We start from the raw sequence: 72,089 nt of genomic DNA, 5'->3' as shown, positions 1-72,089 counted from the left end.
ATGTTACTGCTCCTGGACGCGTGAGCATAGGCATTGCGAACTGACTTTGACTTCATATCAAATCGTAAATGGCGGCTATACAATCATGATACTTAGCAGGCGCTTTCTCACCAGAGCTGTCCTGCACGTCGCAAATAAACAACCCCCCCCCCCCCCCACCTTCTCTCCGATCTACAAAGGACGCCACGGCACCTGCTGCGGTGAGGAAGATGGCTGACTTCCAGCTCGGCATATGGGGTCTCATTGTGGGCCTAATGAAGACAACCTGACATAAATATCATCTGGAACGAGCGCTCCGGAGGTCTGTGCTGTCCTACGCTGCAGAGGAGATGTAAACATGTGTTCCAACTGGCTCCAACCACAAGGGAATGACAAAAGGACAGATAGTTTTCAAGGCTATGTGTGCAGGCATTATGGGCTTCTTTGCTGGTAATGCTTATCATGGTGTGTTCGCCCACTGCTACTGGCTAGTGAAGGACAGTATAAGCATTACTAAGGAGGGAAACACACTACTCATGGCTAATTTCAATACCAAGATGCATAAACCAAACTAAAAATAGTGCTCGCTCTGTGTCCTGAGCTAAGCCTTCTTCACAATGTTTAATATTGATTTGCACTTTGTCATGCTATTTCCGCAAAAACTATTGATTAAAGCCATGTCTAATCCAAACAAGTAAGCAATATATCTATAAACTTGCAGGTAGTTTGGTCATTTCAAACACATGTTGATCTTACAACCTTTTGGTTAGATAATAATAAATCAATCTAAGACCAGCATAGCTTTTGCTGTAGATTACTGTCATAAATATGAGGCGGAAAAAAAGTGTTATGTCATTTTATGTTTTCATTTAAAATAAGGCATTTTGTGCATAACCAAAATTGACTATAATTTCAGTGACAAAATCTACATAATGGATCGAGCCAGGCTTAAATTTATGGTTCAGACTTTCATAATATTCCCAAGTACAAGACTGGAAAGTTTGGAGTCTGTCGGAGCTTCGAAAGTGGAGATGTTGTTGCAAGAGTGTTAAGAAACCAGGTCCTAATATTTTGCGACATCTCACAAAAAGGAAATGACCGTATTTGGATTAGGGCGTCATCTCTGTCGCCTTTCGTGCAACATGTAGATACCAAACAAGTCAAAATTTGTAAATGAATGCCAAAGCAGCAGGTACAGTTTACTCCCGCAGCTCCTGAGAAAATCCTTGCAAACGTTCTTTAATTTTGACCTTTATTGAACTCAGCTAGTTCCGCTGGGATTCATAATCTCCTGTTGGCAAGGGCATGTTTCAGTGGTAGAAGAAACCAGAATCACTGCACACAGGAAACATCCACAGACAGGAAGGATTTGTAACTCGACAGAGCCCTCCTTGATGTGGGAAAAGAGCCAGGGACCTTTTTGCTGTGAGTACACAAAATGGTCGAATGGTCGATCATTGTTGAGTCCAGCTTGATCTAAAAAGCGTACGATGGGCTGACAATGTGATTGTCCTGTGGTTTGCCACAAGGGACTGTCTTGGGTCCTATTCTGTTTTTACTGCACCTCTTGCCCCTTGGTCAAATTACTAGTTGTCAGATCTTTCACGTCATTTGTATGTAAATGATGACCAGCTGTATTTGTCTTTTAAAGATCCACTGATACACTGATCTTCGCTTCGGACCATAAGATCAAACAGCACCTTGGCTCTCTACGCTCCTCTGTCAAATCCAGCCTCAGAATCCTGTGGGTTGCGCTTGACCGAGCCATGGCTCTGGAGACACATAAAGCTTGTCCGAAATTGCTTTTATCGCCTCAGGAACATCTCTAAAATTTGCCAAATGTTGTCAAAGATCCCGAAATGATTAGTCAAGCTTTCAACAGGACTATTGCAACTCTGTCTCAAACTGCATATTGCTCGAAATTCGGCTGCTGGCTGGTCTGTGTCTGATATCTCTTTTGATTACAGTTACACTCTGTTGTTGGCCTGAATGGCAACGGCAACAACACCTGCACATCTCGGAAATTGTTTTAATTTGACACATCAAACTTTATGCCATAAATCTGTTTCCATTTTCCAAAAGGCACATTAACGCTTAATCGCTACATAAAAAACAGAAAGCACAAGTGTATAAACCTTTTATGCAAATGAAGTGCTTTAATTGCTCATTAATTTTAGTGTTTTCGTCTCTTGTCACTTATGTACAATTTCAAAAGGCGCATTCAAATCGAGTGTGATTGTTTCCCTTAACCCTGGCATGGCAATATGACCACAAACAACCATCAGAAACTTGTTTTCAATTGCTTATGTCTTAAGGTCGAAGATCCATCCTGCTATATATTCCCTCCCTTCGCCCATCAGCATTAGTATGGGAAGCCTATCTTTATATACTGTTGTGTTATGTGCTACAATGCGTTTCCCTCAAGGCATCTCCGATATCCCAGGAGCTTTTGAACCCGTGGATACACATACACACCATGAATAGTGGCAGGAAAAGATGGCAACGTGGTAAACAAATGCTCAAGCTTGCACTTATCCAACCAACTATATCGTTTAATACTTTTGTCCCATGAGGTAGACAGGAAAATATATCTCTTTTGAGCTGAGAAATGGGTTTGTACTTGTTATTTCGGCTGTAACCGTCGTCCGTTGTCTCTCGATTGGCACAACAAACAAAGCAAAAGGGCAGGAAAGCCGGTATTTCACTGCCGCAACCTTTCATATTGTTTTCTGGACTCTTGACAACTCTAGGACAGTCAGTGAGGCTAACAGCTAACGGCGGTAAGCTTCTGCTGTAATAAAAATCGTTTTTCCGTGCTCACATGCTTTTAGTGGTTGGTGGAAGCGAGCCAACACTGAAACCTGATGTCCACCGGCAGAGGTGTGACATAGTAATCTGTGAAAAGCATACACAGCTTTGGCAGCGTCTTCCTCTGCAGGGGCTTCCAAGTTTGAGTCGGTGAATTATGCTCATAAATGGATAAATGAATTAAGAAGAATAAATCAGTCTATAGATACATTTTAAGTACATGGCATCTGTGCTTTGAGGCTGGTTGTTCTCTGAGTGAGTGATCATTTCAAGAGTGAATCTTTGATGTCTTCTGGCAGCGCAGAGTGGACTTCATTTTCCGCAACAGCTCCATCATCTGAGTAAATAAACATGGTGTCTGGATAATTCACTTTATTCCGCCCCGCCCACTTTTGCCTCTTTATGTCATGAATCGGGACTTCTGTTGTCTTGACACTTCCAGCAGAGCGCTAAGTCCGTTCACTAAGTGGAGAACACATGGTCGCTCTCCGCTAAAATATGATGCACAGTACTTTAGACTGATTTGTGTAAAATGTCCGATGTTGATTTGCACCATTTGCACTCATTTTAGTCTTTTGATGAAAATGTAATGTAGGTTTAGTCAAGGTTTAATCAAGATTTAGTCAGACGATGGGCGTATAATTAGCCTGGCCTTAGCCATCCGTAAACTCCGGTAAATTATAATTACCCTACATGTACGTCTGGGTCTGATCTCAGTGGGCGTGTCCCATCGGTTGAATTTCAACCTACCGTTCAGTGAGCGGGGGAGGCGGGTGTTGTTGGTGAGCATTTGCGCCAGATTTTCTGGTTGTAGTTTGGCAATGGCGGCGGATACGAAAGTAATGGAAGCTCTTCAATCCGTTCTGGCTCGGCTCCCAAATATCCAGAAATTGAAACTGAAGCCTTGGAATGCATAAGGAAAGTCCCCAAGAGTTATAATGGCTGCCTCACTCACTCGAGCGCATTACATACGTCACGACCAAATGCTAGCGGAAATCAGGTCCAATCGTTTCAAAGGAGTTCCCCCCTCCCACCTGATAACGGAGCTCAGTTGTGACGATCGAGACCCTTGTACGAAATGAGTATGAGGGTCTGGTATGGACCAGGCTAGCGTATAATATGAGTCTCTTTCAAACTGTGTCATTGGACATTTTTACGTTTTTACTGTATTAGCTGATGAAAATATGTGGACATTTCATTCATCGTTTAAGCCACCTTGAACCGCTTTGGAGATAGTTTTAGTCTTCGTCTGCAAAAATAGTACTTTGACTAAAATGTAAATGTCCCCCTCTGCTTATGTTTGTTATAGTTTTTTTGTTGCACCAAGAGTTTGAAAGTAACACATTTCCTGTTTGTGTTTTACATACCCAATCAAACTAACTGAACTGAACTAATCCCATATTATTACTTCCATATCGCACACCTATAGAAATCCGCACCTCTTTAATGTCTCCAGTACATTAGAGCGAAGTCTATCACCACTTGACCTAGCACTATAACGACGACCACTTTTCCTACTTAACTCCGTCCCCCGCGTCCACTTCTTCAAGGTGCATCAATTACACGCTATTAATTATCGTCTGCCGTAAACAGACCTGGGGGAACGCCGTGAGCATCCCTCTCTCCGCTCTGAGAGACCATTATCTCGTATGTGGTGGAGACTATTATCTGGCTCTGAGCGGCTGAGCCTGTCTGTCGGTGCCATTAGCGGTCAGCCTCGCCGACTGCCAGCACAGCTCCTGCAGAACAATGTCAGAGGTTGGGACAGTAAGTGGAATTACTGCTTCTCCACTCTTCCCCTTTGTTTGTCGAGCCAATAGTCGGGGAATTGTGAGGTCTTTTGGGGCCAAAGAACAAGACACTTAAATGGAAGGAAAAAGGCTGTTTTCTAGAAGGTAATAGGCTCTCAAATGTTTTGCATTGTGCGGTTTAAGAAGCACAATAAATACCGTAAAGATTGAATTTTTAGATTTGCATACTTTATCGTTCTCATTGGGAAATTTGATGTATTGCGGCCAGAAAGAATCGTGATTAATGATATTATTGAATACCATTTTATGATGCAGAAATGCATTTAAGGAAAAAATAGATAAAAAGCACAAACCTCCCTAACCCAACCCACAACAAAGGCCATTTTAATTACTGAAACTGTCTTTAGCATCAAGAGCGAGAAGAACCCTCTAAAGATAGATACCTGTACGGCAAGACTCCAGACTTTTTTGTTATGAAGACTTTTCTACACAGAAGAAGCCAAATCTTCTCATGTTTCCTATCACGGAACGCTGTGAGCCCCAGTTTGTGTTCCAAGCCCCTGAATGTATGCAGCGTCACACCTCTACTGCCCCCTGCTGGGACCGATAACCGCCATGAAATCTATCTCCCAGTCCCCGCAGTGCAGCCGAGACAAATGCGCAGAGCAGTGTTTGGTGTTTTCTTTGAAACGACCAACCTCCGCTAACCCCGGGAGGATTAGCTTTGTGCGTGCGCCACAAGTGAATCAAACGTGTTCGGATTCGAGGCACGTCGCGTCTACATTTGCTGTCATTAATTTCCCTCATCTCTCTGTTGTCGCGCTGTGACCTAAAAAGCAAACACCTCAATTAGGCAAAAAAAAACACTGAAAGTTGCGCGGCGCTCTACGGTTTGGAGCCACTTGCTTTCTCCCCTGCATTATATCCGTGAACTCGGATGGAACACTTGACGCAGGAGTAGCAATAAAGTGTGTTTTAGTTTAGTTGGTGCAGCCAAATGTTTATTCAAGCGATAGTTTGAGAACTTTTACTAAAGTAGTACTTGCACGGTGGCGGTTTGATTACAATGGTATTGGTATCAGTCATAGGAGAAAATAATGTCATTACAAGGGAATTGAAATAAAGTTTAGTTATTGTATTTTCTGTACTGATGGTCTTGTTGATGAGTTTAATTTATTATTGATTCATATTACATATGAATGTTTGAATATTGTAGTTGCCTTGTGTAGAGAGAAATGTTTGCCTAAACCTCTACGTATATGGTTAAACTATGCAAAACAGAAGTCGAAAAAGTTATTTGTAATCGAGGCACATTTTTGAAAAAGGTGCCAGCTTTGTTGAAATGGTATTGATGTTGCAAATTGCTTTTTTCTGCTTTTGCAAACCCGTGTTTGTGCTCCATTAACATGGTCGTGAGCATTATAGAAATTAACAAAGAAAGAAAGAAAGAAATGAATAAATGAAGTTGTAGCCTTTTCTTTCTTTCTTTTTTTAAAACTCAGATTCAGTCATTTCATCCAAATCCATCATCATCCGCATTTATCATTTAGGCCATGTTTTTTATCAGTGCTCTGTGATATCGGTTTGGGTTTTTATAAGTGCTGTCGTCGAAACCAGAATACACGAGCAATACCGATGTCCAGGCTACTGAGACCAACACCGGTGCACCTTGTGACAAATAGGCTACAGCAGCTTTGTGCAGAACCATTCTCTCTCCTCCACTGAGACCTAAGTGTAGATCACTTTATGTTTGAGTTTAGTTCATGAGTCGGGTAATGGAGTGGTCCGGACTGGATGAGAGAGACAAACACGGACAGAATAGGTAGTAGCCTGTGTTTAAGCGGCGAGCACTCTGCCTGGTACAGTCCTGGTGTTACTTTGATGCCAAGTTCTCGGTCCTCGCTCTTTACACCTCTGAGGGAAAGTCCACGTGTCGACTGTAATGCATGGCTAATATCATCATATGAATGATTGCTGTTGTTGTTTACTCCCGTGATTTTGTATCCAGGCCTCTAACGCTGTTTTATAAAATGACACAGAACAATTATTATTCATTTCAAACTTTAAATTGCCTACCAGAGCGCCCGGACATGAAGACATTGCGGCCGCTCGGATAGTGAAGTCAACTTTCACTGCTCCACTCAGTGTCCTCTGGTCTTGCGTTCATGTCCTTTTGGAGCCAGCTCCATAAACACCACACATTACTATTATCATTTTAGCTCGCAATAGCTGTGCGGAGAGTACCTTCGGAGGGGCCGCAGTAATCCCCCAATTTTTTAAAATTATAATTATAGAAACAGACGGCATCTTTGGTCATGCTCAAAGCAGCCAGAGCGGGGAAAAAACAGAACGTTCTCCCAGTTCACCATTACTTTAACAATTGCTGAAGTAGGAAGAATATTTTGCGACTAAATAAAGACACAGAGAAGAGCAAAGTGGTTCAACAGCCCATACATACAGATGAAACGGAGAACGCTAACTGTGATCCTGACATTAGCTTCATGCTACATTATGCTACCGTTAGCTACAAGTGCTGTTTTTTGCTTCTACTGAACAATCTGCTGTGAAAAACATCCATATGGACCAGATTTTGACTAAACATCATTTATTCATAGTCTGTCAGAAAACTGTTAACAAGAGGGTTGTAGAAGTAGTAGAAATAGTGGGATTTTACTAAATTCACACAGCCTATTTCTACTGGTACTCTCGTGTTATCGCACCAACTGCAGTAGCAGCAGTAGATTCACACAAACTTTCTTGACTCACAGCGAAACTCATCACCACAGCTCAATATTAGGCTTCAAAAAGTTAGAAAGCCAAGTTACCGACAGAATAGCACTGACAATGAGCAAATAAAAGCTATTTCTAACAAAAACCCGGCTGTGTTTCCCATCATGAATATTTCCCATTTCTCCATTGACGTACGGTGACCCAAAAAGCGAGCACCTCACTTAGCCTTACACAGCAGTCAGAACCGGTGAGTCACACAGAGCTCCTAGATTTCTAGTCTCTTGTTTCACAATATCTCATCTGAATTGCGTCAAGTCTATCACATTGCTGTATTTACCCTTATTTTTTTGTCAAGGCGCAGCTCTTTGTTTGTTTTTCACTGATTGACACCGGGCTAAGATCATAAGAAAAGTATGCGCTGTAGTCGTAGTAGTAATACTGGTACATATGACAGTACAGCCAAGCAATGCCAGACTATGCTTTTCCTTTCCTATACATAGAAAATAGTCTGGGACCCGGTGTTATCTCTGCGATTTCTGATGGGATAAACCAATCAGAGAAATGCATTGGTCTGTCTGTAGCACAAAGACATGAAAAAGAACTCATAAACATCACACAGAAGACTGAAAAACAGCGCTGTCTTCTGCTAACTCTACTGGAACTGGAACAAACTCTTGACTCTGCCTGCCACAACCATCGCTGTCCCAATGAAAATGTTGTACAACTCTGTTAACCACATGCTAGTCTCTACTTTCATGTAAAAAAGGGTGTTTTATTATAGGTTTTTTGGTTACTTCTTAATTGGCAAATGAACAAGCGTAGTTTTCATCAAAAGCAGTCCTTAGGCAAAAAGAGAAGTTTTCATCAAAAGCAGTCCTTAGGTAGCCTGGCTAACACCAGACTAAAATCACAAGTGATATTTAGTCTGGGGACCACCAATTCATTTTCTCGTAGGAGAGGTGTGGTTTACGATCGTCCATACTCGTTTATTGGACGATACGAAAAAAAAAAAAAAAAGTCTCTTGCGTCTGCACGTAGCCATGGCCAATCGTATCATCGTATGAGATGACGTATGACGTACCCGCTGTAAACTTTTGAATATAAACTATTTAGAACAAGGTCTAAAGCTTGATAAAAAAATACCATCGTGTCTGCTGCTGTCACGTTGGATCCGTAAATAAACTTTTATTTTTATTTTCCGTAAATAAACTACAAGCTTCCATATATCGAATAGCGCGTCATCGTCTTGCCGTCCCTCCTCGCTCTGTGATTGGTTCCCAAATCCACCGGAGATGTCGGCCATGGTCCCCAGGCTGTTGTGCAGTTCGAAATAATTCGAGCGCACACAGCAGCCTGGCGTTAGCCAGGTTAGTCCTTAGGCAAAAAGAGAAGAAAATCACACTTTTGTAAAACAGTTCTTTAAAGCAACATCTCCCAACGCTTTGAAGTATTTAAAACATCCCAAAAACAAATTGCAACTTCCCACCTCATAACTGTGAAATATATTTGACAATTTAAAAACATGAGTAATTTCTCTGCTCAATTTTGCTGGCTTTTCATTGGCGTGATCCCATTGTCCCATGCGTAATGGGACACACATCAGAGTGTGTCTTGGCAGCCCCTGTTTGAAACATGCCCGGTGTCTCCTGCATTGTCGTCCGTGTCGCTCTCGTCTGCTTCCTCAAACTGATCTGACTCCGATCCTGCAAATGCTCCACCTCCCACAGGCAATTTCAAGGCTTGTTTGCATCTGGCTGTTTCGCGCGCTAGTGAACGGATATAGCAGACCCTGTGCTATTCTTTCATCTTAAGTAGTCTAAATGATGGATATATCCATCAGTGACATTCAAAGAGCAATTGAATGAATGTCAATAGTACTAGCATCTTCTACACTGTAAACATAAACCAGAAGTGGTCAGAAACACATTTACATAAGTACTGTACTTAAACTTCAAGTAGTAGCATTTTTATATTTTTGTTGAGACTTTTACTCCTCTACATTTGAAAGATATGCTACATTTCTATAGACCCCAAAGTAAAAAGTATAAAACTGGCAGTAATTGGCAGCCTTAGGACGCAGACTCCAGAACACTAGGTGGCGCTGTGCTGATCATCTGCAAAACCTTTTTTTTTAAACAACTTTCACTTTTCAACTACCTTCTAATTCTACAGCAAATACTTGAGTACGTTAACTTTACCTTCTTGGACTATTGCATGGCATGTATTATCTCATAGCTTTAGCAGAATAGCTGTACTGTAGTAAGCGATTGTTTTCTACCAAATATTATCAATATTTTGTTGCTAACATTTATAATATAATACCACAAACATCTTTTCAACAAAACTGACTAGTGGCAAGGTTAGTTATTAGAGTTAGGATGAGAAAAAGTGTCCGCACAACTATAGCAGAAGACTTTGATATCAGGCCCTTTCTATAATGTAAACGTTGGTACTCCAGTGCTGTGGTTTCTCTGTGTGACGGTACACCATCACTGCAGTGTTGTTATTTATTTTATGACAACTTCCTTTTTATTTACATGTCTTGTTATATTATGTTGGTCGCTCAAACACCACTTACACCAACTTAGATCAGCTTAGGACACCCCTTGCACACATACACAAATGCTTGCTACTCGGTATGACGGGTACCCTGAGATTGGTATAACCACAAAATATTAAAAAAGCAAATATGTATGTTGTACACACAACTTTAAGGTCTCCGTACTAAACAAGACATTGTACTCAAATCTTAAAATGTATACACTGTAAATAATATGTGTTTTCTTTTTCCCCTGTTCATCATGTGACTGTTCATGTGACGTCGCTAATCAAACGCCCTATAAGTACTGTGTGTACGTGTCCTAGTCCTTCATGTCTGAGGAAGGGCCAATGCCCGAAACGTATATAGTGGAAGTAATAAGTACTTTTTGGGAGCTATATAGTTGTGCGGACACTTTTTCTCATCCTTGAGTTCTACTTTGATCCTGCACACTAATTCAGACTGGATGTTTTTCTAATATTATTACAGTTCCTATCATTTGTCAATTTGACTTCCATTGTAAACATTGAACACTTATTTACATATATGAACATATATGAGCCATGAAATTTGATTTATTTGTTTTAACTTGGCGAGATTAGAAATCGGAAGTTGCCATCTAACCTGTGTTGGCGGCCATCTTGAAACTAACTCATAATTTGTAACACTCGGCTGTATAATGGCCTCATATGTGGACAACAGTTCCTTATAAAGAAAAAAATAGAATTGTAGTCAAGACAACCCAAAATGTGACAGTAAGAGAACGCCAGGTACTAGAAGGTAAAGAAAATAATGGCTGTGCAGCTTTTTATTGCATTGGAGTAATAGTTTATAAAAGGAAGTAGCTGCCTCGGTCACGGTTTGAAAACAACGTAACGGTTACAGGAGCTTTAATCTGTATCCAACAGTCTGAGCGGTGGTGGGTGATGATCAAAGGTGCTTCAATCCAACACGCCGCACAAGACAAAACCGTCTCTATAATTCAAAAGAGGGAGGCGTACTTAACGTCAACTTGCCGCTTAATCGCAGAGACAGGGCGCTGCTTAGTGTGACTGATATTTCTAGCCCCAAAATTTCAGCGTCAATCAGTTCCTCTGTTCATGAAACACTGGAGAGCGGAGGGAGAGAGAGAGCCCTCATCCCGGCGGAACCATCCCACTGACAGTATGTAAAGGAGGCAACATAGGATCAGCGGCTCGTAGGAGGAAGAGTTTTGTGATGGAAGAAATGCCTGAACAAAAACATAAACACTTTGAGTTCAGCGCATGAAAAATGACAGCAAAAATTAGAGATGAAAAACCATGTTGAGCATGTTTGGGATGCTCTGGATTAGGGATTGTGGACACTATTGAGATACATTTGAACAGCGAGGCATATCAGATTGTTATTGGCGACAGCGTGTTCCAGTTCCTGCCTATATCCAGCAACTTCGCACAGCCATTCAACAGGAGGCGACCAACATTCACTGGCCACAATCAACAACCGGATCAACTCTATGAAGAACAAATGGAGTTCACACCAGACACTGACCTCCCCAATGAAGCAAAACATGAACAGAGTTCCTCCTGACACCGCCACCTTAACGTGGTGGAGGGGTTTGAGCACTTACATGATCCTGTGGGCTCTGTTGTCGGGGCTTCGTGCCCCTGGTAGGGTCTCCCATGGCAAACAGGTCCTAGGTGATGGGTCAGACAAAGAGCTGTTCAGAAGCCCCTTATGAGAGACCAACAGGCCCGGTTAGAACCATGAGGCCATCCTTCTGTGGACCCACCACCTGCAGGAGGAGCCATAAGGGGCACCAGCTCTAAATTATTCAATAACTAGGTAGAAACATGAGTTCAACATCAAATGTATTTATTGTTGTCAATCTATATAGTTATTCAAGTAACAGAGGCAAAGTGCATTTATAGCTATTTAGTTTTAAAGTGTTTCAGGAACTCTGATCACTCATGTAACTTGTAGAGTTTATTAAATAGTAATAATAATGCCACATTTATATAAAAGAAAAAAATAAATAAAGCAAAAGGACCATAAAACAGCGCCTTTAAGTGTTTAACAATTGCAGTAAACAGAAATCAAAGTGACATTTCTTATCCTGACAAGGGCTAGGGTTATTGTGGCTCAGAGTGGGCGTGGCTGGAACGTTTGTTTTAGGCTAACGTTAACATTAGCATCGTGTTTGAGGCTAGCGCTAACATTAGCATCAAGGACGTCTCTGTGTTTGTCCAACATGTTTTACATTGAGATGGTATTTTACACTTGAGTAACTCCAGTGGAAGGAGAACTCTTTTTAACACAACCTGCACACAGCTGTACAGCTGTCTATCGTCCCATCAGGATGTTTTTAAAATTAAACTGAGTCCCCAACGGGCCGAGTGAAGCGTCTCCGTCCATCGCTGTTGTGGGCGGGTGTGCGTCAGATATACGGGCGTACCAGAAATATGCAAATAAAAAGGTTCTGGCTTGTGGGGAAATCAGGGGAATTATCATTAATTGCGATAAAAAATGTGCGTTAAAATCTTTGTGATTAATTAATTGAAATTAACGTTAAATTCCCAACCCTAATAAAAACATTTCAACCTATGGCTTTCATTTGAATATAAATTGACCTATTTCTTTAATATGAGTGAAGACAATCGATCCATACAGACAAAAAGGTACTGTATGTACAAATGAAGAAATCATCCCTGTCTATCAACTCAGAAAATACCTGATTTGCCCATCACCACAAACATACATTTATTCAGGATGACTTTGACATCATACATCCTGTTCTATAAACCCACTCCACTGCCTTCCAGCTTAATGCAGCTAAAAAGATTCCCACACACGGCTAAATTTGCATGATGAAGTTCTCAGGACTAAATAAAGCTATTTTTGCAAGAAAGACACTATCTTTTTACTTATATGCATGGGTTTTCCCTCGTGTCCTGCGCACCTGCCTGTAGCGGTGGACGTGCAAAGTTTTTCTTCTAGTTTTATGCAGCTACAATCTGGAACAGTCTTCCTGGAAATGTGAGACAGGACTCAGCTCAAATGAATTCCGAAATGACTCAGACGCACAATTAGTGTTTTTGTAAAAAAAATCATATTAGCTCATAATGAGTTAATAAATGATAGTACTAATGAATGACTTGTGGCTTAATCCCCACTGTGCTGTGTAATCACGGTGGGCACTTATTTTTAGCCCAAAGACGCAGATGCAGTGACCGAAATTTGCTCAGACTTTGTGAGGGGAGTAAAACGCTACAACTACACACACATGATCCTTGTGCTGCTCGTGTTTGCCATGTGGGTGTAGCTGAACACGTGACAGCTACACTGTGGTAGACTGACAGAAGCAAGGCAACCAATCTGCGCCATCTGCCCCTCCGACCACCACCACCAACCACTCTCACTGCATTCACTCAGGCTTTCTGATGTTCCCAAACTGTCTCCCATCCAAGTGCCGACCAGGCCCTTCCCTGCTTAGCTTCCAAGGTCAGACAGGTTTGGGCAGAGTAAAGGCGGGAAGGTCAACCATTTATTATTATAGTAAAGAGTTCAATCATAGAAACATATCTAACAGATGTCGACCAATTTGGGTTTTTCTAATACTGATGTGGAATTATTGGGGATTTTGATTGTCCGATGCCAATATTTAGAAAAATGTCTTGTCTGTTATCCTGTGTAGTGTGTCAGTGTTGAACTGTAACAGCAGGGGGCGCTGTATGAGGGACATAGGGCTGATTTATTCAGGACATTTGTGTTAGGTTCTTCAGAGGGAGCTAGTTTGAAAGACAAAAATCAGTACGTTCCAAAACAAAAGACCCCATCTCTGATGGTTCTGAAATTATTTGCTACTTGTGCAATACCATAATGCATTGCACCTTGGAGGGCTCGCTGCTGTAAACAATATGGCGTTGCGAGCTGTCATCGAACAGACTAATATTACTCTTCCAAATACCATTAAAAAAATATAAAATTCCACTAAACCAAAGCTTAAGAAAATCTGTTCCTTTTTGTCTATTGATTTTGAAAAGTCGATCTCGTGAACCTCGTGTGCAGAGCTTTGTAGTTTTTGATTGTTGGAGCAATTAGGAGCACAGCAGTTGTTTTTCATTATTGTTTGGCTGTAGCTTCACTCACCCTCAAAGGCCTCCAGGTCGTAGCTACCCCCCAAGGCGCAAAGCATTATGGGTTACGTGCAAGTAGTGAATACCAATGCCCGCTGACTGCTCTGCTTTATGCCCACGACACTAGAGGCCATCATTGCTCCGTCATTGCTGTAGTACCTCCATATCGCCGCTAGTCCCCCATTGGAAAGCATTGGACTTTAGACATGTTAAAAACAACTTTAACGCCTGGTTTCTATTTTTTAAACACTAGACTAGGCTAGACATTCCTCCTGAGATTACGCTGGGTTAGTGACAATTAAAGAAACCAGGCTAGTTTTCGTAAGAATTTTTTTGAAATCCCGTACTTAATGAGGGCCGGACTGTTAGCATTGGAGCTGCGCGAGCTACACGTCACGCAAGGGCGGAGTCTACAGTGAAGACCCCGCCCTCATGCCCTTTTTAGGAACATGCTCAGTTAGAGCTTAATGCAAAAGTCTACAACATAAAACACGTACAATTGGTGTACGAACTTATGACCGATTTTCACCGTGTCTCCGCCCCCTGAGGCCTAGGAAGCTGTATGAGGGCACATTTTAAAGCTTTACAAAGAAGCAAACAAGAGGTCTCTATCACTTTCGGCTCTAGAGATATGGGCCGATATTGTAAAATACCCAAATATCTGTCTGCCCTGTCGGGCCCTATCCCTCTGTTTTAGAAGCTCCCGCGCTCTCAGTCGCTGGCCCTTTGTCTGTTTCTGTGCTGAAAAGGGCCACATCTCCCTTCAGTCTGTCTGTTGCCCTTCACCGTTACATCAGCCTCATGAGAAAAGTAGTTCTAACGTTGAATTAAATTTATCCTTGAGCCGCTTAGAATGTAAATAAGGAATCTTTTCATCATCGGAGGCCAACACAAATTACCTTGCAGTTTTCACTCTGACTAAAATTTCAAGCCCTTTTAACATCCCTTCCGCTGGAAAAGCTTAAACTCCACAGTACGCCTACCCCCAGGCACATCGTAACCTGGCCATCCCTTTAACCCACCATTGCACCTCTCTTTAAATTGTTACAGTCATAGCCGTAAATAACCTTAAAGCACCGCAGCGATCGCCATCACGCCGTTTTTTTTAAATACTTCAACATCTCCAGCTTTCCTCCCCGCGACACGCCATTACATAGACTCTTAACTTCTAATTCTCCCGTGTGCGGAGCAAGATTTAACAAGCGCGCGGCGGACTGGCCGTTCCACCGCTGCGCTCGTATTCATTTCGCTAATGATAATTTGGGAGCGCTGTCGCCAAGAGGGCCGGAGTCATTTGGAGCCAGCGGTTTTTACAGGCAAGACCCATTTAATCTTCGTGTCAATCAGCCGCCGCCACCAGCACCAGCAGATCCCTTCCCCTCTCGCCGAGCTGAGCGTTTCTCTTTCGGCTCGCCGTTCCGGCTAATGCACTGTGGGAGAATGTTGACGGCCCTGAGGACAGCTCACGTTCTGCCCATACCTCCATCTATACCAGCATTATGTGAAGGCCCGATGCCAGATGTTTACCTTGTCCCTCAGATTATGACTAAAAACACATTTCAGACGATCACAGATTACTACTTTTACAAGATACTACACAGAGTAAAACGGATATGAAAGAAGTCATTCAATTAACTATGACACTTTTTTTTTTGTATTTGTTTATTTGAACAGGGACAATGCACATTTATTAACATCACTGTATCTAAAGCTAGTTTTCAACTGTAGTCCCTGGGCAAGATGTAGATTGCCAACAGTAAACATACAGTGGTATGCATAAGTATGGGCCCCCTTTAACTTTTTGACATTTTGCCATACTATGGACCATAAACATAAATATGTTTAATTGAAATTTTATGTGAAAGACTCACACTAAGTGACACACAATCGTGAATTGAAATGAAATTAATACATGATTTAGAGTTGTTGTTTTTTTATAAATATAAAGTGAAAAGTGGGATGTGCATACGTACCGGCCCCCGTTTCCTTTTAGTGCAACCAATTGCTTCAGAAGTGTCCTGATGATTTCTGAATGATCACATGTTGACCTAATGACTAAATCGAGTCTACCTGTGTGTAATCTAATGTCAGTTCAAATACAGCTGCTCTGTGATGGTCTCAGAGGTCGGTTAAGAGACTATTGGGGAGCAGAAGCATCATGAAGTCCAAGAACACACCAGACAGGTCCAGGATAAAGTTTTGGAGAAGTATAAAGCTGGGTTAGGTTTTAAAAAGATTTCCAAAGCTTTGAGCATCTCTCAAAGTACAGTTAAATACACCATCCAGGAATGGAAAGAGTATGGCATCACTGCAAACCTACCAAGACCCGGCCGTCCTCCTAAACTTACTGACCGAACAAGGACAGCACTGACCACAGCTGTTACCAAGAAGCCTATGATGACCCTGGATGACAGACAGAAAACAGGACTTCTTATGGTTTTCTTTTAAAAATGCCACTCTTCCATAGAGGCCAGATTTGTGCAGTGTACAACTAATAGTTGTTCTGTGTACAGTTTCCCCCACCTGAGCTGTAGCTCTCTGCAGTTCATCCAGGGTCATCATAGGCTTCTTGGTGACAGCTCTACACAGGTAGACTCTATTTAATCATTGGGACAACATGTGATCATTCAGAAATCATCAGGAAACTTCTGTTGTTGTGTGATTGTTGTCATTCGAGAGAAAGAGAAAGACATTTGTGGATTTTACTCCTACAGATTCTATGAGGTGAAGCCGTCCTGTTTTGTTGCGCATTTACCTTGCACTCGCCATTTCCCCTTTTCCCCCTTTCAGAAGCGGTATTCCGGTCACGGAGCGCAGTGCTGTTTGCCTTTTTTGCCCACTCCAGGCTACAATGAATTCCCAAAGACACCAGATCACTGCAGGTATAAGGCTCTGCTAAGTGGGTCCCCGCGGTACTCGATGGAGGTTACTTCCCATCGCGCTGCATCGTGGAACCATTACGTTACATTCGTTTCACTTTCATTAATCAGGCTACACTTAAAAGAGAATGTACAGATTGTGTTCTATTTCTATGTTTAAATTATGGCATAGTGAAAATCAGGGAGAGAGCGCCAGCGAAGCATCAGTAACAGGAGCCTCCCGAACAGGTTTGTGGTTTCAGCTACAAACTTGAAAGTGCATCATTCGGGTTTTCACAAAGAAGCATCAGTCCGTCATCATCACTGTGACAAATAGACATGCTGCTAACTTCTCATTGCTCTTCAGTGTTAACGTCAGAGGGTGACAGTAGGTGTAAATGTTGAAATTGAAAGATAAGTTGCTGCGTTGAATCTGATTTTCAAAACAAATGACCTTTAAACCTAAAGAAAACTCCTGACTTTTAGTATAAATGCAGTGGTTCCCAACCCTTTTTGTTATGCGGACCCTCTACGTCAAGGCAGTTTATTTAGAAGGGATCAATAAAACTCACTTCAAAATAAAGCTAGAATTCAAACATTTGACTGTAAAGTGTCATTTGAAGCCTTTCCTTTCAAAATAATGTTCTGATGCGTTCATCTTCCTTTTTAGTCTGAATTGATTCCAAGTGCCCACTCATAATTCCTCAAGTACACCAGGTTGGGAAACACTGGTATTCTTTTTACTTTCATACTGTTGTCTGAAAACATCCGTTTGTAAAAAAGTGAAACAAGATAAAACCCTGCACCTCTGACCTCCTGCTGAGCTGGTGAGGAAAGCTCTTCAGCGGCTGTGCTTCCTGGGCAGACTGAGCTTTGGCATGTCGCCTAGAATCCTCAAAGACATCCTGTGTGTGCTAAAGACTGCGTCCAAGATCAGGAGGACCCGCTGCCCTCTGTGTGGAGCAGTGATGCCCAAAGTACGGCCCAGGAGCCAAATGCGGTCCTCAGATCAAGTTCTGGCGGCCGTCAGGCTTCTTGTTTACAAGGAACACAACAAGTTACGAGTGCGATGTGTGAAGGGCTGGGTACCAGTATTGTATCAGACAAAAGTTTAGGTACTATCGGTAGCAATACAATTATATATGATATTTTCCTCTTTTTTTTTTTGCTATTCCCCCCCCCCCATGTTTGCCCCATTTCCCCCAATATTTTACATATTATTACACTTATTTTGCCAAAATTTTGTTCTCATTTTTGTTAAAAGTACTGGTATTACACTTTTTTAATTCCGACTCTAGTTATGTAATATTAACGGTCTAATTTAACAATTCGACATGCACACAATACAGCATTTCTAGCACACGACTTTCCAAAACACTTTTTGTCTTCCTTTCTTTTCACTCATTGACTGCCATTGACGTCTATAGACGTCAAAACATAAGGAAAAATACAGGCACCTTACACTTGAGCAGGTGTTGGTTAGCGGTGGTTCTCGTAGTAAGAGTGTTGGAGGGGATGATGGTGATCATGATGTAGGAGGAGGATCAAGGAAGCAGACAGGTGTTCAATTTAAAAAAGCCGCCGACAAGCCTGCTAAGCATGCTCACCCCGAGCCTGCGTCCGGACATAGCGTCCGGAGTGGTGCCTTTCATCTCAGCACACACGAGAGAGAAGCAGTTTTACAGAAGGAAACCACTGTTCAGATGTTTGAGGTGTCACTAAAGCAACAAATATAAGCGTCAAAGTCACTGTTCTGCTTGACGCGTTTCTTTTAACAAAAAGCTCGTTTTCTCAGCTTTTTGGTCAGAAGCTGGTGTTTTCAGTTAAACTTACCTATTATTCAACTGATGATTACAGAAGAACGAAACAAGCTAGAACAAACTTTTTTTACAGATGAAAGTAGAATCTGGTCTCCGATTTCACATAGTCATAGTACACAATATTCTGTGGGTCTGAAAAATCAGTGGAAATAATCTAAAACGCCGGCAACATGGGGTTGGCTGTTCTGAAATTGGCTGGCAGCCAATGAGTTAACAATGCATAATACAATACTTTGAGTCCCTGCCATTGTAATGGTTTTAAGTTTTTCTTTCATTCTCCTTTCTGTTATTTAATTTAAAGGGCACATACAGAGATTAGAAATGTTAAAACTAAGTATTTTCATCCCCCTACATGTTCCGGCCATGTCCTAATGTGTAGAATGAGCTCAGACCTGTTCACCACAACTGCCTCTAAAATCCTGCACTGTCACTCAAAAAGTTGTTACTTCAGGTCTGAAGTGTCGTCATGCACCAGCTTAATATAGAACCTGCAGTTACACGTATGACCTGAGATGGCAGTAGTGAGTATAAAAATGAGCTCCTTTAACCCATATAGTCCCATTTATATTTCAAACTGCCTTTCTAGGATCGAGGGAAACCTACTGGATACTGCGTAGAGTTGTAGCCACACATAAAGACACTTCCCTTGGTCTGGGAGTGGAACCCAGGACATTTTTGAGGGTTCAAGGCTGCAAAGTACTCATCTCGAAGTAATCAAATTGGCTTCTCAAGATAAATCGCCGCCCATTATAACCCCTTGATGCGGTCGACTCCCCTAACTGACCGGGCAGCTATCATCTCATGTCATTAAATCCTCCGTAATGACCTGTACTCGAGTCCATACATCTTGATTAACCACTCATTTCCCCTGATGACTCTGCTGTGCATAATGGAGCCTCGACAGGTACAGAAAGAGATGCAGGAGCCCGGTCACCTTCACGCTGCGCCGTCCACCAATCAAAAAAAAGAAGAAAGAAAAACTATTCTGATAAAACGTCTGAGGAGATTAGAGTGCGACAGAGGGATCACGGCGAGAAGCTGCTCCAGGAATATGAATGAAGATAAATGGGAAGTATTGGACATGTTACAGTGTTTCATTCAATGTTTTCATATGAACCTGCAATAAGTGTTCAAAGCAGTGAGGTTTTGGGAATGGTGTTTGAGGTTTTGCCAGGAGTCTATTCAATTGGTGGCATCAATGGAGAAAGACTGGCATATTGAGGCAACAGTTGAGATGAAAAACGGGTAAATAATATCTAAAGAGGCGGGCGATATGACAAAATTAGACTGTCTTATGATCTCCAGAGCGGAAATCTGTTATTTTTGTGTGATCGTTTCATCAAAGCGCTTCTGCACAGTCGACTCTTTTCTTGCTTCTGTCAGTGAAGGAAATCCAAGCCCTGAACGATCTTCTACGCAAATGTCGGAGTGTACTTATTTTTTCTCTCCAGTGCGTATATACAACCAGGCTCCTCGATCCAGAGCTTTTAAACCCAGCGTTCTGTCTCTAATTCAGTGGTACTTAGGTCAGTGTCTTTCTGCTCTGTGCGTGGGTCCCACCCTGTGTTTATTTACCTGGACCATGCGCGAAGAAGCAAGTGTGTCCTTCGTCCTTTCGCAGTTCTGTCAGTTCTCTCGGGACACGAACATTGTTTAGCTCACGATGGGGTTAAGAAAGTTTTTAGTTTGACCTTTGACAGCCTATAATGCTTAAGGGAACAGGCTTAGACGACCAAAGATGCTGTTAGCATTTGGCCTCTCCCAATGTATTCCTATAGCTCCAAACGCCAAATGGGGGTGAAGTTGGAAGCAACCACGCTCTTCCAAGGGCACTAAGACCAGACAGGTACGCATCAACTCGTCTAAGCTCAGGTAAGAACATATCTCAGTATGGAAGAACGGTGTCCTGTTCCTTTATGGACGAACACACGACAGCGCCATGTAAACGAGGAAATGAACTCTCTCAGTGCTGTTTGTAATAAACCACATTTCTGTTGACCTCTTCTCTTTTTATAAGCCACATCCAGGATTATGGGCTGGACACGAGATGTTGCTCAATTTCAATTCATTTCCTGAAGTGGCCTGAGCTCCTCCTGCCACGCATATAGGCGTGCAAGAAAGTTGAAAAATGTTCCACACTTGATAAGTCTCATCACGACTGTAGATCATAAGCTAAACAAAATGGTAGGAGCAAGGGAACACGTAGAGGTGGGCAATATATATCGTCGACAAGATTATATCGAAATTGCTGTTTGGAAGACTTGGAAATTTACCATAATGAGTTTATCTCCAATGTCAAGAAATGGGGGAAAAATGGGTTGAAAAATATTGAGATATTCTTTTTTATCCCCTCTTTGTACCACCACCTTAACATGGTGGAGGGGTTTGAGCACTTGAATGATCCTGGGAGCTCTGGCTTCGTGCCCCTGGTAGGGTCTCTCATGGCAAACAGGTCCTAGGTGACGGTAAGGTAATGGCGGGTCTCGGAGCACTTTAGAACCACTGATGTGAAACATTGGCATTTGTAGAAAATGGTTCTTCACTTTAGGCTACAATGGTGAGGTTCGGCGCTTGGTGTTTTGGCAATGATCGTCGTCTCCGTGACGCAAACTTGCCTACCCCTGGTCTATAGTATAAAATCAACATTACAAATTCTTTTCAAAATACTCTTCAATACGCCGAGAACATCACGGTTTGAAAACAAGCAGAAAAAAGTGTATGTCTCCTTCAGATGATGGCGTCCCGCGGTTTACGTGGAAAGTGCATAAAATCAAAAGCTTTGGAGATGTAATTCCGCCGTTGGCGAGGATTGCCGCTGGTCTCGTATGGAAAATGACAGCTTTCGCCGGTGGATGATGGGTTCTCGCGTCTCCATACAAGAGTGTTTACCTAAAGCGGTGTTGTGAAATGCGGAGATCGGCTCGCTCGCTCTATTGCGTGGAGGGAGAAATTGAGAATGCAGATGTCGGACGCGGAGCCCAGGCAGTGAAGGCGCCACCTGCTTTGTATGGTAATGGAGATGAAAAACGGCGCTGAAGCGGTGTCAGCAGCTGTTTGCGATTGCAGCAAATGGAGTAGGCCTTTGTCGCTGAATGAGTTTCCGAATGGGTGATTGTGCAAAGTTCAAAGTGGGATTTTGAAAAGTAGCTTGTGTAAAGTAGACGATTTAAGCTAAATTGCCTCTTTTTGGTTTGAGTTTTTTTTTTTTTAGCTTTTGAACAGGGTAATGTATTGTTATCGCTGTTTCTGCAGTTGGATCGAGCAACAGCATTACTTATTTAAGGGCTTTTCAGAGGCCAAAGTGCTGCATATTAAGGAGCCACCTAAGCTATAGTTGTTCCCTTAGAGGGCGGGGTCAATAACAAAAGATATAAGGACACGCCTACTGCGCCGCTAGATTCTCTGATAAAACAAGACGATTTCACCCTCAAAATGTATGCTTTTAAATATACCAATCCTGTTATCTAAAACACTGAGAGGCTTCTTCATGACTTCAACTGAACGATTCTGCAAAAAAGCGAAAATCACCAATTTAAAAAAAAAACAACTTCTTTTGCGTTTCTCTCGAAACTTTGGCTGCCAACTTTTGTCACTGGTTCTAGTGACAGGGCACATATGGTAGACTGGGCTGTCTGGTTGGAGATACCAATCCCTTCCGTCGGTGTTTTTGACAGTAATATGATGCTAACTTCTTGGGCTGATGACTGTTTCCTTTCCTTGATCATTCACGCGCGCATTCATTCATTCAGAAATATTGACAGATTTTACATCCACGCCTCCTTAAGGCTGCCAGAGAAGAAGCTATAATCCAAATATGTTTGTTTTTCTTCGGAAGAGCGTAGAAGTGTGTTGCCCACAAGTTACAAAACTTTAGAGCTGGTTTTCTTAAAATACACGGATCACAACCCGCTCACCTTCCTATTAACGTTAAAGTGTCCAAACCAGCGTTTGATCCGATGGGCATTGTTCCTCCAATCGTACAACTTAGAAATTAAAGGTACAGACAACGTAGTGGCCGACGCATTGTCAAGCATGCCTGTGTCTTCCTCCTTCTCCCTCTATCTCGCTGTCTCTGTCCCTTAAAATGCTTCTGTGTGCACCAGTTGCCGGGCGGAGAGCAGTCCAGCTGGAGTGGAGTGGTGTCCACAGGTTGGCCCGCACAGGTCTACAAGCTGAGCACAGGAGTATGCACGGTAACTTGAGCACTGAGCAATGTAATGGTGGTGGCCAGCACTTGTGTCTTCCTGAGAGGTGAGCACTAGCAATGTCGCAGGGATCCGCCGGGAACCTGCTCTTTATGGGCGGGGGTGTGATGGCCCCCCTGCTGGGCCATATACTATTGTTGTCTGTGTTCTAAAGGTGGGCAGCAGGTGGCGACCGGTGGCCCGGTGGGACTTCCGGGTCGCCCAGGTAAAAGGGCCGGGTTTCCGCCGCTAGCTCTCTCACTCACTCTCTCCTGCGGCTCCGGGTGGAGGTCGACATCCTCTGTGCTGCGGACCGCTCCTCCTCGCCATGCCATGTCGCCACGTCACTCTCTCCTTGTTTTCTTTAAATAAATGCCTAATCAAAAGCTTAAAAACTCCATGGTGTCGTGTCTCCCCCATTCTTTGTTGCGGCTTCCGAGCCGGGTCGTAACAATGGGTTTTGGCTCCACTCATGCAACAACGTAACCACTTTATCTCCAAACACCCCTCTGAAGAAATCTGTGTCACAACTTTGTATGAAAAGTGCTTTATAAATAAAGTTGAAGTTTTGAACCTTCCAAGTTCCACCAGACCAGTATCATGATCAGGCCTAAACTAGATCTAAAAAGGGCCTAAATGAACCAAAATGTTAGTCTGAACTGGGTGTAAACCATGTTTTTACCAGAAAAAAACAAAACAACCGCTGGCTTAAATGCACTTAAAAAGCACGTAAAATGGACTTTACTAAAATGAATGAATATTACCATGGAGTACCAGGATGCCTCAAAGTGTGAAGCCCACAGGTCTAGATTATTATAATAGCATAGGTTCACTCAGGTTTGTTAGACATATTTAACAGTTTTGAGCTCATGTGGGAAATGTGTGCTAGTTCTCCATAGCCACATTCACACATGCACCCTCAGGCTAAAGTCAGGATGGAATCTCAGGTATGGTTAGGCCTACAAAACAATGTTCAATGGGTAACACAGCTATTTGGCTCCTCCACCAATGAATGAGTTCATCAAGCAGAAATCTGTCAGTGGCTCTACATGGGTGACAAGGGCCACTGTCAGAGGAGACTGTGAACTCCCGTTCAGATTCTCAAAACGTGCTCTCAGTCCAGGGCGCAAAGCCCTGGAACAGTTTTCCCCTGTCAGTGAGAGAATGCACAAGTCTGCTGACATTTAAGAAACAGCTAAAACTGTGGCTAAGAGAGAGGCAATCATGTCAGCATGTGCAACATGTAGGCAATGCTAACGTATCGGTGCAATAGGGATCGGTGCAATGGGGATCAGTGCAATAGGGATCGGTGCAATAGGGATCGGTGCAATAGGGATCAGTGCAATAGGGATTGGTGCAATAGGGATCGGTGCAATAGGGATCAGTGCAATAGGGATCAGTGCAATAGGGACCAGTGCAATAGTGATCAGTGTAATAGCGGTCATGTGTTTCTCAATTAAATTAAAAGAGGCTCTGTAATGGGAGGATGTGCAATACATGTACATTTGGTTCTTTTCCACTGTCATTGCTCCACTGTCTGTGTTCAGTTGTCTCTGTACACGTCTTTATCCTGTGCTGTATGTATATGTCTGTGCTGCTTTTGTGTACATAGTCTGTGTATATAGTGTATAGTTTGTGTTTCTGTGTCTTTGTGACATCAACCTGCCCGGGGGTCTGCAGATGGAAATTAGTCAGGGGCTATAATCTGGCATATATATATATATATATATATATATATATATATTTTAAATGTTCATTAATATGTATTGTTCCCCCTTTCTCTTAAATAAAATAAAATAAATAAATAAATGAAGACACTGTCAGTATAAACGGTTTGTTGCCTCGTGTACCTCTTTGCTCTATTGATCCCGTCTCTTTACGTCTGGTGCATTGACCAGGGAACGTTTATTTAATTGATCTTATTATACTTACACACCCCAGTCTGTTCAAATACTGCTGCTGAGTTGTTTTGAAGGCTGGTGGGTCCTGACACTTTACTATATTTAAATAATGATCATGGCGTACGTTCCATAAATGGATATCACTCTGCAACCAAGAGCAAACAAAGTATATTTTTTCCAATTTTCAGGTTTTGGGCTGGGTGGACTTTCAGTTTCTAGTATTGCCATTTTGATTAGATTTGCGAATTAAGTTTTCAAATCAAGACTAAATTCCAAAGTGCACCTTTTTAACACGTTGAAGAGCGTTAACTATAGAGAAGACTGTCTAATGAGCTGCTAAACTGCTAATCACAACAATCACATGCATCCCACTATTATGACCAAAACACTTCTCGCGACTGATCAAATTGCGATTTTTAATTAATTTCACAGCCTTCCTCGTAGCCTCCCACGGCCACTTCGTGGAGCCGCCCGTCCCCTCCTTCATTTCTTCTGGAGATTGTGTCTGTTCAGATGGGACCGGCACTCCATCTTCCCGGCTTTATTAGTGCATAAAAACAAAGTGGCAGCGCAAATGACTCGAGAAAAACATCCCAATTTAAAAAAGGGACAGCTGCCGGCGCCGCATTTAATGGACAAACTGAGAGACAGATTATACGGGGAGGGGGTCCCAGGATGCAAACGCAAAATGTGAGGCGGGAACATAGAGGTCAAATAAGACTAAGTCAAATATGCAGTTTGGATTTCCTGATGGTCGACTGTGGGTTTAAGGGTTTAGAACGTGCCGCTAAATGTCAGAATGTTGTAATCTAGACATGTCCATTATTCTACGTGACATACTAAATTAAATAAAGTGTCCGGAGTCTTAATAAAGCACACAATACAATTTTTAACATTTATATTTTTACTTCAGCATCAATGTAGCATTTTCTAACCAAAAAAGTGCAAGATGATGATAAAGAGGTGTTTGAAATAATCAAATGCTTACAAAAAGTAGAACACCCCGTTTAATGTGTCTTCAGACTATAACACATATGGGAAAATAGTCCCATGTTTTTTTTACATTTTGTGTATGGATAATTTGGCCCCTCCCTTCTGCCATATCGGAATAGCTAAGTCCCCCAAACACCTCTGTATAAACTGTAATTAATTCAAAACTTAAAATATGAAATGAATTCCTAGGGTACCTTCCCCGGGAGGCGTCCAATCTGATACAAATGCCCTCCCCACCTCCCCACACTGCCTCTCAGAGAGTGGTTGAACTGTATGACCTGCCCTTGGACCAGTGATTTTATCATGTGCATGTCACAGAACGAACATTGAAATGTTTCCAGTGTAGGATTTATGTGAACTAATGCTGTGTTCCATGTGTGTGTGTAACCTCAACTTCAAAATGTATTCACACAGGCTCTACAGGAGACCTAAAGGGACTTTCAGGCCGAGAGCGGCACTTTTGGGTCAGTGTGAATCCAGGCGCAGCACTTGAGTGCGGCTGAAACAGGTGATATCTTTTTTGCGTAAAGAGAGAATGAATACACGTTGCATGAGGACGTTACTCCTCTGACGAGGCAAAATGGATGAACTTTAAATCCTCAGGTACGTCTCTCCTTCCCGTCTTTCCTCTTTATGAGCCGATTACAGATCATTTCTCCTCGCTTCTCGTATATCAGCCTCACTGTATTTAACCACGAGGGAGAGGAGTGACCACTCGTGCATGTACGTGCGCCAGTGGCGTGCCGTCCATACAAGCAGAGCAAGCAGTGATTGCCCAATCAAATCTAAAAAAAAAAAAAAAAACTTCAAGTCAAAATGTCCAGCAATAATATAAATCTTTATGGACGGGAGACACATTGATGGGGTGTCTTAGTGTTTTGGAAAGTAAACAAACATAGGCCTACAATAGTTCACGTCATTGTGTATGTTGCGTTATCGGTATGAGTGGTCGATGCAGTAGTACATACGCATCAGTGAGTATATAGGTCATAGTGCCCAAAACCCATAAATACAGTTATTCATTTATTTTGCATCACTTTACTAAAATATTAACTAATAACTAGTGTATTTTATACTGATTTTTGAGCATAATGATCGCATCATCTAAACAGCGTATTGTTTTTATTTTCCCGCGGGTGCACTTAAAATGCATCAGAATACAGTAAATCTCCTATTTAAAATTTTCCCTCCGTAAGTCCCAGGCCACTGCTTGCCTAACTCAAAAAGTCACCTGCACGCCACTGACGTGCGCACATGTCACTGCTTTACCAGGTCGATGCCCGTTGTCATGGGAATAAGTTGGTTGAACAGCTGATAGTTGTTACGTGGCTGATGTCTGGTGCGAGTGCGTGTGAACACAGACTAAACTAACTTTGGAGTAAATGCAGTTGGAACTCTCGGTTTGACCCACACGCCGCTCCAACATGTGTGAAAACGGCCTAAATGTCTTAATTGTTGTTGGTTTGCACACCTTGTCATGGGACAACAGTTTAAAATTAGCTCTGCAGAGAACACTGGCACAGTTACAGTTACTGGACATCTCAGCTCTCTCAGGACACCGGACCTGAGAGAGATTATAAAAGCCTATCAGGCAGCGCGATATAAACAAGGAAAGGAATGTGAGCCTGCAAAAGCACTGCAGCTCTCACTGTAATAAACCTCATCCTATAAGCCATGCTCTCCCACCACTGGCACAGTCACACAGCACAACAGCTGAGTTTGAATCCCCAACCCTAACTTTTTTTCTTGGAGATGTGAGGTCTGTGTGATCATTTCAAACACCTCAAAGACAATAGCAGTTGGATTTATTTTGGAGAGCAATCTTTATGTAGATTTAACTGTGTATAATAATAAACAAGTTTTGTTTTTGGCTTCATGCCATGTTCATCCCAAAGCAACATCTAGTTGTAAAGTGTGAGTAATTTCGATTAATCTTTTTATTCACACTAAACCTTCTGTAATTAATTTATCAATCAGTCAGAATTAATCGAAAAAAGTCCCAGTGCTAGTGTAAATTAAAGCTAAAATACTCTAATATTTATACCTTTTCAGCAAAATATAATTGGAATAGCTTTCTTTTTATTTAATCTCAAATACTCAAACCCCATTCTGCAGGGGAAAATCATTTCCACCACTTGTATCCGGGATGTCGTCATTTTGGCTATGCCTCAGCTATAGGTGAGAGAAGGAAAGTAGATCCACGAGTAAAATCAAAAGCTTTACATTCCCGATCAGCTTCACTACAACAGATACAGATACAAAAAACACACCACTGCCAAGACAAAAGATGACAAGGCTGTTCATTGAGTCCAAAAGTATTTTCTTAAATCTGATACATCGCGTAAACACTTTAATCTCATTTTTATTCCTCACCACCACACACATATACTCGCTTATCCGGTCAATTACTATTTGGCAACTTTGAGTCTCACTTAGCGAACATTGGGCACTTAGCTACTCTAAACGGTGCTATCGTCTAGTCATTTTTAAAAAGATCTGAAGCCAGGCATCAAAAGTACGCCAATGAACATATGCTGGATTTAAAGAACCCCGCGGAGACCTCCAAAACAGATGGAGGACGCTAATAAACGCCTGCTCCGACAAGCTTTTCAAACAATGCGCCGCGCTTCCTTATGATCTATTAAGCATGCCGAGGAGGAGGCATTAAGATCGGCAATTAAAAGGAGAGAGATTGGTCGCTGACGTCAAAGCCAGCCACGCCGCGGATGGTTACTGATCCGATATGAACGGGCCCTGGTGTTTTGGAGAAGCTCCATCTGGGCAGGAAACGAGGAACTGTGCTGCCTTTGAAAAAAATGTGATGTGTTTAAAGCCTGATTCAACAAGGAAGATTGTATAGAATTGTATGGAGGTAAGCAGCTGATGTCATAGCAGAGCAACAGCGTGGCAGCAACGATGTCAACCAGGTCATATATTTGCATTCTCTTTCTTTGGGATGGTTCCTTTGATATGTTTTACATCAGTCAAGTGGTAACAGATGTAAAGTAGATCTTTAAGGTGAGACAGCATGGCGCCTTTACTTTCAATCATGGTGGTCTCTATAGGACGCTCCAGGATTCAATTGTGTGATCAAAAGTGTCACAAAACTACTGAATATGGAGCGTCTTATAGAGACCACCATGACTGAAAGCAAAGGCGCCATGCTGACCTCTCATACAGCCGCTGGGTCACTAGGGACCAGGGATGTCAAAACCTTTTCATCAAAGGCCTCACTGAAGCCTATGCAGTGAGAAGGGAAACATATCGATGGTCAATGCAGTGACAATTTCAACTGGCTATATTTAGAAGACCTGTTCCCCACACTTTTTATTTGTCTTGGAACAATGATGCCAGCTCTTTCTTAAAGGTACACTGCGTAACATTTTGGACTATACTGTTGCCATCAGTACAAAACTTGCTCCTAATGACCAGCTTGATGGAAAATGCTATTTCTGCAGTGAGAAATCAAAGAATGGATTTGGATGGGAACCTAACCTGTTTAAATCTCACATTCTGCTGACTTTAGTCGACATCTCCATGGAAACGAGCTGGAGACGTACCCACTCCGGGTAAAGTTATGTCATATCTTAGGAGAGCTGAGCCGCTCACAGCAAAATCACACGTTTGTTTGAGGTATTCTTCAATGCTGAAAATATCTGTCATAAAATAAAAGCTGGTATTTCAATTTTACTTTTTGGGTAAAATTGTGTAGCTTTAAAGTAGAATATAACTTTTTAAGGTTATTCACCTTATTCCGCCCCGCCCACTTTTGCCTCTTTTTGTCTTGTCTCGGCACTTAAGATAAGATAAGATAAACCTTCATTGATCTCACAACCCCCATGAGCTGCCACCTTAACGTGGTGGGGTTGTTTGAGTACCCGAATGATCCGAGGAGCTATGTTGTCCGGGGCTTTATGCCCCTGGTAGGGTCTCCCATGGCAAACAGGTCCGAGGTGACGGGTCAGACGAAGAGCAGCTCACAAGACTTCTATGGACGTACACCAATCAAGGACCGAGACGTCGCCCGGCATGGCGCAGCCGGGGCCCCACCCTGGAGCCAGACCTGGGGTTGGGGCCCGAACGCGAGCGTCTGGTGGCCGGGCCTCTGCCCACGGGGCCCGGCCGGGCACAGCCCGAAGGGACGACGTGGGCCCGCCCTCCTGTGGACCCACCACCCGCAGAGGGATCCGTAGGGGTCGGGTGCTAAGAGGACTGGGTGGCAGTCGAGGCCGGGTGCCTCGACGACCTGGTCCACATGCACAGCTTCTGGCGTTCGGGACATGGAACGTCACCTCGCTGGGGGGGAAGGAGCCTGAGCTTGTGCGGGAGGTTGAGAGATACCGACTAGATATAGTCGGGCTCACCTCCACGCACAGCTTGGGTTCCGGATCCCAACTCCTGGAGAGAGGCTGGACTCTCCATTTTTCTGGAGTTGCCCGCGGGGAGAGGCGGCGGGCTGGGGTGGGTTTGCTCATATCCCCCCAGCTCAGCCGTCACGTGTTGGAGTTCACCCCGGTGGACGAGAGGGTCGCGTCCCTACGCCTTCAGGTCGGGGACAGGTCTCTCACCGTTGTCTCGGCCTACGGGCCCAACATCGGTGCAGAGTACCCGGCCTTCTTGGAGTCCCTGGGAGGGGTACTAGATAGTGCTCCGACTGGGGACTCCATTGTTCTACTGGGGGACTTCAACGCCCACGTGGGTAACGACAGTGAGACCTGGGAGGGAGTGATTGGGAGGAACGGCCTCCCCGATCTGAACCCGAGTGGTGTTCTGTTATTGGACTTCTGTGCTAGTCACGGTTTGTCCATAACGAACACCATGTTCGAGCACAAGGGTGTCCATAAGTGCACGTGGCACCAGGACACCCTAGGCAGGAGGTCGATGATCGACTTTGTAGTTGTGTCATCTGACCTCCGGCCGCGTGTCTCGGACACTCGGGTGAAGAGAGGGGCGGAGCTGTCAACCGATCACCACCTGGTGGTGAGCTGGATCCGCTGGCAGGGGAGGAAGCCGGTCAGACCTGGCAGGCACAAGCGTGTTGTGAGGGTCTGCTGGGAACGACTGGCGGATCCCTCTGTCAGTGGGGTCTTCAACTCCCACCTCCGGAAGAGCTTCACCCAGATTCCGGGGGAGGCGGGGGACATGGAGTCCGAGTGGACTCTGTTCTCCTCCTCCATTGTTGATGCGGCTGCTCGTAGTTGTGGCCGTAAGGTCTCTGGTGCCTGTCGCGGCGGCAATCCCCGAACCCGGTGGTGGCGCCCGGAAGTAAGGGATGCCGTCAAGCTGAAGAAGGAGTCCTACCTAGCCTTGTTGGCTTGTGGGACTCCTGGGGCAGCTGAGAGGCACCGGCAGGCCAAGCGTGCTGCAGCTCGTGCGGTCGCAGAGGCAAAAACTCGTGTCTGGGAGGAGTTCGGGGAGGCCATGGAGGAAGACTATCGGTCGGCCTCGAAGAAATTCTGGCAAACCGTCCGGCGCCTCAGGAGGGGGAAGCAGTGCTTCACCAACACTGTGTACAGTGCGGGTGGGGGGCTGCTGACCTCGACTGGGGATGTCGTTGGACGGTGGAAGGAGTACTTCGAGGACCTCCTCAACCCCGCCGTCACGTCTTCCGATGAGGAAGCAGAGGCTGGGGACTTGGAGGTGGGCTCGCCCATCACCGGGGCTGAAGTCACCGAGGTGGCGAGAAAGCTCCTCGGTGGCGGGGCTCCGGGGGTGGATGAGATTCGCCCTGAGTACCTTAAGTCTCTGGATGTTGTAGGACTGTCTTGGCTGACACGTCTCTGCAACATCGCGTGGCGGTCGGGGACAGTGCCCCTGGATTGGCAGACCGGGGTGGTGGTCCCTCTCTTTAAGAAGGGGGATCGGAGGGTGTGTTCCAATTACAGAGGAATCACCCTCCTTAGCCTCCCCGGTAAGGTCTACTCCAGGGTGCTGGAGAGGAGGATCCGGCCGATAGTTGAACCTCGGATTCAGGAGGAACAATGCGGTTTTCGTCCTGGTCGTGGCACACTGGACCAGCTCTATACCCTCCGTCGGGTGCTCGAGGGTTCGTGGGAGTTCGCCCAACCAGTCCACATGTGTTTTGTGGACTTGGAGAAAGCGTTCGACCGCGTCCCTCGTGGTGCCCTGTGGGGGGTGCTCCGGGAGTATGGGGTCCGGGGCCCTCTGCTAAGGGCTGTCCGTTCCCTGTATGACCGCAGCAGGAGCTTGGTTCGCATTGCCGGCAGTAAGTCAGACCTGTTCCCGGTGCGTGTTGGTCTCCGCCAGGGCTGCCCTTTGTCACCGGTTCTGTTCATTACTTTTATGGACAGAATTTCTCGGCGCAGCCGGGGGCCGGAGGGTGTCCGGTTTGGGAGCCTCAGAGTCTCATCTCTGCTGTTTGCGGACGATGTTGTTCTGTTGGCTTCAACAAACCAGGACCTTCAGCACGCACTGGGGCGGTTTGCAGCCGAGTGTGTAGCGGCCGGGATGAGGATCAGCACCTCCAAATCCGAGGCCATGGTCCTCCACCGGAAAAAGGTGGTTTCCCCTCTCCAGGTCGGTGGGGAGTCCTTACCTCAAGTGGAGGAGTTCAAGTATCTCGGGGTCTTGTTCACGAGTGAGGGACGGATGGAGCGTGAGATCGACAGACGGATCGGTGCAGCGTCAGCAGTGATGCGGTCGCTGTATCGGTCTGTCGTGGTGAAGAGGGAGCTGAGTCGGGGGGCAAAGCTCTCGATTTACCGATCGATCTACGTTCCCACCCTCACCTATGGTCATGAGATTTGGGTAATGACCGAAAGGACAAGATCGCGAATACAAGCGGCCGAAATGAGTTTCCTTCGCAGGGTGGCTGGGCGCACCCTCCGAGATCGGGTGAGGAGCTCAGCTACCCGGGAGGAGCTCGGAGTAGAGTCGCTGCTCCTCCACGTCGAAAGGAGCCAGCTGAGGTGGCTCGGGCATCTGTTTCGGATGCCTCCTGGTCGCCTCCCGCGGGAGGTGTTCCAGGCATGTCCTAGTGGGACAAGGCCTCGTGGAAGACCCAGGACACGGTGGTGGGACTATGTCTCCGAGCTGGCCTGGTGTCGCCTCGGGGTCCCCCCAGAACAGCTGGAGGAAGTGTGTGTGGATCGGGAAGTTTGGGCATCTCTGCTGAGACTGCTGCCCCCGCGACCTGGCCCCGGATAAAGCGGAAGAAAATGGATGGATGGATGGATGATCTCACAACGGAGAAATTCACTTGTTACTATCGGCATTCAATAAGATCACTCAGAGTGTGCAAAAACAGACAGGAAATGTGCAAACAGTTAAATAGTAGAAAACGAGGTACCTTATGCACAATAAGTAAAGCAAAAATCTTAGGGGGCGGAGTTAGAACAAAAAGGGAATAATAATAAATAAAAATAGGATAAAAATTAGAACAGGTTATATAAGTAAAATATCAGGGTGTAAAGTTACAGTCCTAGTGCAGGTTGTCAATAAGTGATTGACACTTCCGTTGTATTGATACTTCTGGTCGAGCCCGTTCATTTAAACGGAGAACGAGGGAAAATGTGCTAAAATCTGATGTTTAGTCGATTGATTTGTGTAAAATGTGTCTCTGCCTTTTTTCGTGTAGTAGATTTTATCTTGACTTCTCCAGTCCTATGTAAGCTGATAGGAGAGAAGGGGCGGGCACAAATCATGGCGGGGCCCACGCGAGCTTCCAGAATAAGGTGAATAATTGTGCACAATTGTCAAACGTGCTGTAAAAAGTGGCATCTTCGGCAACGTGTGCCAATTCAATAAGACGCCTGAGGGCCACCAAAAATGTATATGAGGGCCGCACTTTGGACACCCCTGCTTTACACTCTTACAACAACACCTCCAGTTGACAGTGCTGTTCACACTGTCATGAAAAGATCACACACATGCCACATACGGACAAACAAACATTGTGTGTAGATCATTCTCGGCTGCAGTCTGAACATAGCCCGTGTGGCTCAGACTCTCCAACTACAGTTCTTTCCTCCACAATGCGCCGCTTTGGATTGACTATCCCTCGGCCACTGTCTCCGTAACAAGCCTTAAAAAGCACATCTTCACTTGTCTTGTGTCTAATTTGTGGAAATTTCAAACAGCTGCGATTGAAATGGAGGAGAAGTGGCACAGAGGAGACCGGGAAAACAATTTGCGAAAGAACGCTCGCTGAAGTACGATCTCGCAAACGCTGGATTCGTTAAACACTATAATTAGACCTGTTTTTTGTTTTTTTTCCCCCCTTCATTGCAGCGATTACATTCATTAGACCAGGCCCCGGGAACAAAAGGTAATGTCTACACTCGTAAACAGGAGAACAATCGCCATAATTATTATTTTGCATAATCGGAGTGATTTGGCGTGATGTGGGCCAACAATGATCAAAGGATGTGTGGAGTGGGAAGTGTTAAAGTTGTTAAAGTGCACACAACACTTAGATATCTGAGTGAGGTGGAATGGTGTACCGAAGGAATGGATTGTGTGCAGAGGCGCCGTAGTCACTGACGTAGGGGTGTTTTCACGGTGAGCGTAAAACCTGGATGAGCGACTTGTTGACTTTTGAAACATTTTCTGGGCCCAGTGCACTCCATTCCAGTTTTTATTTTTGTTCATGGACGTAAAAGCCAATGGACAGTAGAGCTTTGGATTTCTCAATCCAAAGGCTGCATTTCTAAAGGGGAAAGTTTAACACACAGAGCCCACACTCTTATGAGGGCAACTTATGAGCCCAATTATTAGCTTCTTCGTATCCTACAAAGCATTTTATTGTAAAGTAAAGTGGTTATTAGATAAGTGGGATTTAAAGCTTAATTCAGAGGGGCAGAAGGTACAGTCTTTCTGAAACATTTGACCAATTCACCTTGAAACAGCTAATGTTGACCCTGACGCGCAGAGGAAGAGCTACATTGGACAGGTTGTTAGTGATTGTTGTACCTTCAGTATGTCTCTATTCTTATGAACAAGGGTGGAAGGATATCCTTATAAGCTCCTCGCTGCTCAGTTTCTGCATGATGCCGATTTCGTGCACACAGAAGCTCATGTGTTTTGGTTCTTCCGTACGCAGCTACACGTATGTAAGCGTATAGAGCAGTGGTTCTCAACCTGGGGGTCGGGACCCCCAAGGGGGTCGCGAGACAAATATGGGGGGTCGCCAGATCATTTAGATAAAATATACATATTTTCATTTTCATAATCTACTGTTTTATTGTAGCATGTGTTAACTATATTACCAGAGTGCCATTATTTGTTCATAGTTTGATGAATTTTATTTTTATTTACATGTTCCTATTTCTCACAATGTGACCCGGGCGGTGGTTGTTCTCAACCCAAAAGGTTGAGAACCACTGGTATAGAGGACGGATTCAGACTCCTTATGAAGCGCGGCACGGATCCAGACGAGATTTTAGTTTGTAATGAAGTGAAAGTGGGGCGTGCATCTACAGCGGCTTGGTGCCTGCAGGTTAAAGGGACTATACGGAGTTTAAAATGTTAAAATTAAGTATATTCCTCCCCCTACATGTTCCAGCCATGTGTAGAATGAGCTCAGACATATTCACCACAACTGCCTCTAAAATCCTGTCACTAAAAAAGTTGTTGCTTCGGGTCCGAAGTACCGTCATGCACAAGCTTAATATAGAGACTGCAGTATACGTTAGACCCGAGGTGGCAGTAGTGAGAATAAAATGACCAACTTGCATCTAGTCTCTTAAAACTTACATTTGAGGCTCACGTGGACACTGTGTGTAGCAAGAGAATGCACTTCCTCTGCAAGCTCAGAGGCTACAATGTTGACATTGTTTTTTTATGAGGATGTTTTATAACTGTTTTGTTTTTTAGGCTGTCCTTACTTTCTCTTTCCTTTGCCGGTTTGGCATGTCAAACTTGAAAAATCAGAATCATCTACACAGCATTATAAAAGAACAAGGAAAACATTTTTGATCTCATTAAGTGGCTTACCTTACATTTTAAGTCTAGGACGGTGAATATAAGGCAAATAATGCTGCAGAACTCTTTAACCCCACAGTTATTGGGTTCTTAAATAAGTTAAAGAGATTATACCTTCTCCTTGGTGGTGGCTGCACTATATGAATTTGTTGTAATTTCCACACTTGTTCATGTTTGATTTTAATAGTGTTTTAATAATAATCTTTTGTCTTTTTATCATTCCCAACCTGTATGATCGTGTTTCTGTATGTTTCTGCTGGCTGCACACAAATTGGCCCCCCGGGGATCGAATAAAGTATTGAATTTGAATTGGTTTATGATATAAAGAGGCTGCGGCGCAAAACGGCATCAATGAGAGGCATCGTTAGTGAAGGAGACATACGGATCCGATGGATTGCTCAAGCAGAACCGGTTGTACTTGTAGGGCCGGTTCTCATTTCCCATCCCGACTCGTCGCTCTCCTCTTCTCTTCTTTCACATCGCACACAACCACAGATGCAGAGGTATTCTTTACAGGTGCATGGTGCGTCGTCGTGCATGAAAGTGATTTTGTTCGGGAAAGCACAACTCTTCTTTTTGTACCATAGAATACAGTGGTCAGTCAGAAACTCCACATATTTTTCAAAGGTCATTTTCACACCTTCAGGGATCCTAAAGGGGCCGACCAGCTCTCTCACCATGACTCTGGCCCAAAACATGAATCCGCCCCCTCCTTACTGATGTCACGGCCTTGTTGGAACATGGTGGCCATTCACCAACTATCCACTACTCCATCCATCTGACCATCCAGGGTTACACGGCCTCATCAGTGAACAAGACTGTTTGAAAATGAGTCTTCGTGAATTTCTGAGCCACTGCAGCCGTTTCTGTTCATGAGCTTCAATGAACATTTTAGGGGAGGCCCGGATAGAAGGTTTATGCACAACTGCAGCCTCTGGAGGGTCCTACACTTGATGTTCAGGAGACTCCAGAGGCACCAGATGAATGTATTCCCCTGCAGCGTCTCGCCTTACCACGCCAAACCTGTGTGTGTCTGAATCAGCCACAAATCTCTTATCAGTACGATGATTACGCTTAATCTTTCATGAAATATCGAAGGTTTTCATACCTAGTCCAAGGCATTCAACTATTTCACACTTTTCATCAGCAGAGAGATCATTTTTCTTTCCCATATTGCTTGAAAATGATGGCCTGCTTAATAATGTGGAACGTCCTTTTTCAGTAGTTTTCCCTTAACTGGGCTTAACCTGAAAACTAATCATCCCAGGTCTCTGAGATTAATGTCAATGATTCAAAGAGCCCCGAGACACAAAACCATCCATGAGTTTCATTGTCTCATGAGCCATGGCGTAGTTATGCCAAACGATGCACACTCATCGGTAAAGACTGAAAAAAATCCACGCAGTGTGAAATCCAGCCCCCAAATATTATTATACATATAATAATATTATTCTATTGCTTATTTATTATTTTCAAATCATTATTTTTACTTGGCCTATTATGTACATATACTGTATGTCTTGTTTCTCTCCTGAACATTTAGACAGTACTGTAAGGATTTGTGAAATGCTTAGTACTTTCTTCCTTATTTTTGATCATCCAGGAGTTGGGATTCACCAGAAAAAGGTGCTTCCTTTCCTCAAGTGGAGGACTTCAAGTGTCTCGGGGTCTTATTCAGGAGTGAGGGACGGATGGAGCGTGAGATCGACAGACGGATCGGTGCGGTGTCAGCAGTGATGCGGTCGCTGTATCGTTCTGTTGTGGTGAAGAGGGAGCTGAGTCGGGGACAAAGCTCTCGATTTACCGATCGATCTACGTTCCCACTCACCTATGGTCATGAGATTTGGGTAATGACCGAAAGGACGAGATCGCGAATACAAGCGGCCAAAATGAGCTTCCTTCGAGATCGGGTGAGGAGCTCAGTTACCCGGGAGGAGCTCGGAGTAGAGTCGCTGCTCCTTCACGTCGAAAGGAGCCAGCTGAGGTGGCTCGGGCATCTGTTTCGGATGCCTCCTGGTCGCCTCCCTCGGGATGTGTTCCGGGCTTGTCCTATTGGGACAAGGCCTCGTGGAAGACCCAGGACACCCTGGTGGGACTATGTCTCCGAGCTGGCCTGGTGTCGCCTCGGGGTCCCCCCAGAACAGCTGGAGGAGGTGTGCGTGGATCGGGAAGTTTGGGCATCTCTGCTGAGACTGCTGCCCCCGCGACCCGGTGCCGGATAAAGAGGAAGTAAATGGATGGATGGATTTTTGATCATCATGAATAATTGTGAAATGAAAATTGTAATATTTTTCCTCACAATAATCGTGACTCATAAACGTTGAATCGTGACATCCCTCCTGCCAAGACACTCTTTTTACAGCCATCATTGTATTTGATAAACCATACTTGCACCACCTTACCCACTATAACTACTTTGAACATTTGCAGGAGAACAATAGCTGAGAAAAACCTCACTCTCTCTTCGTCCTTTATCCTTCAACGCAACGCTCCCTAATTTCAAATCCAATACAGAGCCAAACCCATTCTGTGATATCGCGTGCATCCCGCCTCCTCCTTCTCTTCTTCATATTATTATTATTGATACAGTCGCAGGAATGCAGATTGATTTGAACGTATGGTGAGGCGAAAGATATTGTCCCATCTCATTCCGCGTACCTTAGGGGGGCCACTGTGAGCTTAAAAAAAAAAAGTCAATCGAATCAATCGGCCAATCACTGCAGCCTCCGCAAATGAGGCAGCCGGCATGAGCTGATTCCAAACGCTCAAAGTAGGAGAAAAAAAGCAAAGGAAGAAAGCTTCAGGGCAAAGCGACACACTATCACACAGGGGAGAGAGATAGAGAGAGACGAAAGGCAGAAATTGAAGGGGGGTGTATTCAGTTTCCAATCGGACGTGTTTGGTTTGTGAAACGGGGAGCAGGATTGGGCTTCGCAATGCCATTAAAAAACATGCATATCGACGCGTTCGCACAGTTCAAGGTGAAATGCGGGGATCACGGAGGAAATGATAAGTCAAACTGTTCGAGCCTTTAGTTCTTAAGGCGAGACGCTGCAGGGGAATACATTCATCGGTATCAATTTGAAACGCTGGCTGTGGATTACTGACATAAATGAGGAAACATATTGCAAGTTTTCATATCAAGACAAGGCATTTTGTGCATGAAAATGGCCTATATGTTTTAAGAGTGAATCTAAATAATGGATAAAGCCAGGTTTAAATTGATGTATTTTGTTTACAAAGATTTCTTCCAAGGGATTTTGGATCGTGTTTTTCAAACAAGCAATAAGTGAAAGAAATGTTAAAACAGTCTAATCTCTCCCAATCTCTTTGATCAATTCATGAATCAGAAAGGAATTAGATATTTCAAAAATCCCTCTGAAATAACCTTCAAAATATTGTTAGGTCCAAGACTAGAAAGTGTGGAGTCTGTAGGAGCTACTGATTGCAAGAGTGAAACGAAAACCTCATTTTGAGAAAATAGACCTAAAGTTTTGTATCATCTGCACATACCATTGTAGTATACCACTCTGCGGCACGGTAGCGCAGCAGTTAGCATGTTCTCCCCGGGTCTGCGGGTTCTCCGGTTTCCCCTACCACTAAAAACATGTGCAATAGGTGAATCCTCCAGCCAGGGGATTCTGACCATCAGCTTAGCTTCACATCATGGATGGCTTTTTCGAGATGGGTCCCCGGGCACGGCACTGCCGTCGACCACGGCTCCTTACGGGTCGCCCCAGCGGCATCGAAGGATGGGTCAAATGCAGAGGACACATTTCCCTACGGGGGCAATAAAGTATACATACACAAACAAACCAAAACTGTTTTTGTCACTGCTGTCTCCCAGAACGGAAATGACCATATTTGCCATATTTGGATTACAGTGTCATCTCGGTCACCTTTCGTGCTACACGTAGATACCGAACATGTGAATACTGTGGTATGAATAAGCGCGGGAAAGGCGAGGGAGCACCGCCAAGCGTGATCAAATCAGCATTGTAAAAGGTGAGTTTTCTATTATTTTGCTCTGCCATTAAACTAAGAGGTTAATGGAGAAAACTAGCTTTAAAATTTGTCACATGGTTAAAGCCTAAATATACATTGAATAATGATTTTGCCGTGAGCAGTAGTTTAAGTTGTGTAAGTCTGAAAGGAGGGGTAGGGCCTTATAAGTTATTACTAACTTCTTCCTACTCCCTTTGAGCAGCACTAATACTTCTTGTATTGTGAATTGTGCATTGTGAATAATTTCTGTACATTATATATATACTATACCTGTATGCATCTGTTGCTCAAATAAACTAAACTAAACTAGCTAAAAGTCTCTACATACCATGCCATGTCCAAGAATATTTTATGCAAGTTTGTTGAGCTTTTATCCAGTTTATAACCTTGTTTCTTTGCCAAAAACACACATGGAGTGGAATTTTGATTCACAAAAACTCTTGTTAAATTTGACCGTGCTTGTTGTGTGCAGGAAACTTTGATAGTCCCTACACCAAGGTTAAGCAACGAACGTCAAGCCTGTGTGCCAAGTCCTGTTCTTTGTGATATTTCCACCGGCCCCCGAGATTATTTTTTTAGAAAGCACAGCTAAGATGAAAACACCTGCCAAATACCGGAAACATTGGCAATTTCACTTGAAGTATTGACGGGTTATTTTGATATTTCGACACACCCGATCTGAAATACAATTGAGGATCTATGAGACAGATTCAGAGCCCTGGGACCATGGGGAGCTGATTTCCATAGTCACTCATATTGTGGTGCATTGTAAGAGAGACAGTAGTTCTTGTTAATGTCCTCAGACAGAAGCGCGGGCCTTTCTAACCGCCTCCCACGCTGACACGCAATTTACTTTGGGCTAATTATAGTGTGCCACGGTCGTAAATTATTCTCCTCTTCTCCCCGATTCTCCCTCGGCGCTCACATCTGCTGATGCTACTCTGCCTCGAACAGGAGGGTCTAGGGGTCCTCCCCCCAGCAAAGGAAATCTACAGTGTGGTCAGTCATTTTGAAGAACTTCACAGGGTTTACAAGGGAGGTCGTTAATTGAATGTTTTTTTAATGCAATTTCAGTGCCATAAAAAAAATGATACGAAAAAATCTGTGCAATTTTCATGCAAACATTCCATCAATCAATGTTGAAAAGAAAACTGGATCCAACGAGAAACTTTTGTGCTCAAAAATATGTATAATTTCAGCCAAAAACTGCAATTGAATGTGTTTGGATCATTTTTCTTTTTTTCTTTTAGGAATTTAAGCAATAAAAATTGTTGAGCTATGTCATTTTGTTCCAACAAATTTTAATTTGGATTTTTAATCCAATTTTTTTTGCATTTAAGGAAAGAGTCTGCAGGTTTTCACGCACGGCTTAATGTTTTAGCTAGTTTTCTTCCTTAAAGGGACTAGTTTAAACAGTTTAAAAATGCTAAAACTAAGTAGTTTCCTCCCCTACATGTTCCAGCCGTGTCCTAATGTGTAGAATGAGCCTCTAAAAGCCTGCACTGTCACTCAAAAAGGTTTTACTTTGGGTCTGAAGTGCCGTCATGCACGAGCTTAATATAGAACTTGCAGTCACGCGTAAGACCTGAGGTGGCAGTAGTGAGTATAAAATGACCAACTTGCGAAAAAAGACGAAACTCACCCTTTACAATGGTTCTTTAAAGACGTTTTGTCGATAACGCAGAAGTAACTAGAACATTGCGGTTTTCCACGCATTTTCATTCACAAATACTATATACTATACTAAATATATTTGGTGTCCACATGTAGCACGAAAGGCGACTGAGAATAAACCAAATGCTGTCATTTCCTTTCTGGGAGAGAGCAGCGGCTAAAGACGGGAGAAATGCTCAGGCGGATGAGTCAACATACCATTATAGTATACCACTCTCTTTTTGCCACTGTTGTCTCCAAGAAAGGAAATGACCATATTTGGATTACAGCTTCATTTCAGTCACAGCCTTTCATGCTACACGTGGATACCAAACTTGTCAATATTTGTTAATGAACGAGCGCGGAAAAGATGAGGGAGTGCCGCTATGTCATGGTGAATTTCTGAAGAACTACACCTTGGTCGTCCAAACATGACAAAATCAGCGTTGTAAAACTTGAGTTTGGTCTATTATTTTGCTCTGACATTAAACAAAGGGGATAATGGAGATAACTGGCTTAAAGGGACTGTACAGAGTTTAAACATGTTAAAAAATTATGTATTTTCCTTCCCCTACATGTTCCAGCCATGTCCTAATTAACGCTTAGGCTTCATTTCAACCTGGATAGACTCAAACAGACAAAAGCAGCAATTAGGAACATGTATTGACATGTATATTAGTTTTGGCGATCAGACCCCGGTGGTAGACATCGATGTATGAAAGTCAGTATGGATGAACAGCTTGTAGTTAGGGATGTCTTCCCCGGAGCTTGGACACTGGTGGTGGTATAGGAGACCCGTGAAGATGCAGCAGGTAGAAGCCGTGGATGGAAGAGGCGGAGATGGGGTGGAGGCGGGTCGCAGCGCAGCTGGGAAGCGAACAAACCATGATTGCTGGGGCTTAAAAGCGGGACCGAGGGCGATGATTGGCTGCTATGGAGGTGCGGCTCTTACGCTGATGGCTGAGGTGGAGGTGTGGCCCTCTCGGAAGTGATCATTGGCTGGAGGCATGTGATGCTGAAAATAGTCTCCCAGGTTGAATGTGTAGTGTTCACCACAACTGCCTCTAAAATCCTGCACTGTCACTCACTGTCATGCACGAGCTTAATATAGAGACTGCAGTTACGCATAAGACCTGAGGTGGCAGTAGTGAACACCCCTTTAAAGTCTCTGCGTTGACCGTGCTGTGTCTCGCGTCAAAACTTCACTTCAGTAGCACCGACAGACTCAGAACTTTCTAGTCTTGGACTTAACAATATTTTCAAGATTTTATCAAAATATTTTTAAATATCTTAAATCATGCCTGAGCTTTGACCCACAAAAAAACAGGCGAGTATTTTCAAAAATTTTTAGACTTATTCATGAACTCAACAAGATCTAAAATCCCTGTGGAACATTTGAACACATTTCTCCGAGGCTCTTTTGTTTAGTTTTACATGTTTCCGGCTGGTATAACTCTGCCGTCGCTGTTGGCTACTGTCAATATTTTGTTTCATGATGTATGTTCACACTCTATATATAGACTCGTTATCCTTCATTTTAGGATACTTTTGACAGGCGTACTTTGAGCACAGCTCAGTCGTGGACGGTTAAAGAGCCATCGCAGCAGACGCGTCGCTCCAGTGCTTCCATGCGGTCGTCACTCAGATGGATGGACGTGCTCAGTGTTCTCGCCACAGATTTGAGGGACAGAATCAAAGTCTGCTCAGTTCTGGAACGCTGCAGTTCCTCTCTAATTAGACTGAGGAAAGCGAGGCTCGTCTATTCTCAGGATGCACTCACTGAAGACGGAATGTCCACGGCAATAACGTGTACTGAATAAAAGAGTATATGACAGTTACTCCTCGTTCTATGGGTTCCAAGCTGCTCATACTCAATTATTTTAAGCTTAGTGCCACTGTAGGAGATGTAGTTTTGGACCATTATGTGAAGCCAATCCAAAAAACATTAATAAATGTATTTGCAACATATCTCTATACCCTTGTGTCTTGTTAAGGAACATCTGTGTTATGAATCTTTCAAATGTAGTGGAGTAAAAGTAATAAGTTCTCAACAAACACACAACCCAAGTAAAGAACAGATCCTCCTAAACTCTACTTAACACTTCAGTAAATTTACCCCTGGTCCTGATTTCCACTCTGCCTGTGGTGGGACCTAATGGAGTTGTTTGGTTGCTTAAGGAAATAATTCTGCACAACATTCTCATAATAAAACTCGTACTCACCGATACGGACAACTGGAACTGTAGTACTGGGGCCTAAAATCCAAACAACCTTTCATCAACCCTTCATCATTGTCAATTTGAGCGGAAATTCCGAGTACACATGGAACCATAAGGTGATGTCAAAGCCCACATGTCTTTAGATAAGCATTCATGTGTAAAAGTGGCCTCTGAGTGAAATCATATTGAGTTAAATTCCTGCTTGCCATACACTTTAATATGGGGACTATTTTAAAGACTATATTACAGTGAGGCTAGAGCGCTCATTTCAAACCGGTCCGGGAAACCGTTTGCTAACAGAAGTGCACATTTGTTGGAACAGGCTCAGCTAGCTAACGGCGTTTGTGTGATTTCTGTGCTCTTCGTTCACTATCACTCTCTGTACATACCCATTAGCCAAAGTCCTCCACCTCTCCTCCACCTCACCTCCCATCCCTCTTTCCCTGTATCTGGAGGGGGTCATGTTCCCGTTCTCCCCCTCTCTGCCTTAAAAGAGTCAGCCAGCCATCCCTCGCTCCATCTCTCCGCCCACTTGGCTCCTGCCTTCTGTCCCAATTTACCGCTAATATCAGTGATGTGCTGCACGGTAAAGCCCACAAGAGAGTCTTATTAAGAATTCATTAGGTTTAGCTAAATTGATCTGTCTGATTACATCGCTAATCTCTTAAATCCTGTTAGCCGACTGTTGTTGTGACGCTTGCTGTTCTGATCATACTGAAGTAAAAATAGTCATCCTTAAATGACTGGAAGCTAGCTCAGGACGGGTCTGCTCCATGTGTTCTAAACAAATACAGACGACTTGGTGAGATCGGAGTTTTCCGTCATTGATAAAAACTCTTAATCCGTCAGCGATACTGGGTTGTTTTTAAGTGTTGTAGACGTTTCGCCTCTCACATTGGTTGACCTTGTTATTGTTACAGAATGAAGATGGGCCGTAGCGTTTAGCCTGCTGCCAAAAGATCATTAAAAGTGATACAAGTGATTAATGTGTAATGAGGTGATGGATTCGGGAAACATGCCAAAACAGTCTTTTTAAACAGCGTTATATTATCGATAGTTTTATTTCCGTTGCCGTACAGGCATCATTTCATGGTACACACTTTGTCTTTCTACCTTCCTACCCAGTTACGCCATTGTTCCAACTCAAACCTTAATCCCTTGCCCTAACCCTTATCATAATCCCTAATCTTAACCCTATTTCCTTTCCCTAATCTTTATCCCTAACCCTAACCTTTAATCCCTAATCTTAACCCTAACCTTAATCCCTAACCCTATAACCCTAATCATTTGTAAAACAAAAAATACTTATTTAATAAAGCCAACAGGAAAACAATGCATTTGGGGTGTCATCCAATGAGAATTTGCGGAGGCGTGGCTTATGGTTTAACTTTGAAGGAAAATGAAATGAGACCAGTGCACTAGCATCGTCATTAGCATTAAAAATATTGCGTTGGAAGCAAAGACTTCAATGGAAGATACTTCCGTGTTCATCGCTGTCGATGTTTTTGTCTAACATTAAATGAAGATAAAATCAGCCCCGAAGTTTTAACAAGAGTTTGTGTTGATTTTTTGAGATACACAGAGATACAAACTCCTCTGTAATGGCCGCAGATGTTTCCTCCCAAATTTCAGCCACTCAATGTCCGTCATGTTTTCTCGAACTATTGAAGCAGTGGCGAGAGAGGAAGAACAGCGGCCTTCGGAGAACTCACATGGAAGTCACTTGTCACTCGCAATACGGATTAAGGACTTAAATCTGTGCAATACTCTATGGAGTTAAGCGGGAGTAGTTTTACAAGTCGTTCTCGAATGAAGTCATTGGTCGCAGCATTCCTCATGTTTGTGGTGTCAGTGCCATTCTGTTAAAACTCGGACTATTACAACTTCGTGGGAAAAGAGTGTTGTCTGGGCTGCAGTTTTCTTTGACTTGGGTGTCGCATTCTGTTGTTGTCCCAAATACAGCTCTGCCCTCCTGACCTGACAGGACGTCTTGCTGTGCGAGGCGTTCTCCATTCTGATGCACGCCGGAGCTGAAGGTCACCCGTTAAGGCGGCGTATCGCGCTGCACGAGCGTGCCCAGAGAGGAAGAGGGGCTTAGTGCTTCGAATTACAACTAAACCTGCAGATCTGTGCGCATTTTCCATTATGTGGGTTCTCGGCAAAGGACACGGGAGGAACCCAGGGGTGCTAAATCAACCTGGTGATGTCATTGCGTTTCAATGTACTGTATACGTTTTCGCTGGACTTGTTCTAGACATTTCAGTACTCAAGCTTCTACTGCAAAGCTAGTTAATTAAGTTCAGTCATTTAGTATCTCAGAATTTAGGGCTGAGTTAGTCTTACCTTGTTTTCCACACAGATTATTTAAGGTTGTTGAATGTAGTTTGAATGAGAAAGGCACCGATTGGCTGAGTCACTTTCGTCTGTCTGTGATAAACTAACCAAATGCACTGCTTGGCCAAACAAAAGTCACCAATACATGCTCTTATATAGTACTGGTTAGAAGGTCCATGTCCCTGAAATGGTTTGCAACAGTCTGTGAGGTGAAAACCATTTCTGGTGACGACATCGTGACGCATATGTATCGACTAGTCTTCCAATGAATGACAGATAAACAATATATTTTTAGGCTCAATGTGGAGTGGAAGTCGTGCGTTGTAAACAGGGCTTGACTTTAAAGGGACTATACAGAGTTTAAAAATGGTAAAACTATGTATTTTCCTCCCCCTACATGTTCCAGCCATGTCCTAATGTGCAGAATGAGCCCAGACCTGTTCACCACGACTGCCTCTAAAATCCTACACTGTCACTCAAAAAGGTGTTAATTCGGGTCTGAAGTGCCGTCATGCACGAGTTTAATATAGAAGCCGCAGTTACTCATAAGACCTGAGGTGGCAGTAGTGAGCATAAAATTACTAACTTGTATCTAGCCCTTTTAACATGTTTGGTCACCAGCCGCTGGCTGGCTAGTGGTTTTTTAAAAGGACTAGCCACCAACTGATTTCACTAGCCAAAACTAAAATGCATATTTAAAATGTCACTCTAATTTTAAAGTGATCAGATTAGCATAGAAAATCCAATATAGTTGAATAACCATAGAATCACATCTTGCCTTGGGCTTGTATTAAATGTTTTGTTGTTGTAGACTCAGCCTGCTGTAGTTGGCCTCTTACAAGTTCATTGATAATCTCTCCTTTTTACATAAGCAGGACTTAGCCAGTGCCACAGAGAATAAGAGCAGCCTGTAGCTACAGCTTTAGTCAGTATAACACTGTAGCTTTTTCCAGGGTTCAGACTGAGACCAAAGTGTTGGAGGTGAAAATCCACCGTCTTCACCGCGTCTACTGCGCTTGCCTTCCGTGTGCGGCCCCGTTCACTGTGCCTCTCATTTCCTCATCACAGTCATTAACTATGAGCTGTCTGCACTTTCATCCATTGTTTTCTGCGCTCATTCCGCATATCAAAATGACTGTAGTTGTCCGGAGACAGGGAAAGTCTGTGCACTCCTGCGCTGCATGTTAATCCTGGTGCCCAAGCTATAATACCAACTGTATCTACTTGGACATAATTCAGTGTCTTTCTATACCTTATGTCTACCTCTACTTTTTTTTCTGTGCATGTTTTTGTCTTGGCATTTTCTCAATGAGCTCCATAAGGCCGTCACCTGAAATGGTTTTCAACAGTCAGTGAAGCCAAGGCTATTTGTGGTGACGACATCGTGGAGCTCATTGGGAAAGTGTCAAAAGTGTTGCAAAGCAGTATTTATAGGTCCTTCTTAAGTCATTATTTCTGTCGTATGAAAGAAAAAAAAACAAAAAGAGGTAGTGCCTGACGCGTCCACGCTGCCCCTGCAGAGAAAACAAACGCACCCCCTGAGCGTCTGAACAGATGTCATGTTTGCACTGAAAGCTGCGAAGAAGGAGCTCTTTCTAGCTTACTCTGGACACGCCTGTTCTTTTTTTTTACCTAACAATAATGTCATGGCGAAAATGCGCGTTTGGCTGTGAGAGGTTCAGGACTTTATTCAACCTTCCTAAAGAAGAGGCCACTCACCTGAAGTTGGAATTTCTTTCCAGGACTCAGCGACTATCAGCCAGAATAGTGTTTCTCTGTGACTGTCTCTTCACTGATGGATGTTTGGTGACTCTTTGCCAGAACCAAAGTGGATTCACTTTTATAACCAGCGATGATGGAGCGGCCAGAGTGGTGGTGGGCGTGTGTGTTTTCATTTTATTTTTTTATTCATGAAGCTGTGTTGCAAATGTCAACTCCTTCTGCATTGTGAAGTAACTTCCCTTTTTGCTGTTATGTTTTTGTTTCTACTACTGCAAAAGTTGCATCGGCTGTATCAACTCGGGGAGAGGGGGCGGAGTTAACTGAATCCAAACGTCTTGTCTTCCTGGTTTGAAAAATACCTCCAGAAAATACTTTTATCACAAAAATGAGTACTCCATAGTGGTAGAGGTACAACATATCATATAAATGCCTATATACTTTACTTTGGAATGGCTAAAATAACATGATACAGATCCTTTAAAGAAAAGGTCAACTTTTTTTCTGATTCAAACATAGTTCTTCATAAATAGATGCCTGTAGTGAGAATCTAAAATAGTTTTGAAAAACCAATAGATGAAAAAGTGTTTCCAAACTGTTGAGCTGTACTGTATTTGGTTGGATTACGGCGTGCGTTCTCTGTGGCATTGTCTCAATAAGTTCAAAGCCTTCCCCAGCACATCCCAGAGATTCTGGATGGGGTTCATTTTAAGATTTGTCAGTGATAGTCAGCGAGAAATCCCGTGCAAAACAGCCACATAAATCTCAGTGGCTCCAACACTGAAGCATCGCCTTTAATAACCCGCCACGCCCGCCTCGTCATTCGTTACAATGCCCCGCCATATCGATGCATAATGGATGCACGGATTGTTCCACTCACCCACCCCGCTTCAGGCCGCCACCGCCTGCCCCTTTAAGATTTAAGAGCACGGCAGATCGCGCTCACTCCGTCGTATTCATCTTGTTAAATATCCCCTCGGCCTCTCGCTCGCCTTTTTCCTGCGGATTATTCAAATAGCCTGTTCAAAAATGAGGCCGCTGGAGGTATCACGCTCGTAAATTGGCCGGGTCCCCCAACGCATTTGGTGAGCGAGCGCGGCTTTAAATGATGTGCGACGCGTTGTCTCATAGTCAGTGGAGGGTACGGCCGGAAATGTACTGGATTACTCCGTGTGCAGTTAAAGCGGTGATAGTACGTCGATCGGGGGTTTACAGGGCCTCTCGAAAGTATTCATACACCTTGAACTTTTGCACATTTTGTCATGTTTACAACGCTAAACATAAAGATTTTATTTTGATTTTTTTACTGAACGTTCACACACAAGTAACCGACAACTGTGAAGTGAAAGCAAAATGATACATGATTCAGTTATTTTTCAAAAAATAGAAAAGTGAGAAGTGGGGCGTGCATAAGTATTCAAACAGCATGAATGAATACTTTGTGGAACCCCCTTTTACTGCAATAACAGCACAAGTCTTTTGGGATCTGATTCTACAAGGTTTGCACATGTAGAGACTGACATTTTAGCCCATTACTCTTTACTAAACAACTCAAGCTCTGTCACATTAGAAGGAGAGCGTTTGTGAACAGCAGTTTTCAGGTCTTTCCACAGATTTTCAATAGGATTTAGGTCAGGACTTTGACTGGGCCTTTCTAACACATTAATATGTTTTTATTGAACCATTCCATTGTAGATTTAGCTTTGTGCTTCGGGTCATTGTCCTGCTGGAAGGTGAATCTCTGCCCCAGCCTCAGTTCTCTTGCTGACTCAGCAGGTTTTCGTCCAAAATGTCTCCATATTTGGCTCAATCCATGTTCCCAACTATTCTTAGAATCTCCCCAGTCCCCGCTGAGGAAAAGCAGCCCCACAGCATGATGCCCCCCCCTGTATATTTGACAGGACCATGAGCAGTGTTAGGTTTGCTCCATACAAAACGTTTGTCTCATCTGACCAAAGCTCCTTCTTCCACATGGAGCTGTGTCCTCCATATGACTTCTAGCAAACTTCAAACGGGATTTATTATGGCCTCCTTTCAATAATGGCTTTCTTCTTCCACTCGTTCATGAAGGCCAGATTTGTGTAGATACGACTTATAGTTGTCCTATGTACAGATTCCCCCAGCTCAGCGGCCGGACTTCACAGCTCCTCCAGAGTTATCCTGGGGCACTTGGTTGTATATCTTACCAGTGCTCTCCTTGTTCGCTGGGATATTTTAAGTGGATGACCACGTCTTGGTAAGTTGGCAGTGGTGCTATACTCTTTCCATTTCTGAATGATGGATTGAACAGTGCTCCGGGAGATTTTTAAATCTTGGGAAATCTTTGTATAACTTAACGCTTTAAACTTCACCACAGCTTTATCCCTGACCTCGCTGGTGCTCCTTGACCTTCATGATGTTGTTTAGTGATCAATACACTCCGACCACAGCTCTAAGGGCCTAAAAGAACAGCTGTAATTATAACGAGAGTAGATCACACACAGGTGGCTCTATTTAACCGTTAGGCCAAGGTGTGAACATTCTGCCGTCATTATGAATGTTATAAAGGCAATTTAATGCACTCAGAAAATGCTGTATGAATACTGCACGCCCCACTTTTCACTTTTCTATTTAAAAAAAAAAACTACAGAATCATGTATCATTTTGCTTTCACTTCACAGTTGTCTGTTACTTGTGTGTGAACGTTCAGTAAGAAAATCAAAATAAAATCTTTATGTTTAGGGTTGTAAACATGACAAAATGTGCAAAAGTCCAAGGTGTATGAATACTTTCGAGAGGCACTGTATTTGTAAAGCAATTTTCAAACTTGTAAAAGGAATAAGGATAAAAACGCACTGGTCAATGTTGTGATTCTGCTAGTTTTCTCCCTTTTTTGGTTTTAGTTTCAGAGTAAAAAAAGAGACAAATCTCACCCTTTACTATGTTTATTTTAGGTGTTCATTCACAAATACTGACATGTTTGGTATCCACGAGTAGCACGAAAGGCAACCCTGATGACGCTGTGACCTAAATACAGTCATTACCCTTTCTGAGAGACGGCTGCGACTAAAGAAGGGAGAAAAACTTTAGGCCCGTTTTCTCCAAAGTTTTCTCTACAGACTTGCAACAACCTCTCACTTTAGTTGCCTTCCTGTCTTGGACTCAATAAGATTTTGAAGGATTTTTCACAGGGATTTTTTTATTGCTAAATCCTAGCCTGATTTATTGAGCTTTGGAACGGTAATACAACCATGCGATATATCCATTTTTACAGATTTGATAAATGTGAGGAAAAAAAGTGACGAAAATGTGATGAGAACGTGATGAAAATTTGTGACCAAAAAAAGCAGAAAAAACGCCGCAAACGAGAAAAAAAAAAACAATGAAAAGAAATGTCAAAAAAGTGACAACACGGCAACAGCGCAGGGAAAGATCCGATCAGCGTTACACTGGCCCATAGGCTGTAACCTTTTAGATTTGGGTAAAACTGGAGAAAATACACACAGGCTTAGGTGAGACACGGCAGGTGAAAGCATTGATTTTTTTTTTGCACTCGCTACAAAACTTCAGGGTTTGTTTTCTCTGAATGAGAGAAGGCTCCACTCGGGCAGCGGGTGAGCCCTTATAGTAACTCCCACCAGATTTTTGAAGATTTTTTCAGAGAGGTTTTTTAATATCTAATTCCAAGCCTGATTTATTCAGCTTTGAAACCCCCAAAAAACAAGGCAGAATTTGAGTTTTTACATATTTTTTCACTAAGTTTATTGAACAACTAAACAAAATATCCCAAATCCCATCTGAAAAAATAAATAAAATAAAACCATACATTTTAATCTGGCTCTATCCATTATTTAGATTTCATTGCCCAAAATATAGGCAATTTTGGCAATTTTCGTGCACAAAATGCCTTATTTTTATATGAAAACATAAAATGACAGAAAAAATGCAATACATTTTTTCTCATGTATACTGTATATACAGTATGTTTATTTTAGGTGTTCATTCACAAATACTGACATGTTTGGTATCCACGAGTAGCACGAAAGGCAACCCTGATGACGCTGTGATTTAAATACAGTCATTAACCTTTCTGAGAGGGTAATGACTGTGTGAATGAATGTTTTTGCAATACATTTTTTTCTCATGTATATATCAGTAATGTTCAGCAAAAGTTTCAAATTGATGTTTCTACTTTTTTCCCCCTATTCACCGACAGTGTCTCGCCTTAAGGTGGGGGTTAAGAGTTTAAAAGAACCACCTGGATGATTGAGAGCCCATTGTTTACCAGAGGTGAGAGACGTTTGCTCTGAGTGGTATTTGAGAGGACGTGACTTCAGAATTTCAACATAACTGTCTGACCCCCTCTTTGTATCTAATCGACAGGGAAAGATTCAAATGGATGTCTCTGACACACACACACACACACACACACACACACACACACACACACACACACTGCCCCGAGGTAAACCGTCTAAACACTATGCAAACAGCCGTAAGCTTCCTGCACACAGTTAGCACGCCATTAGCCCCTGCGCCGGGCTGACTCAGGGCTTCATACGCCGGCGGACAGGGATTTACAGTTGACAAGCTGCGGAGGTTTTACTACGAGGGCGAAAGTGTCACTTCATCTCATGCGCTGGTTTTATGATGCTAATGTAGAGCGCTGACACACGTGCGCTGAGGAAGGGGAAGGAGAAAATACTCATGAATGAAGATGTCCTCAACTAAGAGAGTGATTGATGCTTTGACTAGGACTAAAGGGTCCTGTTAAAAAATACCAGTCTGTTATCCGAAAAAAAGGTACTACCGGTATTGAAACAATGAAAGTATTGAAACAATGAAAGTATTGAAAGGAGGTCCTGAAAAATAAATGAGCAGATCTTACACATTATTGTTCTGTTTTCTGGTTCGAGACAATAAATAGTTTAGTATTTGATCATGAGCAGGGGATTTGAGTTTCTCAATTTCTCAGTCACATACAAACACCATATCCCCAAAACTGCCAGAACCGCATGTAAACGCACTACTTTCAAATAAAAGATCCACGTCAGAAGATATTACATATATACATGCTTAGAGACACTAATAACATTTTTGAAACGTAATAAAGCAAAATATATTGTTATTTTAACATATTTGAGGACTTATGGGAGTGCAACCGGCTTTCGCTAATGTCACATTTTCGAGTGCATAAGAAAGAATTCCACGGGTGGCGACGTGTAAATAAGCAGCAACCTCCCTCTCTCTTGGTACAGTTGAGTTTTTTTGCCTTTTTCTGAGAACTGCATTGTTTTTTCTGTGTTCCACATTGTTTTGCTAGACGCTTTTTTACGTCTTTGCCATGTTTTTGTGGGGCTGGGCTGTTTTTGTTTTTTTTTATTGCAGAGAGTCCGCACTGGTCCTGAAGAAAGCAGCTTTTAAAAGTAAACAAACAGCTAGCTTAAGAGCTACAGACATTCTTCTTCTGAAACACTGAAGAGGCACCAAGAGCTCTTGGAGGAGAAGGTGAAGGAGCTGACCAGTGCAGGACACCACGCTTTGAAACCATCAGACCGTCCTTACCCAGGGGAAGTGACATCACCAACAGCTGTTTTTCTTCTTCTTTAAGGTTATTGGCAGACTGCAGGCCAAACAAAAGTGCATGTCGCGTATGTCGCCCCCTAATGTATAGTGTCCAACAACAACAAAGTGAAAAAAGAAAAATTCATATGATCCTTCACATTTCCCTTTAGCCTTATTTTATCTCTAAAGCTGTTTCATAAAGCTATATGCAAATTAGCCATGCAGCTTAAGTTTCTACTAAATGAAAGCAAAAGCACAAACTGCCTTCATTTAATCCGTTTACTGAGACGGCTCTTTAACACACTGACATGTGACTGAGCTATGGGGACGACAACATGGATTTTCTCACTTTTATAAAGTTTGGCTTGTGCAGAATCTCTGGTTAGTTAGCACCAGATGCTATGCTAAAGTGGCTAAGATAGCTAGCATTGAGGCTCCTTTTCCTCCTTCCGAACTGACAGCCCAATTCGGAAGCTTCTTATCATGGCGGATGCTTGGCTTGTTTCGGAAGGGGCCAGGGACAAACCCAGGAGGCTCTGCCCCATTTCAGAGGACCAGAGGAGACTGAAGGCAGTACTCTGGTTTCCCCGACCTCCGAAAAAATCCTACTCAGGTTAGCCCACAGCAGTGCTCACAGGACCAGGAAGTGCAAGACAGCGATGAAGATCTTTTTTTTTTACCTACATTTGTGTAAATTTGTATGAATACAAGTAAATTGGACACAGCGGGTAACTTCACAAAAATCCACGTGAAACTGAAAGAAAATGTACAGAAATGTCAACATAACCTGCAGCTGAACACGTTGGACACATTTGGACCATAAAGTTTGAAACACTGAACTATTTGAGTAAAGTAATTCACGTGGATGTGGATTTAATGAGTGCTGGAATCCTTACTGTATTATTCATCCATCTTTTGCAAAAATGATTACAGTCCACTTCTTCTACCCCCTCACGCGCACGCACACACTGCTCCCCCTTCTGGTGATTGATGGCGCTTAATTTACCCGTCACGCCTCCCCCCGTTAACCCCTGCAGCATAATGCATGAGCGTGCCTTTGCCATGTTGTCATTTCAATGCATGAAGCCTATGAATATTCAGCGCTCCTACACGCGTGTCTGTCTCCGGAGGTGGCGCAGCGGTCGGTACCGATGAGCCAAAGGGCGACACGGAGTGACACTGACAGGCGACACGCGGCACAGGCTGACGGCAGATGGGTGGTTAATTGCGGCATTCGCGAGGGGGGGTGGGTCGCATCCTGAATGTGTCTGTGTGTCTGTGGGCTGCCAGGAAGCTACGCACCCCTCCAACCCCCGCCACCGCCAAAATCAAGGGCTTCTAATTATGAGGCCTTATCTCCGTCAATCACGCAGCCTTTCATTGGCCTTTTTGTTTCCCGAACGAGAGGAGCGCTGGACTAGACCCGCCGTTTGGAGGAGAGCGAGGAGAGCGAGGAGAGCGCCGCGCTTACGACGGGGATTCTGAAGCCTTTCACACAGAAATTGGCGGATCAGAATCTTTGGCGAAATCATTGTGGACTGAAATGAACGGTTCAAGCTTGTATGTTCTGGCTCTATGTACAATTGTATGAATTGTCCAGCTACTGTGAGTACTCGGGACCGCGATCCAGGTTTGATTTGTGGTGCTGCATCGGGGTCGTTCACTTTTCCTCACAGGTTGCCCCATAACAGTCAAGCGTGAAGCGAGGAAGAATATCTCCACAAGGACAAAACGCCTACATTGTGCTCCAACAAATAATCTCAAGTTTGCATGGCATTGTTGGAAAGATCATCACGTGATCCTGACTGAACATAATAGGTGCATGTATTTAAGATAAGCCAGGCTGCAGAGCCCGGACCAGGCGGGCAAAAGCATAAGTGCCTTTCACCAACTGGGCTCGTGTGCATGAACAACAAAAGCCAAAGAGACGATGAGAAAGTGCGGTCAACACGTGCGAGGACAGCTGACGAGCAGATGATGGGTCTGAATCCTGTTTTGACACGTTACCCTTTAAAAAATTGTTTTAATCACAAACTCCATATCATCCATATCTGCACAATGCACAGAATGGAAAACTAAGAATGGACTTATTGTGGCCGACTTCTTCCTGGAACCGTAATGAAATGGCGACTGGCTCTGGAAGTTCCTGATTCCTATGGACTTTCCATTGAAACTTTTTTGCCCGTCTTTAAGTCATTATTGAACACAAGCTTGTCATTCTTACCTCCATGTGTTTGTATTAACATGTGCAACATTGTCCTGGTTTTATTTTTACTTTTGCCTTTTCTAAACAATGGAGCTGGCTATTTCAATACGGCAGCTTGTATCGTAAGAAACAGTGCTAATGTCTGAACATGGTTCTGAAAAGAGCCAGTTCAGTTTATTAGCCATTGGCAATATTATTAGAGCACCAATTCATCAGTCATGAGAAAGAGTCTCGCTCAAGAATTCACATTTCTCAGCAATCTGCTCCTCACAAGCTGCAAACTGGCTTCTTTTGTGACAAAAATCAAGCCTTAGCCATGACAAATGTTCATAAAAAACACTATTTGCGAGAAGAAAATCTGTCTCAAAAGCCTCTAAAAACAGCAGCTTTAAAACAGTTATTGCCTTTGGCACATTTGTACCACTGCAGATCCACACAGAGTGAGTCTATCAAATGTTTCCTGTTTTCAGATTGTTTACTATTACATTCCACAAAACTTTACAAAGCGTTTTAGCCCAACTAACTCCCGCCAGGAACCCGCCCCCCTCCCCAGCCCCCAAAAGGAAACGAGAGAGATCTGCACACTAAACCGAAATGTCACTGTGGTGTGTCCGTGTCCAAGCACCTGCGGGTTAAACGCCCTGCTGTGCATGCTGGGAAATGATGGCCAGGATCCCACTGGGCTCCAAGTCTGAAATGCAGTCTATTGTCTGGATAAAACACAGATCCTTCTGCTTCAAACTGTGCACGAAATGTAGCAAATCCTGCCAACAACGCAAAGTGTGGCCAACATGATCAAAGGAGCCTTCGGTCTCATTCTGTAAAAGAGAAACTAAGAAATGCACACTCCGCAAAAAAGAACAGTGTCGACGGGCTGAGTAGGTGGCGCAGTGGTTAAAGCCTCACAGCAGAAAGGTCTCAAGTTCGATTCCCGGACCTTTCAGTGTGTGGAATTTGCAGGTTCTTTCAGTGTTTTGAGAGCGCGTTTTTTCACCCAAAACATACACAACAGGCTAATCTTAACCTGCAGAGAATCAATCTCTCTGGACAAAAAAGTCAATCTCAAACCTTAGAAAACTCATGGGGTCCGACACTGATACCGATATGAAGGGGGTTGGCCGATAGCTGATATATTGGACATTATTTTAAGAAAATCAATTTGATGTAGTAGTAGTAAAGGATTAAATCAAAGAAATATATAGGTCGACCGATGTGGGTTTGTCTGAGGGCGATGCTGATCTGCTCCGACAATATTTCTGGCAAAATGTTTAAAAATGTCTGGTCTATGTGGTGTGTATGAAGCTTCTAAATGTGTCAGTCTTGAATTGTGACAGCAGGGGGCGCTGTATGAGGGGCACAGGGCTGATTTATTCAGGACATTCATGTTGGGGTCTTCAGAACAGATTCCTAAAAAAGTCTTTATCTCTTGTGGTTCTGAAATCTTCCGCAAAAGTCTCCAACATAAAATATATAACATAGGTGAGCAAACGTGTGACCGCGACGTTTCTCCGCCCCCTGAGGCCCAGGAAGTTGTGGGAGGGCTTATTTTAAAGATCTGACCGAACAGGCCGGGCCCTAGAACCTTTCATCTTGTGCCAATTAAGGCGAGACACTTTCTCCCCTCAGTTTGAATGTCAGAGTAAATAAAAGAGACTGCTTAAGCAAAGTGAGAGGAGGGACCTTCTACAGCTTTTGAAACTATGCCGACTTTATAACCTAATCTGGATGACTGCGAACCTTCACACGTACTTAATCGGAGAGCTTTGGATGCTGACTTTATGGAAGAATTCAAAGTCGTGAATTTACGGAGCTCGGAAGATAGTTGGATAAGGTCACAGTGACACGGCAGAAGTCGTAGGCGGTCAAAGAAAAGTGCAGCTGAAGTTTATGCAGCAGTCGGTGATGGCAGATGCTGTAAATTCCTCCATTGTGAGATCAATAAAGGCTGCCTTATCTTATCTTATCTTATTATTGACTGACCAAAGAAAAGATGCCGAGCCCACAGCAAAAATAATAAAAAAGGGAAGACCATGATTCCTGCTCATCCACTCAGACCAAGTGAAAAATAGATAATGGACGGAGCCAGGTTTAAATTAATGGTTAGTTATGAAGATTTTAGTTTTTGATAAAGCTTCTTTTTTTTAAATCAAAACTAAATAAATATAGCAGGAATTAGATATTAAAGTGATAACCAGGAAGTCTCAATGTTTTACCAATTTTATAAAATGTGCAAAATCGACCACCTGGTTTTACATTTTGATGTAAAGAAAGTAATAACATGTTTTGTTTTTTTCCAGATCTCAGCGTCTAATCTAGTACCCTCCACGTTGACCAATGAGACAAAAGCTTTTCCTGTGAATCAGCCTGTCAGCTCCAATCAGGAGGGGAGGGGGAGGAGCTTGATCGCTTACTTTAGAAAATTCTGTTCCTGCTCTCCGTATTTTGCAGCGTCACATCGGTCGCCTTTCGCAGGACACCTGGATACAAAATAGGTCAATATTTGTGAATGAATACGCCTGGGAAAGACGGATGTTGCGGCGTGATGTTCTCACTTTTTGAAAATCTCCATCTTTCAAGCGGACAAATCATAAAAATAAGCATCTGAAAGAGTGTTTTTTTTATACACTGGCCTTAAAAGACGTTAAAGGAGAAAACTACCTAAAAATAACATTGACCAGTGTGTGAAAAAAAATCTCGTCTCTACAGTATTAGCCTTTAGCCTCCTGGATCGATCATTCCGATACTGACATTTATCTTTGGTACCAGCTGTCCATCACTATCAGTCAACCTTGACACGTCTGCTGAACCGTCCGATCACAAGAAAAACAAGCTTCAGTCGGGCTAATGCTCCGGTTAGTCCTGACCATGAACCTGCTGATCCCAGAGCTGGACAATACGGCTCCTGACAAGTCACCAAAGATGGTTCTTACTCAGGAATGGTGCGAGGGGCCTGGACCTTGGTGGGCAGCGTGAACATCTACCAACAATGAAAGGATTAAAGCGAGACAGGGCAGGTGAAAGTATTGATTTTTCACGTGAGTGGAAGTGGAGATTTTTAGGAAGTTTTCTCCCTTAAAGCAACAGGCCACCATTTTTACATACTGAGATATGTTCGTACCTGAGCTTAGACCTGAGCTCAACACTCACAAAGACCAGACAGGTACGTATCAACTCGTCTAAGCTCAGGTAAGAACACATCTCAGCAGAGCCGGTGCTGGCCCTTCTGGGGCCCTAAGCAAAAATCTGTCAAAAGCAGTTCCACTGTGCAGTAGTGCAGGGCAGAAGTGGAAAATAATGACCTCAAATCAGGCCCTGCCCCTCTGTGTGAGAACCGCTAACCACTAAAGGTGCGTTCACACCAAACGCGGCAAAGCGTTGGGTTTACATTGAAAATGGGGGGCCCAGTTTGGCTATAGGAAAAACCTGCTCTGTATCTCAGTATGGAAAAACAGTGGCCTGTTCCTTTAACATCTTAATTGTCATGTCAGAGTATAAAAAAGACAAAACTGACCCGCACGATGCTTATTTTGTGACGTTTTGCCCACGAGCGAGGCGGAGATATCCTGGAAGTAGCTACTATCGCTTCGCAAAGTCGGCTTTCCCTCGGGTATTCACAAATATTGACATGTTTTACATCCATGTCCAAATAGGGTATTTTTCCTTCTGCGAGACGCCTGGTACAACTTACAATACATATTTTTCTCATATTTATATCAGTGATGTTCAGCAGAAGTTTCCAATTGAAATCACTAAATTTCATGTTTTTCCCTTTTCACTTGCAGTGTCTCGCCTTAACATCCTGCTCCCCAAACTCTTTTCACAGCGCCATGAACTCTAGGTAACTCCGAACAGTGCTTCAAGTTTAGTCTAAAGCGCATAACCACTGAATAAAGTCAGATAAGGGATTGCAGAATACTTGACTCCCACTCCGCGACGTGCGAGACAATCCTGAGTAGGCGGAAGGTTAAGTACAGACAAAGAAAGCGGGAGAGCGCGCGTGTGCCTGCGCAGCGAAGTGCGGGATAAAGACAGCGATTGTTTTTCGGAGGTGAACAAGTCCGCAGAGATGTGCCGCACTGTTCCCCGCGTCTGCAGCCGGCACACGTGCTGCTGCTGCTCCGGTCTGGGCACCTCTTCAAAATCAATTTAAGGCATTACTATTCCGGGCCCGGCTCCGTCATTAGGATTTTATAATTTCATCTCCCTCCTCCTCCTCCAGAGCTGTATCCCGGAGCCCCTTCGTTTCGTCCATGCGGCACCACCCCGGTGAATAATTAACCGTGGCGTGAGCCGAAATCCGATCAGCGGGCCACGTCCACAGCACATACACTCACGCGGGGTATCCGGGCCAGGCGCAAAGCAAAGGATTTCTGAGAACAAAACTGGAACAGGAAACGGATTGTGTGAAAATAATCACGGTGGTGGGAAACTTTGAGAGGCTTTATGCTTTAATGATGGGATCTCCAACCTGTAGCTCACACTATAGATCTCAATTTCTTCATATGAGCCACACTTTTCTTTTTGTCGAATACGATCTACAATCATAGATATAGACATTTATCATCCATCCCTCTATCCATCTATCCATCTAATTGTGCTGAAGTATAACAACTCTCTAGAGAAAACTCCACCCAAATTGTTGCACAAGTGTCTTTGAAGCACCAGTAGCTCAACACATTTTTGTGGTGGTCAGTAACATAGTAAATGTATTCTGGTGCTGTATTCAAGAAGTTTGGTATCACTTTAGGTTAAGGTGTGCTCATTAAGTATTAATAAGCATTAGTAATCATTTTAGGTTAAGGGTTGACTATGAATAAGTGTGTTTTAATGGCCTATTAGTATGTTAACAGATAAAAGTATAATGAGCAGTGTGTTAGTACTTAACAAGCAAATTATTAATGCTTATTAATACTTAATGAGCACACCTTAATATAAAGTGTTACCTTGCAGATCTGCAGTTTACTTGATTATAGGTCTGTTTTAGTAACCATTGTCTTCTGGTAAACACAGACTCAAAGCAAGTAGCGTAACCAACTTTCTCCTTTGGATCAGTACTTTTACTTTATTTGGAGTAATGTTTGACCTGGAGTATTAGTACTTCTACTTAAGTAATGAACATTTCTATATTCAGATAAAGGAGACATTGTTGTACGTAACATTGTTCCCTCATCAAGCAAGTACAGGGAGCAGTACTTTGCTTCATTCATGCAGCTTTGAGGATTCCTTTTCCCTTTGGTCGTTTCTTCTTCTACTGCTGAAGCGCTCAGATCTGGATATTGTTACGTCATAGGTATAATACAAAACTGTCCAGCTTTAAGTCCGCCTATTGAAGCCTATAATCCATCAGTGGACTGGTTTTGTGCACAAAGTGTGTTCATCATGGCGGCATGATTTGCTCGTATGTCGTTTGCTGTTTCGTTACGTGTCATTTACAAAGCTGTCCGAAGAGGGTGCTCCGGGCCATTAAAAAAATCCAACCCATCACTCATTTCTAAGTGTCCTGCTTAGACAGTATATCACATTTTCAAAACATTATGAATATGAGTCTCCCTAAATGTTTTTTATGTCCAATTTGAGGTTGAGTCGGTTGTAGCAGGAGTGAGGGTTTGTGAATTCAAAATCTGTTGCTGTAGTGCAAAGCATGCGTCACATTTTAAAGCCCCTTTTGTTTCTGTTTTGAATTCTAACACGCCACGCTTTTCCACTTCCGTGCGACATATCAGTGCTATAGCTGCGAGCTCCCGCTGTCCAAGTCTAGGCCCTTATCGTCTGCACACACTCTCTCCTGTCTCCTTGTCTCCTTGGCTCCTCTGCCCTCGCGCTCAGGTCTCTGCAGATGAAGTCACTCCACATGACGCTTGGGCAAGATGAGTTTACGCCGTGCATGCGCCGCTATCTCCGGGGTCCAAACGTTCTCTGATGGCAAAGCGGGACGGGGCAAATGAAGATGAACCTACATTCTGCCGGGATAATCCCTCTTTGTTCCTGCCGTAAAGGAATACAGCAAAAACGGCAAACTAAACAAGGATTAAAGGGAAAGTCTGGATCATGGTGGTGGCCGCGTCACGTCACACCTGCCTCCAGATTGGCATGATTATTGCCGTGTAGTTACCGGACGCTCGGTCCACCATTACTCTGGTCAAAAATTGGCAGCACAGAGAGTGGAAGAAAAAGACAGACAAAACCACACAGGGAAAAAGTGAATAAGGGCCTGTTATTTGGTGAAGTTACTCCAAATTAGGAAATGAAGACCATCATGAACTTAAGTATGGCGTGACCAGGGTGTGACATTAATTGGTAAAGTAATAAGTGGTGTTCTAGACTCTGCGTAAAGCACGGCTATGAGTTCATTAATCCACTAATACCACGGTCCCACAAACTGAACATTTCATAATGTTTATTTAATTGACTAAACTCGCCAAATCTACCAAACTACAGGGACCATTTTGGAGTGAGCGATCCTCTCCCTGCTGCTAGGATCTCTCCGGCGTAGCAACGAAGCCTGAAACTCGCTACAACATGCTCCGTAGTTGTAGCTACAATTCTGTCTTTGAAAAAGACTTTGGAGAAAAGTACAGCTTGCAATTTTACAATCCCCATGTCTCAAATGTAGAGCAGGTAACATAACTCTAATGGAGAGGCAGACATTCACAAAGAGAAATAGTCATTGTTTGTAAGTGATTGGATTCACAAACCTGCCACATTCATGAAAGTCCATTCTACTGACCGGTAAATGTTTTTTGAATATTGCCACCATCTTTGGACGTTGTAGTTTATTCAATGAACTTTGTGATCGCTTTTTGTTTCAGGTGGATTGTCCTAGTACCAAGAACAAAGTCGGACTACGTGTACAGCTACATGGAAATAATGCAACCCAATTGGCATTAGAATTCGCTTTTACCATGGTACAAGATTAACTAATGAAGTCCCTAGTGGATACAATCATCGTTGATCAGATCCACTCGGTGCTACATGTTTCCTTGCCTGAAGGGAGGGGCGAGCAGGAGCTGTCACTCCCCAATTTGAGTCATTTACCTGATCTGTGCATGCTCAGATGTCCTCGTCATCACTATACACTGACATACATTTAACACGTGTAACAGTTCAATATTTGCCTCACACTCATGAAAACAAGTTTCTAAAGAGATCAGATTATACAAAATGCTGCTGCCAGACGTTTGACAGGAAACAGCCCATATCAACCCCATTCTATGGTGTCTTCATTGACTTCCCGTCAAATTTTCCACTGACATGTTTGTCCTGACTTTCTGGTCAGGTCCTGGAGTACTGCATATCGCTGACCTGTGCCCCTAAACTCCTTCAGTCTACCCAAAGATTCCAAAAACCTGTTTTAAGACCCTGTGTTTCAGACTTTAGCCCCCAGACTCTGGAATGGTTAAGTAACGGATTAGCATGATTGACTCAGACTGGGTAAATGAAGGAAATTGGAGCGTGAGATCAAAAGATTGAGTTTAAGGACACAAGCGCTGGTTTCACAGTGTGTGAACGTGCTATTCCACAGTCACTGAGCTTTAACTTGAGGTCTGCACTTTAACTCATTAGGTCTTTGGATTTACCGAAAAATAACTGGCCATTGCGTCCCGTTTTTGATTAGAACTGGTGACCAAGACTGTGTCAGAAAAGCAATGAAAACTCGTCTTTTTTTCCTCATCTCGACAGCAACAAGAGGCTATTTCTTGGCCCAAAGCCGGTAAGCTCTGCATTAATATTTGATATGGTAATAGGGATTACCGATTATACAAATGCGATTCAGCCGGGATTGTTTGACTAATGTCCATTTGTGCGTCTCTGCTCAGTAACATGTTTGCATAGCTGTGATTGTGGATTTTCCAAAAGTCTTGTTTGACAGCGCGCTAATGTGTCAGTGAATTGTTGTCATGTCTTTTGAGTAAGACCTACAGCAGGGCTCCCAAAGCACTGGGGGTCCAAAGATGATTTTTGGAAAGGCGAAACATACACTACTATCACAACAATGGGGGGCATTGTGGCACAGCAACAAGACAGCTCCGGGACAGATGGGGTGATCCAATTTTCATTATAACAAACTGCAACATTTTACCCAAAATGAATGAAATAAGAACATACAGTTACATATAAATCAGTCTGATAATGATACCCCAGTAGGGTTGGGCAATTAATCGAATTTTAATGTAATTGTGATCACAATAATCGTGCGGTGCATTTTAACTGAGGAGAAATGGCCAGTCCTGTCACATTCTGGAAAAAAATATGGACGGCGCAATGTTGCAGCGCCTGTCAGATCAATCCCAGGGAAACACTCGGCCCAAACAAACAGGAAGCACAGGATGGCACATGCGGAACCAAGAGGAGAGGACCTGGTGATTTTACATCTAAAATCAGCTACAAAGTTGCGCTAACTCGTCTAAAGGGTAAAACAAACACGTGAGGAGCCTCAGAGACCAGGACACACGCGGTAATAAAGAGTTTACCTTCGAAGAGGAAAATTGTCGATTGCTATTTGGACCATGTGGATTTGTTATGAGGCAGGATTAGCTGGACTTCTAACAGTGAATTGTAAGTTTGATCGTCTTTTTTACTAATAAATGTGCGGTTTACTTGTGTTTTTATATACATATTAAGTTGTCAGTGCTTTACTCTGTGACGTCGTGGCCTTTTGAGGCTCCGCCCCCAAATATGCGCTCGTTGTTCTCGCTTCTGACATTCTTCAGATGTTCCACTTTTTTGCGTCTCCTTTGCAGATGTTTGTGTGTTGTTGTGAGGAGATGTTTTACTGTGAGTTTGTTTTAGCTGATCTGCAGTTTTCAGTTTACATTTATTTATTGTGGTTTTCTTTCAAAAAATAAAATAAAAAATCCATTCAAAAATCGAGATCGATCAATATGGGGACACATTTTTTTTTTTCAAACGGACCAATGCTGAGGTGCACAAAAGCATGTTTAGAAGCCATAATTATGCACACTCTGTCCCCTTTGTAAATGAACAGCACACTTCGGACCCGCTGTCTGTTTTAAAAGAAAAATCCCCAACAGAGACTTTTCTGCTGCGAAGGAGTAGGAACAGGATGAAACGACCCTGTGGGAATGGAGTTTTATAAACAAGTACTGCAGGTTAAGAGCCAGTAAAGAATGTCGCTTTTCCCTTTGACGGTATGTGGTCAAGAAAGATTTGAACTGGCAACCGCCCACCGCTTTTTAAGGCAGAAAACAAATGACATGCTTTTCTATTCGCATCAAAAAATCAGCCAGAAAAAAACACTTCATTTTTCCCTCGTCAGCTTTCAGAATCAAAATCAACTTCTCGACCAGTTATTCGCCCTTTGGAAAATTCACCAAGGTCTGGCTGATTGGGATCCGTCTGGCACCAGAAGAAGGAAACAGTGCCAAAAGAAAGAGAAAAAAACAACAACAAGTAAACAAAGTTTCTCGGGACTCGCAATCTGGAATCCAATCATTCCTGCGCCGCCGGCAGATGTGTATTCAAAAGCACGGTTTGGGCTTTCTTTTGATTTAAAGTTTTGAAGAGGGCCAAAAGTAATTCCGAGTTGACAAGCGGTAGGGTTATTATTCGGCGGCGTGGCGCCTTTTGTGGAAGAGGAACAATCGGCCAGCACCTTCCCAAAGGCTCAGGAAATGTGTATAAAAAAAAGGATAAGACTCCAGATAGAAATGACAAAATAAAAGGTGAAGTACAAGAGCGGCAAAGTATTCATATCATCAAGAATATAATACATATTCATATAATATCAAGAAATATACACGGAATTTATGTTATGCTCACATAAGTTATGAGCTCAACCACTGATAATTACACATGATGGGGCACAGTGGGGCACAATGAATTTTCTTTTTTTTAATTCAACCTCCCCTGTGGATCTGTGTTCCTTTTGGGGTAGAAAGTCAGATTTATTTTATTGTGAGGCGTAATAACACCTGGAGTACTTCGACGATATTACTGTGCGGACTTCGAAGTACTCCAGGTGTTATTACGCCTCACAATATAGTTCCCTTTTTTGTCTGCTTAGAAAATCGACATGTTTGATTTTGTGTAACTAGACTTGGATCATGTAAAGGCTCACCTAACTGTATTTAAATTGGGGAAAATGTGTAACAGCTCGGTGGCTTCTAACTTCACCCCAGTTTGGAGCTATACCTTTGCTAGGAGAGGCTAAATGCTAACAACATTTGTAATACTGAGCGCACGCAACTCGTCAAGCTCAGGTAGAACATATCTCAGTATGTAAAAACAGTGGCCTATTCCTTTTAAAAATACAACATTTTTATTTACAAAAATTAAGAAACCATTGTATTACAAATTCTTCATTATGGTCATCAGTTTACCTCACTATAGTCTACATCTACTGTATATACAAGAACTAGAGTTCTGTAAAAACCCATTTTCAGTCATATTTCCTGGTGGTTTTCATATGCTTAATGGAACTGGACGGTTTCAGCAATAGGCTGCGTTCACGTGACGTCACAGCATTTAAAATTGAGGTGGAAGGTGACTGAAAATTTGACGGTAATTACGGTAAGGGTCAAAATGCAGATTTCTATTCTTAGTTTGTTGCCAGTTTCTCTGTAAATCCTCGGGCAATTTCAAAATCAAACATTGAAAACTGTCCCAAAGTTCAAAGTCCTCTCCTCCAGCTCATATGAACTAAGGTTTAATTTCCTCATGAAGGCGTCCAGAAGTGGAGACAATATTCCAAAACATGAGCGTGATGTATGACTTTCAGCCATAAGAATAAAGTGTCAGGTTTGTGAATTCAATCACTGTCAAATAATGATCGAGGAAAACATTTGGATATTCTATTAAAAAAAAAAAAAAAAAATTCTCCCATTGTATTAGCACCTGGACACATTTGTTTTTCCTGAATAGAAATTGCAGTGCTTCAGGTGGGACCTTAATGTGAAGCGTACAGCAGAACTTCCGGCTATACGCAAATCGATAAAACAAAAATAATGACTTTCTAATCCGTGTACCTTTCGATCATTAGTTATTCCGTTTCAAAATAAAATCAGAAAAACTAATTATGTGGTTGTTTTATTGTATTTCCATTTTCTAAATTAAATTGGAAAGGCAAAAAATTCTAAATAAAATATTGACCCATTTCTTTGCTATGCAGTGGAAACAAACACTGCTAAAACAACTTCCGTTATTTTGTTCACTACTGCTTCGGTTTGATTTGCTACTAGAAATGATGAGTAACTTTTTCTCTGCCTCTCTCTCCCTCGCGCAAGAGGGAAACAAAAACAAACTTAAGCAAAAGAGGTCGAGCTTCAACGCGATCTCCTCTGTACCCGTTGTTTATTATGTCATTAGGACTTTTATTTCTCAAACTCGTTGCTGCTCACTTTGAGCTCCTCGTGGAGCTGCAACAGCAGCAGCTGAGGTGACCGGGGCGGAGGAGGAGGAGGAGGCAGTGGGCGGTGATGTCGCTTCGGAGGCGGCCAAGAGCGGAGCTGAGCGAACAGGTGGAAGATGTGAGTGTCGGGGCTCCTGCATTCCAAAACTGTCCCTCTGCCACTCCTCTCTCCGTCCACCCCACTTCAGCAGTGACTTTTGTTTTGCAAAGTAATCATGCACAACTAAAGTGACGAAGAGGAATAAAAAATATATATAATGACGCGCATACCCGTCGCTACGGGCGGGCCATAGGGGGCCGTGCCCGTCCCCCAAGATGCTTGTGCCCCCCAGACACAGATGTGGTGTCGTCTACGTGATACGCAGGTATACGCCATATAACCACGAGAAGCCACGGAAAATTGGGCAAAGACAGGCTACGTATCACTGTTACTTTTGCGCTTTCTGCCTGATTAGAGACCAGCCCAAACTCCACAACAAGTAACTATTTCCTCTCCTGACACCGAGGCATTTCATCCCTCTCTCTCTCTCTCTGGCACGGTTCCCTCTAAGCTGCGCTCGTGCGTAATTGCGCACGGCTCCCATATTGTCTGGGCACAAAATAAAATATAGCTGATATGATAGAGGAGCATTAACGATCATCCTCCGCTCTGAGAGTCCACGATGTCGGCCTCTTTATGCTCATTTCCTGTCCCGGCTCGTGAGAGGCAAAGGCAGTGACAGGTGCTCGTGTGTGTTTTACTACAAAGCGCTGAAGTCCTCCGAAAAGAGCCTGCGTTCCAAGTGTGCGTTTTACACTCAGACACTGGAGCTTTAGTGAAGGCTGTGAGAGAGACTGAAAAGTGGACGCGGCCACAGCACTGACCGAGCCAGATTCATGGTCCAAAAACGGTGGTGAGGGGTGTGGGGGTGTGGGGGTACAGGCGCTCGTCCTACAGCCCAGAGTCCGGTCGTTTTCCACACACAGAAACGTGTTTTCGTTGCATCGGCGCAGACGCAAGGCCCGGTTCATTCAGCTGCTTTTGAAAAGGACCTCACTCTCATAAATTCAAGTTTGAGTAGAAGGATGTGTTGATGAGGATGTTCAACTCGGAGAAACGCCACCTGCAACTGTACTGACGTTTCCGCCACGAGGACTCATGTTGCAGCTGTAGTTGGTCTGGTCATATTTGCTGTTTAATGTAATGATCAGTGTGCGCCAGGGCTACGTGAATACCATATGAAAAATATGTATTTAATAGTAAATGTGCCCCCCGTGGATTTCATATGCCCCCATGACTGACGTCTGGTGACGTACGGGACTGATAACGCGTGTGTCCTCTCCTCCTGGCGCCTGCAGCTGCATTTCCCCGTGTTCGCGCTGCTTTCCGCCGGCTTCAGTGTCGCTGCCACAGGGCCAGGACCGCACGACTCGCAAAAAATATCAAACATGTCTGAAAACCTTGCGACCTGCGATTTTCACTCGTACGTTCGTCGTGAGCAGCTGTTCGTGGCTCGTAGCCCCCTGGACACTGAAGGAGACGCACAGTGTCTGCCCAGCTTTTTAAAGTTGTTTTCCAAGCAGAATCTCCTCACGGATATTTCTGAGCAAACATTCCCTCCGTGGTAATATAAAGCATCTCTGATCTCTGCATGTATTGCCCAATTTTTAAAAAGTATATGCATAAAACTTTCCAAACAAGTGTAGGAGCGGCTCTGAGCTGAGGTCTCACCTCACTTCCGGTGTCAAAAACAATAATAAAACGAAATAATAGTAACGTCATAATTTTGGAGGGAATTAAAAACAACTAGAGCCAAAACAAACACATTGACATTGACGTATACAAGATTTCTTTTTCTAATTCAAGTTTAGAAAGGGAAAAAAAACAAAAAACAAAAAACAAATGGAAATGTTGTTTTTCTGATTTTATTTTGAAACGGAATAACTAATGATCGAAAGGTACACGGATTCTTTCTGAGCCTGTGATTTCAATTTTCATTTTTCCATTTTTGTATCATATTGAAATATTAAAATGATTAAAATGAAATTTGAGTGATTTAATTTTATGAAATGAAAAATACTTATAGCACATGTTTCTGGGTTATTTCAATGTTGTTTTCAAATTGAAAATTGATTGAACAAACGCTGCATGGATCCACATCGACTGCTGAGGAGACCATAAAAAAAAAAAAGAAGCAGAACTAATGATAAACTATTTTTTTTATTCATTGATATTATTTTATTATTTATTTCACAATTGAATAATTGAATTTATGTTGAAGTGAATTTTTTATTGTTATTATTTTGATCGTTTTGATATTTTTAAGCATTTTTATGTTGAAATTGAAATACTTCCACAGCAGTCGTATTGTTGTCGTAATAACCACCGCAGTGCTAAAAAAAGTTGTAGTTTAAAACAAACTAAGAAAAGAGTTTTGGGATCAGCTTTGTGGGTCCATTGAAAATATATCTGAAAACTGACCACTGAGAACCTCCCGCTCTTGTTTTGGGTCTGTGATGTCAAAGTCATCGTGAAACCTCTGTGACAAGTGTATTAACGGCTGTACATAATGCGTTTGACTGGCGCAGGCGAGGCCGGATTTACCGTCTGCGAGCGGCGCGCGATCGCTCTTAATAAAGCGCATTTCCCCAAAGTGTTGACTAATTGGAGCCATTAAATTCCTGACACTGGTGGTTAATTTGTTTCCCCGCGTTTTATGGGGATCATTTGTCCCGTCGGAAAGCGCGGATGAAACACGAGGTGATTAGGTTTTTTTTTTGGAGGAGATGTCGGCCCGAACCTGACGGAACGGGCCAAGATCTTGACTGCGCGGGGACATCGGGCCCAGCGCGTCCGGGTTTACGCACGGCAGAGTCGAACAGGAGCTTTACGGTGTGACTCTTTCAATGTGGAGATAGCACAATCTGAAGGGTTACAATAAGGACAAAAGCGGCCGTTCATGATAAAGAACAAGCATGCACATGTCGCCTGAGCTCCAAATATGTCTGAAACAGGCTTACCTTTAGGCCTCTACAAACATATGAAAGTCCTGGGCCGCTGCTTGACCATTGGGTGACCTAAGCAGAAGGGAAACAAAGAATAAATGAATAACAGTGCTTTTACAACAAATTCAATATGCTGGTTTTGCTCAGTCAGGTCAATGTTTTTATGTTGCCGAAAGTGTATTGTCTTCATAATGTCTTCTGAAAAATAACTGAACTACAGACAGTAACAATCATGTGTCTCATCAATACAGACACTGGAAACACTGAGAACAAAAACCTGACCTGATACAGAACAATGGATGGCATTTTCAGATTGTGCGTCGCAAGTTGTTCTCAATCATGAAGCATTTTAAGCTGTTACCTGCCAGGTTAGGGTTAGGCTTATGCAGACAAATCTCAAAGCGTGTTGACAGAAGAAGAGATTTATTTATGTATCGTCACAGATATGATCACAAAGCCATTTTTACATTCACTCCACACTCTATGGTGGTAAGGTCTGTTTGTAGCTTCAGTCTCCCAGAAGCGATGTCACATCTGCACACATCTGCACACATTTGCACCAATGGCCCCTCTGATCACCATCATACATTCACACATCATTCATCCTGCCCTATTGTACATGTTATTAGTGGTAGGGGAAACAGAGGAGTTTACAGCCCATTTTCCAGTGTAATACCTCATTTGAAAGCCAAGACCTTCTAGTTTCTAAAAATATGTTTAGGATCTGTGTAAGTGAAACACCACTTACGTCACATTTGCCGTTCCTGACCCTAATCACAACCTTAACTCCTGACCCAAGCCCCCTGATCAGGGGAGCAAGTAACAGGTTAAACACCGAACTCACAGAAAGTATGTTTGTAACCCAGTGTACTCAGTTGAAAGGTTGGAGACCTCCATGCTGGATGTTTGCAATGGGAGGTTATGAACACAACTGTGCTGTGTAGTTGGAGAATTTATTTAATTATATAATTTTCATGAAAACAATCACTGTGCACTGAAGAGTTGTTGTAATCATCTTGGTATGTGAACCTTTGTACAGGCTCAGGTGTCCCCATGGAAAAATGTATACAAAGATGCTGTGGCGACTTTGGTTTCATTTGTCCGATTTAGTCTATTTATTGGTTCCCTCCAGAACCTCAGTTTCTCTGCTTCGCCCCTGCAGCTGAGCCGTGCTCCAGCTCAGGCACCTTTCACCTCTCTCCCTCTTCTTTCACTCTCTGCTGTGAGCAGCAGCTCCAGAGAACACTACAGGCTGCTCACTTTCTGTCGAGACCATCTGAACTTAACTCTGCTGATGAATTCAGTGCATTTGTCTGTTTTATGAAAAGGGCGACTTCACACATGGGGCGATGCTTCAGACATATTTTGACCGAGCGACTGATGTTGGATGTTGTAAATCCTGAAGAACTGCCGTCTGCGTTTGACTAACATAGGCCTTAATGTTCATTAAAAAAGCATTGCATTTGATTCTAACTACATTTCTTGGAAAAGCACGACATTGCTCGACTATTTTTGCTACGCTGGAAAGTTTTCTGTTTCCTATTTGCTTTTGCATTTCATTATTTGTTGAAAATGTATCGTGACAGAAGACACATTTCTTTTTATTTTCTACTTCTTGCACTTTTGACTTATTTGAACCACCTTCTTATCCCGGAACATAAAGATCTTAACTCTGATTTGGAGGTTTTTTCCCTGACAGCAGCGCCTTGGCAAATGTGCTTTCCCAATCTTCAACTTCTCTTTTCAATTTTGAAGGAATCTTATTATGCTTTTCTTTGTTCAAAACCTCTCACAAACCTGAAACAGGCGGACTGACCTTTGGGGGGAAATTCATGAAATGAAAACACATTGTGCGATCTTAATTGGAACGAGATGGAGGGACAAAGACCCACCATTGATCAGGTACAAAGCACAAGGCTAGAGAAAAGAAGACAGCAAGAAGAACTCCCACAATGGAAAAATAACTGTGAATTATGTTTTAAAGAATGGAGTGAAAGTGCATTTTTAAATTCCCTCTGGCACAAAAGAGAAGCGTCAGCAGCACAGACTAACATTTGATTGTTTTCTCTCTCATTTTTAAAAGTTGAAATCAGATTAGCTGTTTCTTAAAGCTTTTGGAGAGTAAACTTTACAGTTTTCCATCGAGTAATAGCAGTTTGGTAAGTTGTTCACTTATTGAAGATGCACCCAGACTCACGCTTTGTTTCACTAATGGTTTATAAAACTCTATTGCTGTTACTGAACACAATTCAGTTGTGCACTTGTACAATGACAAATAAAGCACTTACTTACTTAAGAAACCTATTAACAGTCCACCGATGATTCATCAACCAACACAGACTCAAGGTATTTGAAAAGAGCCATTTTTGTAATTATATAACTTTAAAAGAAAGACTCAGTCAACACAATAATTCTGGCATGTCCTGCAGCTCATGT

This window comes from Gobius niger (assembly GCF_951799975.1).
Source record: "Gobius niger genome assembly, chromosome: 15".
Taxonomy (NCBI): domain Eukaryota; kingdom Metazoa; phylum Chordata; class Actinopteri; order Gobiiformes; family Gobiidae; genus Gobius; species Gobius niger.
This window is presented reverse-complemented; position numbering follows the sequence as displayed.